The following is a 72,089-nucleotide window of genomic DNA, read 5'->3' on the forward strand; positions in this document are numbered from 1 at the left end:
ATGGGCAGAGCGAAAGGACGATACAAACGCTTGAAGACATGCTACGAGCATGTGTTATTGATTTCGGAAACAGTTGGGATCGACATCTACCATTAGCAGAATTTTCCTACAACAACAGCTACCATTCAAGCATTGAGATAGCGCCGTTTGAAGCACTTTATGGTAGAAAGTGCAGGTCTCCGATTTGTTGGAGTGAAGTGGGGGATAGACAGATTACGGGTCCGGAGATTATACAAGAAACTACCGAGAAGATCATCCAAATTCAACAACGGTTGAAAACCGCCCAAAGTCGACAAAAGAGCTACGCTGACATTAAAAGAAAAGATATAGAATTTGAAATTGGAGAGATGGTCATGCTTAAAGTTGCACCTTGGAAAGGCGTTGTTCGATTTGGTAAACGAGGGAAATTAAATCCAAGGTATATTGGACCATTCAAGATTATTGATCGTGTCGGACCAGTAGCTTACCGACTTGAGTTACCTCAACAACTCGCGGCTGTACATAACACTTTCCACGTCTCGAATTTGAAGAAATGTTTTGCTAAAGAAGATCTCACTATTCCGTTAGATGAAATCCAAATCAACGAAAAACTCCAATTCATCGAAGAACCCGTCGAAATAATAGATCGTGAGGTTAAAAGACTTAAGCAAAACAAGATACCAATTGTTAAGGTTCGATGGAATGCTCGTAGAGGACCTGAGTTCACCTGGGAGCGTGAAGATCAGATGAAGAAGAAATACCCGCATCTATTTCCAGAAGATTCGTCAACACCTTCAACAGCTTAAAATTTCGGGACGAAATTTATTTAACGGGTAGGTACTGTAGTGACCCAAACTTTTCCATGTTTATATATATTAATTGAGATTGATATTTACATGATTAAATGTTTCCAACATGTTAAGCAATCAAACTTGTTAAGACTTGATTAATTGAAATATGTTTCATATAGACAATTGACCACCCAAGTTGACCGGCGATTCACGAACGTTAAAACTTGTAAAAACAACATGACGATATATATATGGATATACATATGGTTAACATGAGATTATGATAAGTAAGTATCTCCATAAGTATATTAACAATGAGTTATATACATATAAACAAGACTACTAACTTAAGGATTTCGAAACGAGACATATATGTAACGATTATCGTTGTAACGACATTTAAATGTATATATATCATATTAAGATATATTAATATATCATAATATCATGATAATATAATAATTTAACATCTCATTAGATATAATAAACAATGGGTTAACAACATTAATTGAGATCGTTAACTTAAAGGTTTCAAAACAACACTTACATGTAACGACTAACGATGACTTAACGACTCAGTTAAAATGTATATACATGTAGTGTATTTAGATGTATTAAAATACTTTTGGAAGACTTCAAGACATATATCAAAACACTCATACTTAATGAAAATGGTTACAGTTACTTTTCCATTCTTTTCTTTCATCAAGAATTCTAGTCGTATTCTTACCCGTATTATACACAGCTTCAAAACGTATTTACTATGAGTATATACCAATAGGAACTAGCATGGGATTCCACTCTTGATTATGTCATGTATGACTAATCAATTTTAACTTCTACCATGAGCTAGTCAACTAACTAGAACTCCTTTTAACCCCACTCACCACTCACCAATTACCACTCATCATTCACTCCATTTCACTTCCAATTCTCTTTCTAATTCTCTCTCAACACACACACACTATTATGAACATATTTTTCCAGTATTTAATCATCATCTTCATCAAAAATCACTTCAAGAATCAAGCTATAATCATCATAGGAAGAACACTTCAAGAACACTTCAAAAATTCCTTCAAGTTTACTAATTTACTTCCAAGCTTTCTAATCCATTCCAAGTAATCATCTAAGATCAAGAAACCTTTGTTATATACAGTAGGTTATCTTTCTTATTCAAGGTAATATTCATATTCAAACTTTGATTTAATTTCTATAACTATAAACTATCTTAATTCGAGTAAAAATCTTACTTGAACTTGTTTTTGTGTCATGATCCTACTTCAAGAACTTTCAAGCCATCCAAGATCCTTTGAAGCTAGATCATTTCTTATCACTTCCAGTAGGTTTACCTACTAAACTTGAGGTAGTAATGATGTTCATAACATCATTCGATTCATATATATAAAACTATCTTATTCGAAGGTTTAAACTCGTAATCACTAGAACATAGTTTAGTTAATTCTAAACTTGTTCGCAAACAAAAGTTAATCCTTCTAACTTGACTTTTAAAATTAACTATACACATGTTCTATATCTATATGATATGCTAACTTAATGATTTAAAACCTGGAAACACGAAAAACACCGTAAAACCGGATTTACGCCGTCGTAGTAACACCGCGGGCTGTTTTGGGTTAGTTAATTAAAAACTATGATAAACTTTGATTTAAAAGTTGTTATTCTTAGAAAATAATTTTTATTATGAACATGAAACTATATCCAAAAATTATGGTTAAACTCAAAGTGGAAGTATGTTTTCTAAAATGGTCATCTAGACGTCGTTCTTTCGACTGAAATGACTACCTTTAAAAAAACGACTTGTAACTTATTTTTCCGACTATAAACCTATACTTTTATGTTTAGATTCATAAAATAGAGTTCAATATGAAACCATAGCAATTTGATTCACTCAAAACGGATTTAAAATGAAGAAGTTATGGGTAAAACAAGATTGGATAATTTTTCTCATTTTAGCTACGTGAAAATTGGTAACAAATCTATTCCAACCATAACTTAATCAACTTGTATTGTATATTATGTAATCTTGAGATACCATAGACACGTATACAATGTTTCGACCTATCATGTCGACACATCTATATATTTTTCGGAACAACCATAGACACTCTATATGTGAATGTTGGAGTTAGCTATACAGGGTTGAGGTTGATTCCAAAATATATATAGTTTGAGTTGTGATCAATACTGAGATACGTATACACTGGGTCGTGGATTGATTCAAGATAATATTTATCGATTTATTTCTGTACATCTAACTGTGGACAACTAGTTGTAGGTTACTAACGAGGACATCTGACTTAATAAACTTAAAACATCAAAATATATTAAAAGTGTTGTAAATATATTTTAAACATACTTTGATATATATGTATATATTGTTATAGGTTCGTGAATCAACCAGTGGCCAAGTCTTACTTCCCGACGAAGTGAAAATCTGTGAAAGTGAGTTATAGTCCCACTTTTAAAATCTAATATTTTTGGGATGAGAATACATGCAGGTTTTATAAATGATTTACAAAATAGACACAAGTACGTGAAACTACATTCTATGGTTGAATTATCGAAATCGAATATGCCCCTTTTTATTAAGTCTGGTAATCTAAGAATTAGGGAACAGACACCCTAATTGACGCGAATCCTAAAGATAGATCTATTGGGCCTAACAAACCCCATCCAAAGTACCGGATGCTTTAGTACTTCGAAATTTATATCATATCCGAAGGGTGTCCCGGAATGATGGGGATATTCTTATATATATATGCATCTTGTTAATGTCGGTTACCAGGTGTTCACCATATGAATGATTTTTATCTCTATGTATGGGATGTGTATTGAAATATGAAATCTTGTGGTCTATTGTTACGATTTGATATATATAGGTTAAACCTATAACTCACCAACATTTTTGTTGACGTTTAAAGCATGTTTATTCTCAGGTGAATACTAAGAGCTTCCGCTGTTGCATACTAAAATAAGGACAAGATTTGGAGTCCATGTTTGTATGATATTGTGTAAAAACTGCATTCAAGAAACTGATTTCGATGTAACATATTTGTATTGTAAACCATTATGTAATGGTCGTGTGTAAACAGGATATTTTAGATTATCATTATTTGATAATCTACGTAAAGCTTTTTAAACCTTTATTTATGAAATAAAGGTTATGGTTTGTTTTAAAAATGAATGCAGTCTTTGAAAAACGTCTCATATAGAGGTCAAAACCTCGCAACGAAATCAATTAATATGGAACGTTTTTAATCAATAAGAACGGGACATTTCAACTTGGACATAGGATCAAGAGATTATCGCATATTTTACTTTTGCATTTGAACAATTATTTATTTCCGATTGTAACGACATTTCATTTTTCCGCTGCGTACTCATTCAAGTTAATTTAATCATTTAGTTTTGTTCTCGTTTATATAATATGTTGGTATATTTTGATATTAAGTCACATTTCACCCAGGCCCTAACTGGGGGTGTGATACTTACTTTTTTACAGGTATGTATAAACCACATTAACCATTTCTCATCACTCATATATTTCACTAACATCTTTCACTTCAAAATCATCATGTTAACTAACAATGTTACTTTCAACGTTCATGACGATGGGTATTTTTTCGACAATATGAAGGAACACTACGGTGGTACAAAACATATGTTGGATGTAGTTGTATTCAACGTTGATGTATCTACTTTGTTAGATTATTTAAGATGAACCATTAATTGCAAGGCAGCTTGGTTTGCATATTGGAATGAAGAATTGGAGAATTTCGAGTGACTTGACGACAATGATGAATGGGCCAAAATACTCGGAAAAGCAATAATACACTCGAAACATATCGAGCTGTATACTAAGACTATTTGGGACCACATTCCAACCGAGAGTGATGGTATTGCGGATGGATGTCATAATGATTGAATTTTAGTATAACTAATCGTAGTTTTAATTCAATGTAAGCCAAGTTTAATTTAATGTAATGGTCTTATTCAGTTATATATTTATATTGTATTATTAAAACTAATATAGAATTTTTATAATTAAAAATGAATAAAATTAAAAAATGGATACTGGAAATGAAAACTAAACAACACCACCTGTTTCTCTCCTCGGTCACTTTCAGTGTATTCAAAGGACACTGAAAATGGAACTCTAACGTTGTGTTCTCGATTTTTTTTTTCGGTGGAAAAGAATGGAGTGGATAGAGAAGGAGAGAATAATGACAGACAAGAAAAGAAAGTAATATAAAATATGTTAGATGTATTCTCAAGTTGAGTTGAATGTAATGGAAAGGAAAATAATTAGAATATACAACTTTATAATTGTACCTTTTTTTATGGAAGCAAATTAGTAATTCAGAATCTCAAATTAAAGAATCTCAAATTAAAGTTGAAGTCAATATATAAATAAAGATGCATAACAACTGAGAAATCTATTAGGGTGATTCGATCCATACACAAACTTTTTACTTATCTAGTCATGTATCAAAATATATGTAGACTTTTAGTCAAAAGACAAAGAATTAACAAGCAAATATAATACATTATTGTAATTGTATATACAAGTTCATGTGTGACTGTGATGATATTAAAGCATCGTAGATGCACAAAGAAAAAAGATTTTGAAAAAAAAAAAAAAAAGATTTATAAGCTTCTTAAATCATCTACAAGAGATATACCGCATATACCATTTTATATAATATTGTAAAATTATTTTGGCACATAGTAGTAAATATAGTAGTATTACTTGATCGAGCTCCGCTGCAGTTATATATTGTAGAAGAACCCCAAAGGGTGGCCTAGTGGTTAGGTGCTTGAAAATCTTCAAAGGAGACCAAAGTTCAATCCTCACTACCCACACTTTGGGGGGCTTGCCTTTAAAAAAAAAGTTATATATTGTAGAAGACCACGTATTTGAGAAATCACGAGTATTAGGGTTAACGGGTGTAATGGTTCTTATATTTGTTTTCCATTCCAGTCATCCCAAAATTGAGGTGATTGTAATCTATGTAAAAAGCTCATATATTCCCCTTCCAAACCCTTTCCTCTCCACTCCTTTCCTTGCTATGATTAATTAGTACTTTATCCATCATAATCCTTTCCTTTCCGCTTATTAAAAAACTCGAGAATGCTGCTTAAGAAACAAAACTGAGAAGTAAGTGAATTATTAATAATTTAAAGACAAAATTGCCAACTTGGTCCCTGTGTTATTCGATTTTCTTTTCTTACCCCTCTCACATTGTTCCTGCAATTTTAGTCCTTAGTGGCATTTTCTAGTCTCAAATTCGTCCCTCTGTTAATCAACCCCAATCTTATCATCATCATGTACCAAAAAGTTTACTTCTTTCATCAGATCGCAAGTATGTTGCTGTAGGTAGAATACGAAAATAAACATTTCACGAGGATGTTTTCATAGGTTAGGTAGAAAACGAACAGATTTCTCCAGCTAAAAAACTTCGTATAGTAATGACTGTTTCATCACAAAAAGAATAAAAGAATTAGTCTTGAAACACTATATTATATAAATTTATTTAAATACCAAATAAATGAAGAAATATCCAGATTCATGTATGCTAATGTAACAATCTACGATCTATAATCTGTAATCTATAATCTATCTATAATCTATCTATCTATCTATCTATCTATCTGTAATCTTCTATTCTATAACATATTATAAATCATGAAGATTAGTCTGATGTGTCAGACCCTACCCTTAATCATCTGATCTGACGTGTTAATCCATAAACTAATCCCTATTAACACTAATTAACGCTTTAAATATCCACGCTGGCACTTAACTCTACAGAAATCCCAAATAACTTAACCTATCCTGAAATCCAAATACTCTCTTCTTGTACGCCGGATCTACGACCCATCGCATACCAACCCTAAACTTGAAATTATTCCACCGGAAATCCATCGCCTACAAACACAATACCTCTATTGATTCCACCGGAAAACACACTGATTTATGATTCGGATTCAATATAATATCATGCGACTGATAAACCAAATAAAACGATCGCCATAACAACCTTTCATCATCTACCTCCGATCAGAACATTCCATCAACGCTTTTCTCTAATTAGGTATCTTAGTAAACGTTCGTATTAACTTTCTGTTTTTAACACACGCATAGATGAATCCAGTTACTGTTTACTTGAGGAATTCAAATATTAGGGTTTGTATTTCATATTAAAAAATCAGATTTCTTACATATTATTATTTTACGAAATTATAATCGATGAAATCTGTGAATTCATAATGTTATATAAAGTTTTTAACACACGTTTGTAGTCGAAACTATAATCGATGTAATCGTTTGCATATAACCATGTTTTCCTGAATGTTTTTATTCTGTTACTAACATATATTGTATGTAATCTGTAAATTCATTGTGTTGTTTTCACTATTGTTTTTTTGTACGTTCATTAGCACTATATATTTGTTGTGTGGTACTGATTAATAGTAATAAAAAAAAAACTCTGCAACTACTAATAATAACTGAACAAATTATATTCAATTGATATTAAAAATTTTAAAAATCCGCCAAATAAATTTTGAATTTTTTATATTAGGATAAGATCCCTAATCACAATTAATTTTAAACGTGTTTTACCATTCTGTTCTTTTTAACTTTTTGTGACATTCTGATTGATTTGTTGATGATCATAAAAACCTTTTTCTTGATATGGTGTGATCATGAACTGTTTGGTATTTGCGAGATTTTTAGATTGACCATTCAGTTTTTTAAGTCTGGATTAGAGTCCGATTAGATTGAGCTGTCTGTACAAGTATGCATCTCCACAATAAATGGTTAAGTTCCATCCTCATACAAAGTTCATGATACTTTCCATCTATTGCTAACTGAGCCTTACTTTCAGGTACAATAATAAGGTATGGGGATGTTTATTGCTGCGATAGTTGCTTTTGTGTTATTCAAATTTGGTATGGGGATGTTTATTGCTGTAGATGCTTTGTTTATTTATTTATTTCATTTTTTTTTTTTTTTGGGTTTAGGTATGAGAAGTGGTTCATAATGCGGCCTTAAACAGATTTAATAAGTCTCTGGGTGTCACTATGCCATCTGTTTTTGATGCTTTAAGTGGTCATGAACAACTTATATTGGTGAGAAATAGAAAAACTCAGTTAATAAGTCTTCAGTTGGAGAGAGTGGTCATACCATTCAAAATGAATGTGTTGGATCTTCTAATTCTGGTATGGTTGGCCTCTGCGATGATGATAGCTCATTTTTTGTTGCATCGTCGAAACACACATGTACGTTCTTACTATTCTATGATGATATTGAGAATTATTCTATGATAGCTCATTTTTGGTCATACATTAGACCCTTCATACTTTTTGACTTATGCAACTTAATTTATGACAAGCTTGGTTAGAAATTTCAGTTGTATTTATGTGAGTAATGTGTGAATCTCCTGAAGTTTGGTCTACTTTCAAGTTGTTGATTTGTCATAATTTCTATATTGCTTTCTTAATTCAATTATACATAACAATACTTGCAGAAAATAATGGGACAAATCGAAAGAGACATTCAATTTTAAGAGGCAGATATGGTTGTGAGTCCTTCCATATTTTTATTATATCTCAGATGCTTATGTTATGGAATTATTGACTTTCGTTATGTTTTGTTTCTATGTCGAATTCATTTTAATACTTTGACTTTTGTAATTTCATTCATATTAATCAAGTATGGTATTTGGGGCTGAAGCAAGTTAAATACTGGTGGCATATAAGAATTTTTTTACACTGTTGACATTTAAGACCCTTTTATACTTTAACATGTCCTATATTTAAAAGATCAATTGGGCCGCGTTTGTCAAACCGGTCAAAACTTGTCCTTAATGTACTTTCTATGCATACATCACAACTCTTTTATGATCACTTGCAACAAAAAATTGTTTATAACTCATACCAAAGAAGCAGTGCTTCAAAGGTACCCACACCCCAACATTCTTGGGGACCCACCATGTGGAAGTTTGCCCAATACAGACGCAGGTTCGATCCCTCCGGGGGTCAGTCTGTCACATGGTTGGGGGTCCAAGGATAGGGGAGTTGCCGGAGCTATTCCTTGTGGGGTGGACAATGGTTGGTGCCAAAGGCACACGGGATCAGGGTGTTCCCGCCGATTTACACCTTTTGCCCAATAACTGCCCTCATAAGTTACCCACTTTGACATGTTAACCATGTGTCTGACCCCCCCATTCAACCACCTCTTGACAAAAAAATTATATGTGTAAGATGTGCTTTGTTCACTTTTTTACATGCGTTTGTTGATTGTGACTTTTAGGTATGTAGATTTAACAAAATGCTGGATCTCAAACCCTTTCCAAAGCATCCCTCGTGAAGAAATTCACATTACAAAATTCATACTGTACGCATATTGCATAGAGAATTTGATGTGTTATTGTTGTAGTTCTTTATTTCATTCATGTAGTGAAATAATCATTACTTTTCCTCATAACCTTATATATGTAATTATTCTGGCCTATCAACCACATCGCTAATTTTTTTTTCAAGTTTTGGTTGCTAATTTATGACAGTGTGCTGATGGGCTAAATCAAGTATTGGTTGCTTTCTTGAGCCGTCCACAAAACGCTATGTTTTTTGCTTCATCCACATTTTTATATGTTTGAAATGGGTTACTTAGAACCAAATTGATAAATTAACTATATAATTATATTTCTGAGTTTATTTATATGATTTGCAGATCCAAATTGGTTTGTATAATCTAACTCATTTTTAAGTTAGTTTTTCTCTTAACCCAAATTTAATAACTTAGATGTGTATTGTATCTAAGGTTTATATTGAGTATATACATTACTAACCTGATGTTTAAGTACTAGAATACATTGCAGGTGATTTACGTCATGTCTATGTGGTCTAAAATGCAGCCAGTCTATATCGCCAATACGTGGAACGAATCCTAAGTACGCGTCTTGGTCTTGAGACCGGCTATTACGCCATTCTAACTGTGCCATTCTAACTGCGTTGTTCTTGAAGTTCATCTTATGCTCTGGAATGTTGCTTTTCTTCAAGAGATCGACTTATCAATGGGTTGCTTAATTTTGATGCTTTACTTGCATTGCTATTTTGCGAGTAGATCTTTTGTTATGTGTATTCGATAATGGTTTAATTTTGTCATTCATACTTTGCTTCGATCTAATTTTAAATTTAAATCTTCTGTATTAACTTAACTTTCAGCGTTTACTTGCACGTGAATACTCTAAATAATATAATTGAAGCTTAATCAATAGATTGTATAGTAGCTCTGAGTTTGTATGAATGTTTAACTAAAGAAGTGATGATGATGAATTTCTAAAGATATGCAGTAGTAGTAGGCTAGTAGCAGTACTTTTGGATTAGGATCAACAAAATAGAAATTTATCACATCAACATGGTTAGACTTACAATGCGTTGGGAGGGATCGGTTATATTGTTGGTGTATTCAAAGGTGCATGACTGTAAATATTAACCTTTTGCGATAATTGTTTGATAAACTCAATTAATTTTACACGGATTTTTATCCATCTGTGCAACGCACGGGCTCTAATTGTATCATACACCTAATGCGTATAAATATTAACCTTTTCGAATAATAATTTTTTGAGCACCGTGCAAAGCACGGGCTCACATATCAATTTAATTCTGTATTTATATCAAAACAAAATTGCTTTACTTACACAGTTTTTAAATAATAGGTATCATATATTAACAACATAATATTATTTCAGGTACTAATCTAAGGGATCGGACCATCTTGGACAGTTTGCCACAAGGAAAAGTAACATACTTAACTATGTATTTATCGAGTGAGATTATAATACCATATAACAATTTTTAGTTTATTAGATGTACAAAGATACTTGTCATATTTAGCTTAAAATAACGTCAAATGATATAGCGTTTTACATTTCAATTTAGTTTGCTTAGGAGTCTCCGTGCAAGGATCATTTTAACATTTACTTCATGTACAAGGGTTATTTTAGTAATAAATATTTGTATTAATTTCTCGATTTGGTTAAATGAATATGGATATTCATTTCATTATATGTGTTTCAATACTTACAATCAAGGTGATCACTTATATCTCTACACTGATGTTACAGTTTCACATTTTGTTCAATAGTAACAGAATGACATTATATATGAACAATTGAACGTTCAATAATAAATGCCTTCATTCATATTGGTTCCATTACTAATGATTTTAGTAATTTTGATTCCTAAAGATAGACTAACAGTAATGGATGATGAATGTACTGTATTTATGCAAATATTGCTATTATGCACTTTTAAATTTATATGCAGAAACAAACAATGAATATGTTGTATTTACTTTCTTTACTCTCTGTGTAATGACTAAAACAAAGTTCATGTTATCCAACTCTTGATTATGTGTTTTGTGTAAAAAACCATACTTAAGAAGTTCATCCACTAACTAAAATACTTGTGACACGCTATTTATAATATCGTTAATTGCTATACCATTTTAAGAATCAAGATTGTTTGCGGAAGAGTCCCCGTGCAACGCACGGGCTCTTAAATCTAGTATAACATAAAAAGCAGTAAACTTTTTTTAGCCATTTGCATAAAATTATTTCAAAAAACCCTTTCATTAAAGATAAAAAAAAGCAGATGATTTTTTATTAATTAAAAAAATGAAGATAAAAAGTAATTGCCTTTAATTTGAAGTCACGTAAGGCAACAATGATGGTGGCGTGCCACCGTGAAAGGCGGTCGGATTTTAAATCAGCAGTATTCTTGCTATCACAACCCATTAATTCATTCACAAAACAAATCAATTAAAAAAGTTTTCAACTTTGCTTCAATGATCTAGATAAATTAGAAGGGGGGATTATGTTTAGGGTTTGACTCTTGATTGATGATCGAAATAAATACGGATGAAAAAATAAGATGAATTTGTTTAGTTGTTACAGTATAATTTTTGTGTTGTTTTGTTTCTTTTCTCCCTTTTTTCTCTTTTTAAGTGAAAAAAGGAAACTTTTTAGTACATGAGTAACATGATGATGATGAGGAGGATAAGATTGGGGCTGCAACTAGAAAATGCCATTAGGGACTAAAATTTCAAGAACATTATGAGAGGGACGAAAAAGAAGAAAATCGAATAAAATAGGGACCAATTTGACAATTTTGTCTAATGTAAATTAAATTTTGTTTACAACAAGGTAGTTATTTAACCGACCATGTTACGAAATGCGTATATGTGTTTCGTTTCATAGATAGCTTACACTTTTTTAGCTTTACATATTAAACTCGGATGGCGTCAGTAAACTAACAGCGCACAACATACCAGCAAAACTATACAACAAATTCATTCTCGACTGCAGTTTGACACACTTTCGAAAACAATTGTGGCTAAGAATGGCTTCAGTCATGTCATCGATTCACCTTAAACTTCACATATACTCGGAAGATCCTACAAAAAATTCCAATATAAGCTAATAAGTTTACTTAAAGCATGACATAAGACAAAGCAATTAAGAACTTTCAACTTACCACCACAAACGGGTACGTCAATTAAGAACTTCCACTGATTGCACAGTAACTTTGTACGTCAATATATTCTTCTTACTCGTATATCATGCCTGCATAATAATTTTGAAAGAATGAAATACATAACCTGCCAATGTGACAGGAACATAAAATATGACCACAAAACTTCTTTGAATTGAACAGAGATGCATGGAAAAGTTAGAAGAACAAAATTAATACCATTAATATTTATGCTGCTGTTGTTAGCTGATAGCACAGAAACCATTGTGCATCAAGATGTTCTTCTTACACATATTTCATCCTGCATAATAATTTTGGGAAAAGAAAATGAAATACATAACCTGCCAATGTGATAGGAACATAAAACTAAAATATGACCACAAAACTCAACGGAAATGCAAAACCTAAGAACATAACGGTTTATATTATATACTCCATAATTTTTAACATATTTTTTAAAGCAACATGAAATTGGCTAAATAAATTACAATATGATATATGATACAGCCATGAACCAGGAATTCATGCAATCCCTTCATTATATCTAACAAAACACACCCAAAATGCCTAGCTACTGTAATATTTCTAAAGCACACAATTGGATGTATTTCTACATTACATAATTCTGAGTACTTTTATGATAACCAATTCCAACCCTGTTCTATGTGAATGCATCAAAACTTCTACATGAATTTAACAACCACTCATGCCAATCCAAGTTTGAAACATATATGGTATGAAGTTTTAAACCGTCTAAAAAGAACTGTAGTAAACATGATATCCACGAAAAAAATTCCAGCTATGTTAATCTTGACCATTTCTAAAACCGCCGCGCTTGTTAATACACAAAACATAAATTAAGAAAAACTAACAAACGTAGAAAGCTGAAACCTAAACAAAATAAAAAGGGAAATTACCTTAAAGCAAAAACAACAACGAAATCTGGTAGCGATGTAAACTTCACATTCAATTCGCAATCAAACCCAACAGCAAAACGAAAGCCTGGACATTAAACTGAGTAATCAAAAGAAGCAACAACAAACAAACTATTAAGATATGCGATGAAAACTCGTCAAGAAGTAAAAAAAGAGTAGGCAAAAATTACACTTGCAAAAATGTAAGATCCTGTTTTCTCTGCTGTTTTGGACGTCGTCCAAATAGGTGAGACGCCATCCCATTTTGTTGGGCTGGACGCCGTCCAGAATCTTGGACGCCGTCCAGATGGTCTGGCGAACCAGCCTTTATGTTTTGATATTTTAAAAAGGGGTATTTTGGTAATCTTACTTGGTGGACGACTTAAAGGCTCTAGATCAGTTTTGTTGAGCTTCATTACTCCATTTCCAACCACCAAACCTCATCCACTTCAATTCTAGAGTGAGAGTACATTTAAGTGTAAGAAAGCTTAAATAGGAGAGGAAGAAGCTTGTTTCGGGTTCTAGCTCGAGCATTAAAGTGGTTCATCTCCTCGTTAGCTTCGTTTTGATTGTGGTGGTAAGCCCTAAACTTGATTTCTCTAGTTTAATGTGTTTAAGGGTTAGGGTTTGGGTTAAGGTTGCACATAAAATCCATTTATGAGTGATTTGGGGGTTTTGGGTAAGTTTGGGTCATGAAGACCCAAATGGTGACTAACCTAGGGTTTTGAAAGGGTAAATGGTGTAAATGGGTCTTAAAGGCCTAGCAAAATCACTAGTACACTTATAGTTAATGTTAGTGGGTGTCATTTGGGTTGTGGGTGACCCAAATGGGTGTGTTGACCTTGAAATGAGTCAAATGGGTCTTTGATGACCTAGGTTGTCTTGCATGTATGAAAACTAGTCAACTTGGTGATTAAATGTGTGTTAAGACCTTAAATGGCTAGAATTAGGGTTTTTGGTGAAGTTAACCCATTATTAGGGTTAAGGGCGCAAAATGGGTCGGGATTGCACTTTGGGTCAAAAGACACTAGATTTTTGAAGTGAGTTGCTTGACCGACTTGAGTTGTGAATTGATTATGTGCTAAACTGTAATAGGTACGTTACATTGAAGTTGTAAGTTCGGTTATTTTACACGAAGACTCTAAGGTGAGTGGAATAATTATATGCGTAGATATATAATGTATTTATTTGTGTAGCGTGAGATGTGAAGTGTCGATGTGCTAAGACACCACGATCACGTGGCGAGTGAAGTGTCGATGTGTCAAGGCGCCACTCGGGAGTGAAGTATCGATGTGTTAAGATGCCACTCCAAGTAAAGTGAAGAGTGAAATGTCGAAGTGTTAAGACACCACTCGGGGTGAAGTGCCGAAGTGTTAAGGCACCACCCGAGGTGAAGCATCGAAGCGCTAAGATGCCACCCGTGGGGTTAGTGTGCGAAGTGTTAAGTGCACTAATGGTTGTTGTGAACACCGACGGTCTTTAAACACCGTTCCTTGTACGATTGGTTAACCATGGTTTGTGTTGTAGTGTAAGCATATTACTTTTGTCCATGTTATTTATGCTCGTATTATGCTAGCTTGATTATTGGAGGTTATAGCTTGTATTTGTGACGATAAGCTAATTGTGTTTGCTAGCATGTTTGCGGTATTTGTGTAAGTGTATGCAAGTAGGTAAATTATATATGTATTCGTATAATTATTGCATTCACTAAGCTTTGCTTACCCTCTCGTTGTTACCTTTTTATAGGCTCGGGCGTTGACAAGGGTAAGAGCGTTCAATTGGATTAGTGGTCTCCCGCTTGTTTTGATAGGGGATGCTTTTGGGTGTTAGCAGTTGGAGTCCGTCCGAGATTGGGTAGTTTAACCCCAAATACCATGCTCTAGTGTTGTTTGGAACTTAAACTTGTATTTGGTCGAAACTTGTATTTTTGAACGAAACTCGTAAAATGGGCGATGTGGGCCCGATGATGTAAAACTTGTTTTGATTATGCAAAACTCTTAGTTTCACTTATATTGACTTGTGGTAAAAATGTTTTCGTTCAAATGTGTCGGGAAGCGGGTTTTCTGCGTACGTGAAACGGGACACCAGGTCAGTCCCTGGCAGTTCATTGGGACGCCGTCCCGAATGCTTGGACGCCGTCCTAGTTTTAAAAGCTGGACGCCGTCCCAAACTCTGGACGCCGTCCAGATGGTCAGGCCCAGATTTTTTTTTTAAGGCGTATTTTTGGTAAAGCGTTGTCGGGTTGTTACAAGTGGTATCAGAGCATGGTCTAAGGGATTTAGGCGACTTGAGATAGGTGCCTAGACTTAGACTTTATTGTGTGTACGCTTATGCGGGACTTGTAGGACTTTGGGTCGGGAAGGGAATTGTTAGTGCATAGTTTTATGTGAACTAACCATGTATTAATTGCTTTGTGTTGTGTTTAGCAAATCATCAAGCCAGATAGACGTTGTACTAGCAAGTTAATGCGACGTGCTCGCGTAACAATGATTAGCTACCATTGTTACGGGCGCAAATCGTGTCGAACAAGCAATGTACGACGATTGTTAAGCAAGATGGAGTAGTGTGGTGTGTACGTATATACTTACGTGCTATGTCCTTTCGTTTCGTCGTTTAACCTATTTCGTTTTATAGAATGAAGACGAGAAATGGACCCGAAATTGATAACGGGGGTACGAGCGAGGACACCGAGTTGACGGCCAAGATTGAGGCCATTATTAAAAGTCAAAAGGCGGAGTACCTCGAGGAGATTAAGATGTTTCTTGATACAATCGACGAGCAATTAGTCGATGTGGTCAAAGAGCAAGTCAAGGCCGTTCTCCATGAAGATAATGTGGGAAGACGGGACTTTTTCTTTAAGAATTTCAAGGATGCTCAACCTCCTACCTTCGAGGGTGAACGGGACCCACTTAAGAGTGCCCGGTGGATCTCCGATATGGAGGGGGCTTTTTGTACTTGTGAATGCCCTCTCGATAAAAAGACGAGGTATGGTTGTAGCATGTTAAGGGGAGATGCTAAGTTGTGGAGGGATGCAAAAATCCAACTTTATGGTGAAGAGCAATGTATGGACTTCACTTGGGGTGAATTCAAGACGGAGTTTTTCGATGAATACCGAACTCCGGCCGATCTTACGAGGCTTAAGGACGAGTTACGTTCCTTGAGGCAAGGGTCGATGGATTTAAACACTCTCAAATCCGTTTTCTTGCGAGAATATAAATTGCGATAAATAACAGAAATTTAAATGACGATAAATAAAATTGCGAGAATATAAATTGTGATAAATAAACTGCGATAATTAAATGGTAATACGAAATTAACAGTCAGCTAACTAGGAACAGTTAGCTAGGATTTTGTTAGCGTGGATTCTTAATAGAATTTCATATTGTTAATTAATCTGTTTCTAATCAATTTTTATTGTGTCCATTATTTCTTCGTTATGCCACTTTATGGATTCTGATAGATCAAAATCCAAATATGTAATTGGATGAATATGGTTAGTTTGTGGTGAACGGATTTGTATATCGGTGGATGTAAGTAGGATAGTATATGACTTGTTGAAACAGATTCGAAGAACGTACAATGTAACTTATTAATGTGAAATTTAAATAGTCCTCGGGTATTACCTACCCGTTAAAATATTTTCACCATTAACAGTTTGTACAAGAGAATTTTTAATTACAATCTTTATGAAAACATATATACATATATATTTTCTTCAGATGTATTCATGGATTTAATGAGTTAAAATGATATTAAACTCATTTGCTTTTCGGTTGGAACTAGAATAAATAATCTCTAAAACTTTAGAGATTACATATTCGCCATGTCGAACGAAGATAAATGAGGTAGAACGATACGTAGAACGAAGATCATACTCAAAGTACATATGATGATATTGAAGCATGGATTGTCGATGGTACTGGTGCTGTTATTGATTGTACTGTTGGTGCCGGTGATGTTGCTGAAGCTGGTACATTTTGCACCATATTCTCCGAATTGATTATTCGAGCGCGAAGTTCGTTGACTTATTACTCCAGGATGATTGTCGGTCGGAACGAGCGGATGAATAAGGTTTAGAATTGTGGATAGAATATGATCTTGTCGAGTTACCCTGGAAATGGGACTGAAAATGATGTCTCGAACAAGTTCGCCGGTAAACGCTTCAGGTTCATTGTCAAGAGGTGAATTCAGTTGGTGGAAGGGATTGCCTTCTGTGCGTTTCCATTAATTAAGTCAACTACGAACCCATCAGATGAATTGATAATGGATGATTGGTTGATTCATGCCGATGACGCTGTTTTCGGAGCTTAGGTGAACATCTATGTCGGAATAGCTGTCGGAATAGCTGTCGGAATAGCTATCGGAATCTGAGGGACTCGAACTGGTTGCAGGATTCATCTCGTACGATCAGATGAAGGATTTTCAATAAGAAATAAATTATAGGATGTAGATTAGTACCCTGCAATACATAATTTACATATGCATATATAATACTAAAATCCCATAAGTTTCGGAGGAATCTACGGAAGTTGTCAGGCAAAATTACAGTAACAGATACACTAAGATATGAAGTAGCAGATACGCTAAGATATGAATTTTGTCTATATACTAATCATGCAGTCAATGCAGTAAAACGTGTCTAGACTAAGAATGATAAGTAGATGATTTCCAACTAGAAATGATAAGCAAAACTTTTGACATGCAGACACGGTCGAAGTCCAGACTCACTAATGCATTCTAACGACTTATCAGTTAGACACACTAACGCAGACCTGGTTCGCTAAGACCATCTCTCTGATACCAACTGAAAGGACCCGTCCTAATCCATCCGGACGAAGTCCATATCGATTATAAACGATTCACAACAGTTGATTACATCGCGAGGTACTTGACCTCTATATGATACATTTTACAAACATTGCATTCGTTTTGAAAAGACAATCTTTCATTACATCTAAAGTTGACAGACATGCATACCATTTCATAATATATCCTATAATTGACTTTATAATGATCTTGATAAACTCAACGACTCGAATGCAAAGTCTGTTGAAATATGTCATGAATGACTCCAAGTAATATCTTTAAAATGATCAAATGCACAGCGGAAGATTTCTTTCGTACCTGAGAATAAACATGCTTTCAAGTGTCAACCAAAAGGTTGGTGAGTTCATTAGTTTAGCATAAATAATCATTTCATAATTTTAATAGACCACAAGATTTCCTATTTCCAATTCTCGTAAATATACGTCCCATGCATAGAGACAAAAATATCATTCATATGGATTGAACACCTGGTATCCGACATTCACAATATACATATAAGAATATCCCCATCATTCCGGGATCCTCCATCGGACATGATATAAATTTCGAAGTACTAAAGCATCCTGTACTTTGGATGGGGCTTGTTGGGCCCAATAGATCTATCTTTAGAGTTCACGTCAATTAGGGTGTCTGTTCCCTAATTCTTAGATTACCAGACTTAATAAAAAGGGGCATATTCGATTTCGATAATTCAACCATAGAATATAGTTTCGATCACTTGTGTCTATTCCGTAAAGCATTTATAAAAGCAGCGCATGTATTCTCAGTCCCAAAAATATATATAAAAAGGGAGTAATGAAAACTCACTTATTGTATTTTGTAGTAAAAATACATATAACGACATCGAACAATTGTAGGGTTGGCCTCGGATTCACGAACCTATATCATTTGTATATATTCAAAATGATTAATATTTATATAGTTATGTTAATATCCATATTTATATACATAGTTGTTTAGTGTCATATTTAAGAATTCATAGTTTGTTATATGTAAGTATTTATATAAATAATAGTAATAGGTTTGATATATATAATTATATAAAGTATTAATATAATTATAGTATATGTAATAAGTATATTTTATGTACAAAATATTTATCTATTTAAAAAGATAGTTTTGTTAATAATAATGATTTACTAATAATAAAAATAATAATAATAACGTTAATAATAGTATTAATACTAATATATTTATGATAGTAATTATACTTTTAATAATAATTATAATAAAGTTTTCATAATAAAAGATGTGTTATACATACAACTATAATCTATAAACTTAATCAGCTTTCATATGTATTCATAATATTATTTATTAACGATACTTATGATTTTATCTATATTTGTATCATACATAACATACTCCTGGTAATATTATTATCCATAATCTTTAATTTTTACTTTTACTAACATTTTCATATATTTAACTTTAGTCATAATGTCTTTTATTTTTTATAAGTTTCTAATAATGATAATATTAATACTAATAATAACACTAATAACAGCAGCAGCAGCAGCAGCAGCAGAATTAAAAAGACTACCTTATAAGCTCAATTTAAAAAGAATGACACCCAGCAGGGATTGAACCCGAGTCCTCATGCATACCCGACTAACACAATAACCATCCAGACAGTTCTGTTTTTCTGTTGTATAGCCCAAATGTATTTACTTAACCCGTAACTTCGTATTCTATTTCCTTCTTCCTCAATCAGTCGACAATACCATGACCCAAATCAATTCAGTGATTTACCAACATATTTTGAGTCTTGTAATTGATTGTGTACGACTGGTGTGCTTATTATAAAAAAAAAAAATTAAAACCGGACCTGTACTGCAGGGTCTGCAGTCGGCTTGAACTCTCAAGAACACAAATCGTGATTTTAAAATTGAGACTGTTTTAGATAAAATTTACAACACAGATTATGTTGCAGATCATCCTTATAAACTTTCTAAATCTTCAATTTAATATAAAATACTAAAACGAACCTGAATTTCGAAGATAAACAATTTGTTGACTTTTGAAACTTAAATTTGACTTCAAAAATTCATAATCAAAAGGAGAAATTAAAGGCTGAAACTTTGTAGATATCTTCATTAGAGTATTCCAAACCTAACCTCATTTATAGATTTTGAGAATTTATATCAACTTCTGGATTTCGAAAAATTTTGTAGAAGCAGAGGTTTATGCTGAATAAAAGAATTATTTTGCCAGACTCTAACAGCTACGAATTTATACAATTTGATATTGAGGACAGACATCTGGTTAATAAATTATACAAAGAATTTCGATGGTTTTATGGTCGATGGAGTTGACAGAAAGAAACAGCAGGTACGAAAATATATATATAAAAGAAATAAAAAGTTCAATCAATCCACTCACTGATTTTGTTTGTAAGCACTTGTTATATTCAGTTTGGAATAAATCTGAAGACAGAAACAAGATTTAAAACAGTTGTGAAAGATACACAAAACTGAATTTGATTGTGAATTGGTACGTTCAACATTATATATTAATATTTAATCATTATAATTATTAATTATATTAATAATAATAAAAATTCTAATAATAATAATAATAATAGAATTAATATTAATAACAATAATATTATTATTATCAAATAATACTAAAAATGATATAAATGATAATTTATAATAATAACAATCATGATAATACTAATCATAATAATAATAATGATAATAAAATGATAATAATAATAATAATTTTATTAATAATATTAATAATAATACTAACATTAATAATATAGTTATTATTAATTAATAATAATATTAACAATAAAAACCTAATAATTTACACATGTTCATTTTCATATTTATATCATACTATTATTAATACTGATATTAACATTAATATATCTATTTTAATAATGAAAGTAATAACATTAACATTAATACCACAACTGTGTTTTATATTGTAGTTACACTTATTTATATGTTATTAATCATTTATTATATAAATATTTAATACGTATACAATCTATCAATATACCTATAGTACTAATTATGTATCGATGTCACATACCTATTCTCACTACTATAGGTGTAATTATGTTTTTAAATATCATATTTATTACGTAGATAAGTATGTTAATTATATATATCGGAATAATTAAACTCAATGTATAACATTATAAATTTTAATACCTTGTCGTTGTTGACAAATAATGTTAGAAATTATTTATCTTCAATACACTTTATATATTCAAATTAACAAGTTTTTCTTATTCGAAGTTATTTTCCATAATAACTAAATCATATAGTAGTTCATTATTATATTTAATTTATTGAATATAATTATTTACATGTATAGTTATTTATATATATACATTTAGATTTTCAATTATAGGTTCGTGAATCGTCGGATAATAGTCAAAGGTCAAATGTTTTTCCATATCAACAGTTTAAAGATTTTGAGACTCACATTACAGACTTTGCTTATCGTGTCGGAATTTTAGTAAGATTAAGTTTAAATTTGGTCGGAAATTCCCGGGTCATCACAGTCCGGCTATCACCAAATGCGGGTTCGTGAGGAAGATATTGAGAAAACGGCCTTTCGAACACGTTATGGGCATTTTGAGTTTGTAGTTATGCCTTTTGGTCTTACGAATGCACCGGCGGCATTCATGGATCTTATGAACCGAGTGTGCCAACCTATGTTGGACAAGTCGGTAATTGTGTTCATTGACGACATACTTGTTTATTCAAAGAGTATGAACGAACATTAACGTCATTTGCGTGAAGTATTGAAGAAGTTACGAAAGGAGAAGTTGTATGCTAAGTTCTCCAAATGTGAATTTTGGCTAAGGGAGGTTCAATTCCTTAGTCATATTGTGAACAAAGATGGTATTCAAGTAGATCCGGGAAAGATAGAAACGGTGAAGAGTTGGAGACAACCGACTACGCCTACGGAGGTCCGAAGTTTTCTCGGATTGACCGGTTATTATCGTCGGTTTATCCAAGACTTTTCTAAGATCGCTTCTTCGTTGACGAAATTGACGAGGAAGAATGCGAGGTTTGTTTGGGAGAACGAGTAAGAAATTGCTTTTCGATTGTTAAAGGAGAAGTTATGTCAAGCTCCGGTTCTAGTTTTGCCGAAAGGGGTGGAAGACATGACGGTCTATCGTGATGCTTCTTTAAATGGGCTCGGGTGTGTCCTAATGCAAAGGGGTAAAGTCATTGCATATGCCTCTCGACAATTAAAGGAACACGAGACGAGATATCCGACTCATGACCTTGAGTTGGCGGCGGTTGTGCATGCGTTGAAAATTTGGCGCCATTACTTGTATGGTGTTAAAAGTACGATCACGTGCCATTACTTGAAAATTTGGCGCCATTACTCCATTTCCAACCACCAAACCTCATCCACTTCAATTCTAGAGTGAGAGTACATTTAAGTGTAAGAAAGCTTAAATAGGAGAGGAAGAAACTTGTTTCGGGTTCTAGCTCGAGCATTAAAGTGGTTCATCTCCTCGTTAGCTTCGTTTTGATTGTGGTGGTAAGCCCTAAACTTGATTTCTCTAGTTTAATGTGTTTAAGGGTTAGGGTTTGGGTTAAGGTTGCACATAAAATCCATTTATGAGTGATTTGGGGGTTTTGGGTAAGTTTGGGTCATGAAGACCCAAATGGTGACTAACCTAGGGTTTTGAAAGGGTAAATGGTGTAAATGGGTCTTAAAGGCCTAGCAAAATCACTAGTACACTTATAGTTAATGTTAGTGGGTGTCATTTGGGTTGTGGGTGACCCAAATGGGTGTGTTGACCTTGAAATGAGTCAAATGGGTCTTTGATGACCTAGGTTGTCTTGCATGTATGAAAACTAGTCAACTTAGTGATTAAATGTGTGTTAAGACCTTAAATGGCTAGAATTAGGGTTTTTGGTGAAGTTAACCCATTATTAGGGTTAAGGGTGCAAAATGGGTCGAGATTGCACTTTGGGTAAAAAGACTCTAGATTTTTGAAGTGAGTTGCTTGCCCAACTTGAGTTGTGAATTGATTATGTGCTAAACTGTAATAGGTACGTTACATTGAAGTTGCAAGTTCGGTTATTTTACACGAAGACTCTAAGGTGAGTGGAATAATTATATGCGTAGATATATAATGTATTTATTTGTGTAGCGTGAGATGTGAAGTGTCGATGTGCTAAGACACCACGATCACGTGGCGAGTGAAGTGTCGATGTGTTAAGGCGCCACTCGGGAGTGAAGTATCGATGTGTTAAGATGCCACTCCAAGTAAAGTGAAGAGTAAAATGTCGAAGTGTTAAGACACCACTCGGGGTGAAGTGCCGAAGTGTTAAGGCACCACCCGGGGTGAAGCATCGAAGTGCTAAGATGCCACCCGTGGGGTTAGTGTGCGAAGTGTTAAGTGCACTAATGGTTGTTGTAAAAACCGACGGTCTTTAAACACCGTTCCTTGTACGATTGGTTAACCATGGTTTGTGTTGTAGTGTAAGCATATTACTTTTGTTCATGTTATTTATGCTCGTGTTATGCTAGCTTGATTATTGGAGGTTATAGCTTGTATTTGTGACGATAAGCTAATTGTGTTTGCTAGCATGTTTGCGGTATTTGTGTAAGTGTATGCAAGTAGATAAATTATATATGTATTCGTATAATTATTGCATTCACTAAGCTTTGCTTACCCTCTCGTTGTTACCTTTTTATAGGCTCGGGCGTTGATAAGGGTAAGAGCGTTCAATTGGATTAGTGGTCTCCCGCTTGTTTTGATAGGAGATGCTTTTGGGTGTTAGCAGTTGGAGTCCGTCCGAGATTGGGTAGTTTAACCCCAAACACCATGCTCTAGTGTTGTTTGGAACTTAAACTTGTATTTGGTCGAAACTTGTATTTTTGAACGAAACTCGTAAAATGGGCGATGTGGGCCCGATGATGTAAAACTTGTTTTGATTATGCAAAACTCTTAGTTTCACTTATATTGACTTGTGGTAAAAAGGTTTTCGTTCAAATGTGTCGGGAAGCGGGTTTTCCGCGTACGTGAAACGGGACACCAGGTCAGTCCCTGGCAGTTCATTGGGACGCCGTCCCGAATGCTTGGACGCCGTCCCAGTTTTAAAAGCTGGACGCCGTCCCAAACTCTGGACGCCGTCCAGATGGTCAGGCCCAGAATTTTTTTTTTTTTAAGGCTTATTTTTGGTAAAGTGTTGTCGGGTTGTTACAAAAAACAATCGTTCGCAAGAGCCTGTATGCTCTTTTAAAATATTCCTACAATTGTAATGTCCATCATCAATGTAAATAAAAAAGTTCAATTTACTTCATAATGAAACATTTACATATAGTGTGAAAAATTATATGATGATCATAATGCAAGAAACTTAACAACATCAATAATACCATTATTATTATATTTAGTACCACAATGTACTCTAATAAGATAAACTAACTAAATACCTCTTTCGAGGCGTCTTGATTCCAAAATTCGCCATCTTATTCTATCTTGTTATTGACAAAGTTTGTCATCCTACAGAAATACTAATCAAATTAATACACATTATTATCTAGATAGGCCTCAACATATACAACATGATACTAATCAGCAGCATAGGTATATAATTGTAAATGTACATGTTAAAGAAAAGAGAAAATAAGCAATTAAGCAGATGAAATTAAGAAGCTAACTGTACCTTCTTTTCCTTCTTTCCTTCCCTGCGCTGATCTCTCAATTCAAACCCTAATTTTTTCCCCTAATTGTTGAATGCTTCTTCAAACTTCATAGATCTGTTAAAAAAACCCTAACATTAAACACACACAAAAACCATGTAAACAAAAATCAACAATAAAAAAGATACCTGGAATTAAGCCTGACGGACGGATTAGATAGGTAGGGTTTAAGCCTTCCGGTGACGACGACGCAGAAGCGGTGGTCACGACGGTGAAAGTCGCCAGAGATCGAATGGCGATGGATCAATTTTAGATATGACATGTGTGATGTTGCAAAAGAGAAGGAAAAGGGAAAAGATTGAAGTTCTTGTTGATCAGTCGTAAGTGTTTGAAAGGAGTATTCCAGAAAAGTAGAAGAATGTGGAACAAATGATAAGAGGGTAAAAAGGATGATGAAGGTGGAAGAAGGGAGGTGAAAAGGTAAAAAGGTTCAAAAAGTACCTCCCGTGGAAGAAGCATCTAGAGTGGTTAAGGTGATAAATATCTAAGTTCTAAAATGACAGAAATGCTCTTTCCTAATAGTTTAATGCAGTCTACAGTAAAGTGAATTCACAACTCGAATGTATAATAATAATAATAATAATAATAATAAAAATAATAATAATAATAATAATAATAATAATAATGTGCGATGTTTGTGTTGACTTGACAGGGTCTTCTCCTTCGACACAGTCTGGGCTTTCTGACTTTGTCCCTGGACGTGTTGTGGTTGATGCGGCTTGTCGGAAGCGGGTCAAGTACGAATCTAGCTGTCAGGCGATTGGTTATGGTTTCATTCCTTTCTCATTTTCTTCCCTTGGGGAATTAGAAATGGATGATGTTTCTTTGCTAAAGCGGGTTCAGAAGAGTTCGATGGCGCAAGATATTGGTGCCGGTGCTGCTGCTCATATTTTTACTAGGATAGGTTTTGCTATTGCTAGAGGTGTGGGGGCCCAGATTGTCTCTAGGCTTACCACTAATTTTTTGTAAGTTTTAATACTTTTAAGTTTATTATAATAATAATAATAATAATAATAATAATAATAATAATAATAATAATAATATTTCTTTCTAAATTATATTTCTTTCTAATTCTAATTCTAAATTGAAAGAAGTCCGCTCCGTTCTTTTTCGTTTGTTTAGGTAACTTAAACACAACGGTAAGACATTTCCAGAATGTGCCCTAAATTAAAAAAAAAGAGCGCAGATGCCCTAAAGAGGTCCTGAGGAATGAAGGGCGCAGAGATTCATCCCTAATTGTGAACATATATCTGTTGAAAACTAAACTTGATTTTGGGCTATGTGTTTTAGATTTGGGCTTGCAAGTATCCAAGTATTTTAAATCAAGATTATAGTCCATTATCTAGAACGTTCATGTAATATGTAGTAGTCAAAGTGTGTAGAGTATTCTTGTAAAATATCTAAGTCTAGAATTATCATGAGACTTAGGAAATATCTAGATACTTGTAGATAATGAAGAGTTCTAGACTACTCCATTGAGTAGTATAAATAGAGGGCTTCACCCCTCATTTGTAATCAAGCAAAGCAATTCAATAAGCAATAAAAGAAAAGCTTTCAATATCAATCAAACATCTAAATCATCAATCCTCTCTTCCATAAATAATATACATAACCTCATATTTCCAACAAATTGGTATCAGAGCTTGGTTAGACAAGATGATGGCCAACAATGTCATCACGTTTTCTCGCCTCACAAAGGATAATTATGATCGATGGAGCATCCAAATGAAGACCTTTCTAGGTGGACATGACTTATGGGAGATTGTGGAGGAAGGCTATGAGGAACCTGCAGAAAAAGGTCCTCTCAGCAAGGAGAAAAAATTAATGAAGACGAACGATCAAAAGGCTCTTTCCATCATACAACAAAGTGTAGATGATGGAGCTTTTGAGAAAATTGCAAGTGCAATCACCGCCAAGAAAGCATGGGAGATCTTGGAGAATTCTTATAAGGGAGTTGATAAGGTGAAAAAGGTTCGACTACAAACATTACGAGGTGAGTTCGAATCCTTAAATAAGAATGATTCGGAATCAATTTCTGATTATTTTACAAGAGTCTTGGCGGTTGTCAATCAATTAAAGAGGAATGGTGAAACTCTAAGTGATGTAAGAGTCATTGAGAAGATTCTTAGATCATTAGATTCAAAATTCGACTATATAGTCGTAGCCATCGAAGAATCTAAAGATCTAGAATCAATGACTATCGATGAACTCATGGGTTCACTACAAGCCCATGAAGAGAGGTTCAATAAGAAAAATAAGGAGCCTTTGGAGCAAGCTTTACAAGCAAAACTGTAACATCCCAACCCGTAATACAAACGATCACGCGGAAATATCAATAAAAAATTTTTTTTTTGCTGGAACAGCATATGGCGCGGCGCGCCATATGGCCGTGCGGCGCGCCAAACTGGCCTGTCCAAAAAGTCATGAAATGCGAAAATGTTTGACCACTTCCCGACGTATTTAGACAAAACGCTTTTAACCATATATTAACATATGTAGAACTAACACGTCCCATTAATAAAATTAGTTTTACGAAGACCGGGCCCACATCGGCCGTTTTACGACTTTCGTACGAAAATACAAGTTTTCAACCACATGATTTGTAATACAAAATAAAGGCCGAGCATGGCGATTGGGGATACGCTACCCAATCCTAATCAATCCAAAAGCAAGCCTTCTAAAGCAACTACGCAAGTCCACTAGTCCCCGCTTACCCGAGCCTCCGCATCCATGCAATCTATAAAAAAAGTCAACAACGAGAGGGTAAGCTAACGCTTAGTGAATGCAATACTTATACATATACATATGTAATTTACCTACACGCATCCACTTACAATACCATGCAAATAAAATGCATAAACGAGCTAGCAACACCAAACATACGACTAGCAACAACGTTAGTATATAAATCGCCACAATAATATACTAAATCACAATAATGCATAAATATAACAAACCGTTTCCTGCTATGGCACTACCGACTTGTAGACGACCAATAACGTCGAGTGTAATGGTCGTGTGTAAATAGGATATCTTAGATTATCATTATTTGATAATCTACGTAAAGCTTTTTAAACCTTTATTGATGAAATAAAGGTTATGGTTTGTTTTAAAATGAATGCAGTCTTTGAAAAACGTCTCATATAGAGGTCAAAACCTCGCAACGAAATCAATTAATATGGAATGTTTTTAATCAATAAGAACGGGACATTTCAAGTTAGCACGACTGTATTTGAAAGAAGTCGTCTCCAGACATGGAATACCAATCTCTATTATCTCTGATAGGGATGGCAGATTTATTTCAAGATTCTGACAGACATTACAGCAAGCATTAGGAACTCGTCTAGACATGAGTACTGCCTATCATCCACAAACTGATGGGCAGAGCGAAAGGACGATACAAACGCTTGAAGACATGCTACGAGCATGTGTTATTGATTTCGGAAACAGTTGGGATCGACATCTACCATTAGCAGAATTTTCCTACAACAACAGCTACCATTCAAGCATTGAGATAGCGCCGTTTGAAGCACTTTATGGTAGAAAGTGCAGGTCTCCGATTTGTTGGAGTGAAGTGGGGGATAGACAGATTACGGGTCCGGAGATTATACAAGAAACTACCGAGAAGATCATCCAAATTCAACAACGGTTGAAAACCGCCCAAAGTCGACAAAAGAGCTACGCTGACATTAAAAGAAAAGATATAGAATTTGAAATTGGAGAGATGGTCATGCTTAAAGTTGCACCTTGGAAAGGCGTTGTTCGATTTGGTAAACGAGGGAAATTAAATCCAAGGTATATTGGACCATTCAAGATTATTGATCGTGTCGGACCAGTAGCTTACCGACTTGAGTTACCTCAACAACTCGCGGCTGTACATAACACTTTCCACGTCTCGAATTTGAAGAAATGTTTTGCTAAAGAAGATCTCACTATTCCGTTAGATGAAATCCAAATCAACGAAAAACTCCAATTCATCGAAGAACCCGTCGAAATAATAGATCGTGAGGTTAAAAGACTTAAGCAAAACAAGATACCAATTGTTAAGGTTCGATGGAATGCTCGTAGAGGACCTGAGTTCACCTGGGAGCGTGAAGATCAGATGAAGAAGAAATACCCGCATCTATTTCCAGAAGATTCGTCAACACCTTCAACAGCTTAAAATTTCGGGACGAAATTTATTTAACGGGTAGGTACTGTAGTGACCCAAACTTTTCCATGTTTATATATATTAATTGAGATTGATATTTACATGATTAAATGTTTCCAACATGTTAAGCAATCAAACTTGTTAAGACTTGATTAATTGAAATATGTTTCATATAGACAATTGACCACCCAAGTTGACCGGCGATTCACGAACGTTAAAACTTGTAAAAACAACATGACGATATATATATGGATATACATATGGTTAACATGAGATTATGATAAGTAAGTATCTCCATAAGTATATTAACAATGAGTTATATACATATAAACAAGACTACTAACTTAAGGATTTCGAAACGAGACATATATGTAACGATTATCGTTGTAACGACATTTAAATGTATATATATCATATTAAGATATATTAATATATCATAATATCATGATAATATAATAATTTAACATCTCATTAGATATAATAAACAATGGGTTAACAACATTAATTGAGATCGTTAACTTAAAGGTTTCAAAACAACACTTACATGTAACGACTAACGATGACTTAACGACTCAGTTAAAATGTATATACATGTAGTGTATTTAGATGTATTAAAATACTTTTGGAAGACTTCAAGACATATATCAAAACACTCATACTTAATGAAAATGGTTACAGTTACTTTTCCATTCTTTTCTTTCATCAAGAATTCTAGTCGTATTCTTACCCGTATTATACACAGCTTCAAAACGTATTTACTATGAGTATATACCAATAGGAACTAGCATGGGATTCCACTCTTGATTATGTCATGTATGACTAATCAATTTTAACTTCTACCATGAGCTAGTCAACTAACTAGAACTCCTTTTAACCCCACTCACCACTCACCAATTACCACTCATCATTCACTCCATTTCACTTCCAATTCTCTTTCTAATTCTCTCTCAACACACACACACTATTATGAACATATTTTTCCAGTATTTAATCATCATCTTCATCAAAAATCACTTCAAGAATCAAGCTATAATCATCATAGGAAGAACACTTCAAGAACACTTCAAAAATTCCTTCAAGTTTACTAATTTACTTCCAAGCTTTCTAATCCATTCCAAGTAATCATCTAAGATCAAGAAACCTTTGTTATATACAGTAGGTTATCTTTCTTATTCAAGGTAATATTCATATTCAAACTTTGATTTAATTTCTATAACTATAAACTATCTTAATTCGAGTAAAAATCTTACTTGAACTTGTTTTTGTGTCATGATCCTACTTCAAGAACTTTCAAGCCATCCAAGATCCTTTGAAGCTAGATCATTTCTTATCACTTCCAGTAGGTTTACCTACTAAACTTGAGGTAGTAATGATGTTCATAACATCATTCGATTCATATATATAAAACTATCTTATTCGAAGGTTTAAACTCGTAATCACTAGAACATAGTTTAGTTAATTCTAAACTTGTTCGCAAACAAAAGTTAATCCTTCTAACTTGACTTTTAAAATTAACTATACACATGTTCTATATCTATATGATATGCTAACTTAATGATTTAAAACCTGGAAACACGAAAAACACCGTAAAACCGGATTTACGCCGTCGTAGTAACACCGCGGGCTGTTTTGGGTTAGTTAATTAAAAACTATGATAAACTTTGATTTAAAAGTTGTTATTCTTAGAAAATAATTTTTATTATGAACATGAAACTATATCCAAAAATTATGGTTAAACTCAAAGTGGAAGTATGTTTTCTAAAATGGTCATCTAGACGTCGTTCTTTCGACTGAAATGACTACCTTTAAAAAAACGACTTGTAACTTATTTTTCCGACTATAAACCTATACTTTTATGTTTAGATTCATAAAATAGAGTTCAATATGAAACCATAGCAATTTGATTCACTCAAAACGGATTTAAAATGAAGAAGTTATGGGTAAAACAAGATTGGATAATTTTTCTCATTTTAGCTACGTGAAAATTGGTAACAAATCTATTCCAACCATAACTTAATCAACTTGTATTGTATATTATGTAATCTTGAGATACCATAGACACGTATACAATGTTTCGACCTATCATGTCGACACATCTATATATTTTTCGGAACAACCATAGACACTCTATATGTGAATGTTGGAGTTAGCTATACAGGGTTGAGGTTGATTCCAAAATATATATAGTTTGAGTTGTGATCAATACTGAGATACGTATACACTGGGTCGTGGATTGATTCAAGATAATATTTATCGATTTATTTCTGTACATCTAACTGTGGACAACTAGTTGTAGGTTACTAACGAGGACATCTGACTTAATAAACTTAAAACATCAAAATATATTAAAAGTGTTGTAAATATATTTTAAACATACTTTGATATATATGTATATATTGTTATAGGTTCGTGAATCAACCAGTGGCCAAGTCTTACTTCCCGACGAAGTGAAAATCTGTGAAAGTGAGTTATAGTCCCACTTTTAAAATCTAATATTTTTGGGATGAGAATACATGCAGGTTTTATAAATGATTTACAAAATAGACACAAGTACGTGAAACTACATTCTATGGTTGAATTATCGAAATCGAATATGCCCCTTTTTATTAAGTCTGGTAATCTAAGAATTAGGGAACAGACACCCTAATTGACGCGAATCCTAAAGATAGATCTATTGGGCCTAACAAACCCCATCCAAAGTACCGGATGCTTTAGTACTTCGAAATTTATATCATATCCGAAGGGTGTCCCGGAATGATGGGGATATTCTTATATATATATGCATCTTGTTAATGTCGGTTACCAGGTGTTCACCATATGAATGATTTTTATCTCTATGTATGGGATGTGTATTGAAATATGAAATCTTGTGGTCTATTGTTACGATTTGATATATATAGGTTAAACCTATAACTCACCAACATTTTTGTTGACGTTTAAAGCATGTTTATTCTCAGGTGAATACTAAGAGCTTCCGCTGTTGCATACTAAAATAAGGACAAGATTTGGAGTCCATGTTTGTATGATATTGTGTAAAAACTGCATTCAAGAAACTGATTTCGATGTAACATATTTGTATTGTAAACCATTATGTAATGGTCGTGTGTAAACAGGATATTTTAGATTATCATTATTTGATAATCTACGTAAAGCTTTTTAAACCTTTATTTATGAAATAAAGGTTATGGTTTGTTTTAAAAATGAATGCAGTCTTTGAAAAACGTCTCATATAGAGGTCAAAACCTCGCAACGAAATCAATTAATATGGAACGTTTTTAATCAATAAGAACGGGACATTTCAACTTGGACATAGGATCAAGAGATTATCGCATATTTTACTTTTGCATTTGAACAATTATTTATTTCCGATTGTAACGACATTTCATTTTTCCGCTGCGTACTCATTCAAGTTAATTTAATCATTTAGTTTTGTTCTCGTTTATATAATATGTTGGTATATTTTGATATTAAGTCACATTTCACCCAGGCCCTAACTGGGGGTGTGATACTTACTTTTTTACAGGTATGTATAAACCACATTAACCATTTCTCATCACTCATATATTTCACTAACATCTTTCACTTCAAAATCATCATGTTAACTAACAATGTTACTTTCAACGTTCATGACGATGGGTATTTTTTCGACAATATGAAGGAACACTACGGTGGTACAAAACATATGTTGGATGTAGTTGTATTCAACGTTGATGTATCTACTTTGTTAGATTATTTAAGATGAACCATTAATTGCAAGGCAGCTTGGTTTGCATATTGGAATGAAGAATTGGAGAATTTCGAGTGACTTGACGACAATGATGAATGGGCCAAAATACTCGGAAAAGCAATAATACACTCGAAACATATCGAGCTGTATACTAAGACTATTTGGGACCACATTCCAACCGAGAGTGATGGTATTGCGGATGGATGTCATAATGATTGAATTTTAGTATAACTAATCGTAGTTTTAATTCAATGTAAGCCAAGTTTAATTTAATGTAATGGTCTTATTCAGTTATATATTTATATTGTATTATTAAAACTAATATAGAATTTTTATAATTAAAAATGAATAAAATTAAAAAATGGATACTGGAAATGAAAACTAAACAACACCACCTGTTTCTCTCCTCGGTCACTTTCAGTGTATTCAAAGGACACTGAAAATGGAACTCTAACGTTGTGTTCTCGATTTTTTTTTTCGGTGGAAAAGAATGGAGTGGATAGAGAAGGAGAGAATAATGACAGACAAGAAAAGAAAGTAATATAAAATATGTTAGATGTATTCTCAAGTTGAGTTGAATGTAATGGAAAGGAAAATAATTAGAATATACAACTTTATAATTGTACCTTTTTTTATGGAAGCAAATTAGTAATTCAGAATCTCAAATTAAAGAATCTCAAATTAAAGTTGAAGTCAATATATAAATAAAGATGCATAACAACTGAGAAATCTATTAGGGTGATTCGATCCATACACAAACTTTTTACTTATCTAGTCATGTATCAAAATATATGTAGACTTTTAGTCAAAAGACAAAGAATTAACAAGCAAATATAATACATTATTGTAATTGTATATACAAGTTCATGTGTGACTGTGATGATATTAAAGCATCGTAGATGCACAAAGAAAAAAGATTTTGAAAAAAAAAAAAAAAAGATTTATAAGCTTCTTAAATCATCTACAAGAGATATACCGCATATACCATTTTATATAATATTGTAAAATTATTTTGGCACATAGTAGTAAATATAGTAGTATTACTTGATCGAGCTCCGCTGCAGTTATATATTGTAGAAGAACCCCAAAGGGTGGCCTAGTGGTTAGGTGCTTGAAAATCTTCAAAGGAGACCAAAGTTCAATCCTCACTACCCACACTTTGGGGGGCTTGCCTTTAAAAAAAAAGTTATATATTGTAGAAGACCACGTATTTGAGAAATCACGAGTATTAGGGTTAACGGGTGTAATGGTTCTTATATTTGTTTTCCATTCCAGTCATCCCAAAATTGAGGTGATTGTAATCTATGTAAAAAGCTCATATATTCCCCTTCCAAACCCTTTCCTCTCCACTCCTTTCCTTGCTATGATTAATTAGTACTTTATCCATCATAATCCTTTCCTTTCCGCTTATTAAAAAACTCGAGAATGCTGCTTAAGAAACAAAACTGAGAAGTAAGTGAATTATTAATAATTTAAAGACAAAATTGCCAACTTGGTCCCTGTGTTATTCGATTTTCTTTTCTTACCCCTCTCACATTGTTCCTGCAATTTTAGTCCTTAGTGGCATTTTCTAGTCTCAAATTCGTCCCTCTGTTAATCAACCCCAATCTTATCATCATCATGTACCAAAAAGTTTACTTCTTTCATCAGATCGCAAGTATGTTGCTGTAGGTAGAATACGAAAATAAACATTTCACGAGGATGTTTTCATAGGTTAGGTAGAAAACGAACAGATTTCTCCAGCTAAAAAACTTCGTATAGTAATGACTGTTTCATCACAAAAAGAATAAAAGAATTAGTCTTGAAACACTATATTATATAAATTTATTTAAATACCAAATAAATGAAGAAATATCCAGATTCATGTATGCTAATGTAACAATCTACGATCTATAATCTGTAATCTATAATCTATCTATAATCTATCTATCTATCTATCTATCTATCTGTAATCTTCTATTCTATAACATATTATAAATCATGAAGATTAGTCTGATGTGTCAGACCCTACCCTTAATCATCTGATCTGACGTGTTAATCCATAAACTAATCCCTATTAACACTAATTAACGCTTTAAATATCCACGCTGGCACTTAACTCTACAGAAATCCCAAATAACTTAACCTATCCTGAAATCCAAATACTCTCTTCTTGTACGCCGGATCTACGACCCATCGCATACCAACCCTAAACTTGAAATTATTCCACCGGAAATCCATCGCCTACAAACACAATACCTCTATTGATTCCACCGGAAAACACACTGATTTATGATTCGGATTCAATATAATATCATGCGACTGATAAACCAAATAAAACGATCGCCATAACAACCTTTCATCATCTACCTCCGATCAGAACATTCCATCAACGCTTTTCTCTAATTAGGTATCTTAGTAAACGTTCGTATTAACTTTCTGTTTTTAACACACGCATAGATGAATCCAGTTACTGTTTACTTGAGGAATTCAAATATTAGGGTTTGTATTTCATATTAAAAAATCAGATTTCTTACATATTATTATTTTACGAAATTATAATCGATGAAATCTGTGAATTCATAATGTTATATAAAGTTTTTAACACACGTTTGTAGTCGAAACTATAATCGATGTAATCGTTTGCATATAACCATGTTTTCCTGAATGTTTTTATTCTGTTACTAACATATATTGTATGTAATCTGTAAATTCATTGTGTTGTTTTCACTATTGTTTTTTTGTACGTTCATTAGCACTATATATTTGTTGTGTGGTACTGATTAATAGTAATAAAAAAAAAACTCTGCAACTACTAATAATAACTGAACAAATTATATTCAATTGATATTAAAAATTTTAAAAATCCGCCAAATAAATTTTGAATTTTTTATATTAGGATAAGATCCCTAATCACAATTAATTTTAAACGTGTTTTACCATTCTGTTCTTTTTAACTTTTTGTGACATTCTGATTGATTTGTTGATGATCATAAAAACCTTTTTCTTGATATGGTGTGATCATGAACTGTTTGGTATTTGCGAGATTTTTAGATTGACCATTCAGTTTTTTAAGTCTGGATTAGAGTCCGATTAGATTGAGCTGTCTGTACAAGTATGCATCTCCACAATAAATGGTTAAGTTCCATCCTCATACAAAGTTCATGATACTTTCCATCTATTGCTAACTGAGCCTTACTTTCAGGTACAATAATAAGGTATGGGGATGTTTATTGCTGCGATAGTTGCTTTTGTGTTATTCAAATTTGGTATGGGGATGTTTATTGCTGTAGATGCTTTGTTTATTTATTTATTTCATTTTTTTTTTTTTTTGGGTTTAGGTATGAGAAGTGGTTCATAATGCGGCCTTAAACAGATTTAATAAGTCTCTGGGTGTCACTATGCCATCTGTTTTTGATGCTTTAAGTGGTCATGAACAACTTATATTGGTGAGAAATAGAAAAACTCAGTTAATAAGTCTTCAGTTGGAGAGAGTGGTCATACCATTCAAAATGAATGTGTTGGATCTTCTAATTCTGGTATGGTTGGCCTCTGCGATGATGATAGCTCATTTTTTGTTGCATCGTCGAAACACACATGTACGTTCTTACTATTCTATGATGATATTGAGAATTATTCTATGATAGCTCATTTTTGGTCATACATTAGACCCTTCATACTTTTTGACTTATGCAACTTAATTTATGACAAGCTTGGTTAGAAATTTCAGTTGTATTTATGTGAGTAATGTGTGAATCTCCTGAAGTTTGGTCTACTTTCAAGTTGTTGATTTGTCATAATTTCTATATTGCTTTCTTAATTCAATTATACATAACAATACTTGCAGAAAATAATGGGACAAATCGAAAGAGACATTCAATTTTAAGAGGCAGATATGGTTGTGAGTCCTTCCATATTTTTATTATATCTCAGATGCTTATGTTATGGAATTATTGACTTTCGTTATGTTTTGTTTCTATGTCGAATTCATTTTAATACTTTGACTTTTGTAATTTCATTCATATTAATCAAGTATGGTATTTGGGGCTGAAGCAAGTTAAATACTGGTGGCATATAAGAATTTTTTTACACTGTTGACATTTAAGACCCTTTTATACTTTAACATGTCCTATATTTAAAAGATCAATTGGGCCGCGTTTGTCAAACCGGTCAAAACTTGTCCTTAATGTACTTTCTATGCATACATCACAACTCTTTTATGATCACTTGCAACAAAAAATTGTTTATAACTCATACCAAAGAAGCAGTGCTTCAAAGGTACCCACACCCCAACATTCTTGGGGACCCACCATGTGGAAGTTTGCCCAATACAGACGCAGGTTCGATCCCTCCGGGGGTCAGTCTGTCACATGGTTGGGGGTCCAAGGATAGGGGAGTTGCCGGAGCTATTCCTTGTGGGGTGGACAATGGTTGGTGCCAAAGGCACACGGGATCAGGGTGTTCCCGCCGATTTACACCTTTTGCCCAATAACTGCCCTCATAAGTTACCCACTTTGACATGTTAACCATGTGTCTGACCCCCCCATTCAACCACCTCTTGACAAAAAAATTATATGTGTAAGATGTGCTTTGTTCACTTTTTTACATGCGTTTGTTGATTGTGACTTTTAGGTATGTAGATTTAACAAAATGCTGGATCTCAAACCCTTTCCAAAGCATCCCTCGTGAAGAAATTCACATTACAAAATTCATACTGTACGCATATTGCATAGAGAATTTGATGTGTTATTGTTGTAGTTCTTTATTTCATTCATGTAGTGAAATAATCATTACTTTTCCTCATAACCTTATATATGTAATTATTCTGGCCTATCAACCACATCGCTAATTTTTTTTTCAAGTTTTGGTTGCTAATTTATGACAGTGTGCTGATGGGCTAAATCAAGTATTGGTTGCTTTCTTGAGCCGTCCACAAAACGCTATGTTTTTTGCTTCATCCACATTTTTATATGTTTGAAATGGGTTACTTAGAACCAAATTGATAAATTAACTATATAATTATATTTCTGAGTTTATTTATATGATTTGCAGATCCAAATTGGTTTGTATAATCTAACTCATTTTTAAGTTAGTTTTTCTCTTAACCCAAATTTAATAACTTAGATGTGTATTGTATCTAAGGTTTATATTGAGTATATACATTACTAACCTGATGTTTAAGTACTAGAATACATTGCAGGTGATTTACGTCATGTCTATGTGGTCTAAAATGCAGCCAGTCTATATCGCCAATACGTGGAACGAATCCTAAGTACGCGTCTTGGTCTTGAGACCGGCTATTACGCCATTCTAACTGTGCCATTCTAACTGCGTTGTTCTTGAAGTTCATCTTATGCTCTGGAATGTTGCTTTTCTTCAAGAGATCGACTTATCAATGGGTTGCTTAATTTTGATGCTTTACTTGCATTGCTATTTTGCGAGTAGATCTTTTGTTATGTGTATTCGATAATGGTTTAATTTTGTCATTCATACTTTGCTTCGATCTAATTTTAAATTTAAATCTTCTGTATTAACTTAACTTTCAGCGTTTACTTGCACGTGAATACTCTAAATAATATAATTGAAGCTTAATCAATAGATTGTATAGTAGCTCTGAGTTTGTATGAATGTTTAACTAAAGAAGTGATGATGATGAATTTCTAAAGATATGCAGTAGTAGTAGGCTAGTAGCAGTACTTTTGGATTAGGATCAACAAAATAGAAATTTATCACATCAACATGGTTAGACTTACAATGCGTTGGGAGGGATCGGTTATATTGTTGGTGTATTCAAAGGTGCATGACTGTAAATATTAACCTTTTGCGATAATTGTTTGATAAACTCAATTAATTTTACACGGATTTTTATCCATCTGTGCAACGCACGGGCTCTAATTGTATCATACACCTAATGCGTATAAATATTAACCTTTTCGAATAATAATTTTTTGAGCACCGTGCAAAGCACGGGCTCACATATCAATTTAATTCTGTATTTATATCAAAACAAAATTGCTTTACTTACACAGTTTTTAAATAATAGGTATCATATATTAACAACATAATATTATTTCAGGTACTAATCTAAGGGATCGGACCATCTTGGACAGTTTGCCACAAGGAAAAGTAACATACTTAACTATGTATTTATCGAGTGAGATTATAATACCATATAACAATTTTTAGTTTATTAGATGTACAAAGATACTTGTCATATTTAGCTTAAAATAACGTCAAATGATATAGCGTTTTACATTTCAATTTAGTTTGCTTAGGAGTCTCCGTGCAAGGATCATTTTAACATTTACTTCATGTACAAGGGTTATTTTAGTAATAAATATTTGTATTAATTTCTCGATTTGGTTAAATGAATATGGATATTCATTTCATTATATGTGTTTCAATACTTACAATCAAGGTGATCACTTATATCTCTACACTGATGTTACAGTTTCACATTTTGTTCAATAGTAACAGAATGACATTATATATGAACAATTGAACGTTCAATAATAAATGCCTTCATTCATATTGGTTCCATTACTAATGATTTTAGTAATTTTGATTCCTAAAGATAGACTAACAGTAATGGATGATGAATGTATTGTATTTATGCAAATATTGCTATTATGCACTTTTAAATTTATATGCAGAAACAAACAATGAATATGTTGTATTTACTTTCTTTACTCTCTGTGTAATGACTAAAACAAAGTTCATGTTATCCAACTCTTGATTATGTGTTTTGTGTAAAAAACCATACTTAAGAAGTTCATCCACTAACTAAAATACTTGTGACACGCTATTTATAATATCGTTAATTGCTATACCATTTTAAGAATCAAGATTGTTTGCGGAAGAGTCCCCGTGCAACGCACGGGCTCTTAAATCTAGTATAACATAAAAAGCAGTAAACTTTTTTTAGCCATTTGCATAAAATTATTTCAAAAAACCCTTTCATTAAAGATAAAAAAAAGCAGATGATTTTTTATTAATTAAAAAAATGAAGATAAAAAGTAATTGCCTTTAATTTGAAGTCACGTAAGGCAACAATGATGGTGGCGTGCCACCGTGAAAGGCGGTCGGATTTTAAATCAGCAGTATTCTTGCTATCACAACCCATTAATTCATTCACAAAACAAATCAATTAAAAAAGTTTTCAACTTTGCTTCAATGATCTAGATAAATTAGAAGGGGGGATTATGTTTAGGGTTTGACTCTTGATTGATGATCGAAATAAATACGGATGAAAAAATAAGATGAATTTGTTTAGTTGTTACAGTATAATTTTTGTGTTGTTTTGTTTCTTTTCTCCCTTTTTTCTCTTTTTAAGTGAAAAAAGGAAACTTTTTAGTACATGAGTAACATGATGATGATGAGGAGGATAAGATTGGGGCTGCAACTAGAAAATGCCATTAGGGACTAAAATTTCAAGAACATTATGAGAGGGACGAAAAAGAAGAAAATCGAATAAAATAGGGACCAATTTGACAATTTTGTCTAATGTAAATTAAATTTTGTTTACAACAAGGTAGTTATTTAACCGACCATGTTACGAAATGCGTATATGTGTTTCGTTTCATAGATAGCTTACACTTTTTTAGCTTTACATATTAAACTCGGATGGCGTCAGTAAACTAACAGCGCACAACATACCAGCAAAACTATACAACAAATTCATTCTCGACTGCAGTTTGACACACTTTCGAAAACAATTGTGGCTAAGAATGGCTTCAGTCATGTCATCGATTCACCTTAAACTTCACATATACTCGGAAGATCCTACAAAAAATTCCAATATAAGCTAATAAGTTTACTTAAAGCATGACATAAGACAAAGCAATTAAGAACTTTCAACTTACCACCACAAACGGGTACGTCAATTAAGAACTTCCACTGATTGCACAGTAACTTTGTACGTCAATATATTCTTCTTACTCGTATATCATGCCTGCATAATAATTTTGAAAGAATGAAATACATAACCTGCCAATGTGACAGGAACATAAAATATGACCACAAAACTTCTTTGAATTGAACAGAGATGCATGGAAAAGTTAGAAGAACAAAATTAATACCATTAATATTTATGCTGCTGTTGTTAGCTGATAGCACAGAAACCATTGTGCATCAAGATGTTCTTCTTACACATATTTCATCCTGCATAATAATTTTGGGAAAAGAAAATGAAATACATAACCTGCCAATGTGATAGGAACATAAAACTAAAATATGACCACAAAACTCAACGGAAATGCAAAACCTAAGAACATAACGGTTTATATTATATACTCCATAATTTTTAACATATTTTTTAAAGCAACATGAAATTGGCTAAATAAATTACAATATGATATATGATACAGCCATGAACCAGGAATTCATGCAATCCCTTCATTATATCTAACAAAACACACCCAAAATGCCTAGCTACTGTAATATTTCTAAAGCACACAATTGGATGTATTTCTACATTACATAATTCTGAGTACTTTTATGATAACCAATTCCAACCCTGTTCTATGTGAATGCATCAAAACTTCTACATGAATTTAACAACCACTCATGCCAATCCAAGTTTGAAACATATATGGTATGAAGTTTTAAACCGTCTAAAAAGAACTGTAGTAAACATGATATCCACGAAAAAAATTCCAGCTATGTTAATCTTGACCATTTCTAAAACCGCCGCGCTTGTTAATACACAAAACATAAATTAAGAAAAACTAACAAACGTAGAAAGCTGAAACCTAAACAAAATAAAAAGGGAAATTACCTTAAAGCAAAAACAACAACGAAATCTGGTAGCGATGTAAACTTCACATTCAATTCGCAATCAAACCCAACAGCAAAACGAAAGCCTGGACATTAAACTGAGTAATCAAAAGAAGCAACAACAAACAAACTATTAAGATATGCGATGAAAACTCGTCAAGAAGTAAAAAAAGAGTAGGCAAAAATTACACTTGCAAAAATGTAAGATCCTGTTTTCTCTGCTGTTTTGGACGTCGTCCAAATAGGTGAGACGCCATCCCATTTTGTTGGGCTGGACGCCGTCCAGAATCTTGGACGCCGTCCAGATGGTCTGGCGAACCAGCCTTTATGTTTTGATATTTTAAAAAGGGGTATTTTGGTAATCTTACTTGGTGGACGACTTAAAGGCTCTAGATCAGTTTTGTTGAGCTTCATTACTCCATTTCCAACCACCAAACCTCATCCACTTCAATTCTAGAGTGAGAGTACATTTAAGTGTAAGAAAGCTTAAATAGGAGAGGAAGAAGCTTGTTTCGGGTTCTAGCTCGAGCATTAAAGTGGTTCATCTCCTCGTTAGCTTCGTTTTGATTGTGGTGGTAAGCCCTAAACTTGATTTCTCTAGTTTAATGTGTTTAAGGGTTAGGGTTTGGGTTAAGGTTGCACATAAAATCCATTTATGAGTGATTTGGGGGTTTTGGGTAAGTTTGGGTCATGAAGACCCAAATGGTGACTAACCTAGGGTTTTGAAAGGGTAAATGGTGTAAATGGGTCTTAAAGGCCTAGCAAAATCACTAGTACACTTATAGTTAATGTTAGTGGGTGTCATTTGGGTTGTGGGTGACCCAAATGGGTGTGTTGACCTTGAAATGAGTCAAATGGGTCTTTGATGACCTAGGTTGTCTTGCATGTATGAAAACTAGTCAACTTGGTGATTAAATGTGTGTTAAGACCTTAAATGGCTAGAATTAGGGTTTTTGGTGAAGTTAACCCATTATTAGGGTTAAGGGTGCAAAATGGGTCGGGATTGCACTTTGGGTCAAAAGACACTAGATTTTTGAAGTGAGTTGCTTGACCGACTTGAGTTGTGAATTGATTATGTGCTAAACTGTAATAGGTACGTTACATTGAAGTTGTAAGTTCGGTTATTTTACACGAAGACTCTAAGGTGAGTGGAATAATTATATGCGTAGATATATAATGTATTTATTTGTGTAGCGTGAGATGTGAAGTGTCGATGTGCTAAGACACCACGATCACGTGGCGAGTGAAGTGTCGATGTGTCAAGGCGCCACTCGGGAGTGAAGTATCGATGTGTTAAGATGCCACTCCAAGTAAAGTGAAGAGTGAAATGTCGAAGTGTTAAGACACCACTCGGGGTGAAGTGCCGAAGTGTTAAGGCACCACCCGAGGTGAAGCATCGAAGCGCTAAGATGCCACCCGTGGGGTTAGTGTGCGAAGTGTTAAGTGCACTAATGGTTGTTGTGAACACCGACGGTCTTTAAACACCGTTCCTTGTACGATTGGTTAACCATGGTTTGTGTTGTAGTGTAAGCATATTACTTTTGTCCATGTTATTTATGCTCGTATTATGCTAGCTTGATTATTGGAGGTTATAGCTTGTATTTGTGACGATAAGCTAATTGTGTTTGCTAGCATGTTTGCGGTATTTGTGTAAGTGTATGCAAGTAGGTAAATTATATATGTATTCGTATAATTATTGCATTCACTAAGCTTTGCTTACCCTCTCGTTGTTACCTTTTTATAGGCTCGGGCGTTGACAAGGGTAAGAGCGTTCAATTGGATTAGTGGTCTCCCGCTTGTTTTGATAGGGGATGCTTTTGGGTGTTAGCAGTTGGAGTCCGTCCGAGATTGGGTAGTTTAACCCCAAATACCATGCTCTAGTGTTGTTTGGAACTTAAACTTGTATTTGGTCGAAACTTGTATTTTTGAACGAAACTCGTAAAATGGGCGATGTGGGCCCGATGATGTAAAACTTGTTTTGATTATGCAAAACTCTTAGTTTCACTTATATTGACTTGTGGTAAAAATGTTTTCGTTCAAATGTGTCGGGAAGCGGGTTTTCTGCGTACGTGAAACGGGACACCAGGTCAGTCCCTGGCAGTTCATTGGGACGCCGTCCCGAATGCTTGGACGCCGTCCTAGTTTTAAAAGCTGGACGCCGTCCCAAACTCTGGACGCCGTCCAGATGGTCAGGCCCAGATTTTTTTTTTAAGGCGTATTTTTGGTAAAGCGTTGTCGGGTTGTTACAAGTGGTATCAGAGCATGGTCTAAGGGATTTAGGCGACTTGAGATAGGTGCCTAGACTTAGACTTTATTGTGTGTACGCTTATGCGGGACTTGTAGGACTTTGGGTCGGGAAGGGAATTGTTAGTGCATAGTTTTATGTGAACTAACCATGTATTAATTGCTTTGTGTTGTGTTTAGCAAATCATCAAGCCAGATAGACGTTGTACTAGCAAGTTAATGCGACGTGCTCGCGTAACAATGATTAGCTACCATTGTTACGGGCGCAAATCGTGTCGAACAAGCAATGTACGACGATTGTTAAGCAAGATGGAGTAGTGTGGTGTGTACGTATATACTTACGTGCTATGTCCTTTCGTTTCGTCGTTTAACCTATTTCGTTTTATAGAATGAAGACGAGAAATGGACCCGAAATTGATAACGGGGGTACGAGCGAGGACACCGAGTTGACGGCCAAGATTGAGGCCATTATTAAAAGTCAAAAGGCGGAGTACCTCGAGGAGATTAAGATGTTTCTTGATACAATCGACGAGCAATTAGTCGATGTGGTCAAAGAGCAAGTCAAGGCCGTTCTCCATGAAGATAATGTGGGAAGACGGGACTTTTTCTTTAAGAATTTCAAGGATGCTCAACCTCCTACCTTCGAGGGTGAACGGGACCCACTTAAGAGTGCCCGGTGGATCTCCGATATGGAGGGGGCTTTTTGTACTTGTGAATGCCCTCTCGATAAAAAGACGAGGTATGGTTGTAGCATGTTAAGGGGAGATGCTAAGTTGTGGAGGGATGCAAAAATCCAACTTTATGGTGAAGAGCAATGTATGGACTTCACTTGGGGTGAATTCAAGACGGAGTTTTTCGATGAATACCGAACTCCGGCCGATCTTACGAGGCTTAAGGACGAGTTACGTTCCTTGAGGCAAGGGTCGATGGATTTAAACACTCTCAAATCCGTTTTCTTGCGAGAATATAAATTGCGATAAATAACAGAAATTTAAATGACGATAAATAAAATTGCGAGAATATAAATTGTGATAAATAAACTGCGATAATTAAATGGTAATACGAAATTAACAGTCAGCTAACTAGGAACAGTTAGCTAGGATTTTGTTAGCGTGGATTCTTAATAGAATTTCATATTGTTAATTAATCTGTTTCTAATCAATTTTTATTGTGTCCATTATTTCTTCGTTATGCCACTTTATGGATTCTGATAGATCAAAATCCAAATATGTAATTGGATGAATATGGTTAGTTTGTGGTGAACGGATTTGTATATCGGTGGATGTAAGTAGGATAGTATATGACTTGTTGAAACAGATTCGAAGAACGTACAATGTAACTTATTAATGTGAAATTTAAATAGTCCTCGGGTATTACCTACCCGTTAAAATATTTTCACCATTAACAGTTTGTACAAGAGAATTTTTAATTACAATCTTTATGAAAACATATATACATATATATTTTCTTCAGATGTATTCATGGATTTAATGAGTTAAAATGATATTAAACTCATTTGCTTTTCGGTTGGAACTAGAATAAATAATCTCTAAAACTTTAGAGATTACATATTCGCCATGTCGAACGAAGATAAATGAGGTAGAACGATACGTAGAACGAAGATCATACTCAAAGTACATATGATGATATTGAAGCATGGATTGTCGATGGTACTGGTGCTGTTATTGATTGTACTGTTGGTGCCGGTGATGTTGCTGAAGCTGGTACATTTTGCACCATATTCTCCGAATTGATTATTCGAGCGCGAAGTTCGTTGACTTATTACTCCAGGATGATTGTCGGTCGGAACGAGCGGATGAATAAGGTTTAGAATTGTGGATAGAATATGATCTTGTCGAGTTACCCTGGAAATGGGACTGAAAATGATGTCTCGAACAAGTTCGCCGGTAAACGCTTCAGGTTCATTGTCAAGAGGTGAATTCAGTTGGTGGAAGGGATTGCCTTCTGTGCGTTTCCATTAATTAAGTCAACTACGAACCCATCAGATGAATTGATAATGGATGATTGGTTGATTCATGCCGATGACGCTGTTTTCGGAGCTTAGGTGAACATCTATGTCGGAATAGCTGTCGGAATAGCTGTCGGAATAGCTATCGGAATCTGAGGGACTCGAACTGGTTGCAGGATTCATCTCGTACGATCAGATGAAGGATTTTCAATAAGAAATAAATTATAGGATGTAGATTAGTACCCTGCAATACATAATTTACATATGCATATATAATACTAAAATCCCATAAGTTTCGGAGGAATCTACGGAAGTTGTCAGGCAAAATTACAGTAACAGATACACTAAGATATGAAGTAGCAGATACGCTAAGATATGAATTTTGTCTATATACTAATCATGCAGTCAATGCAGTAAAACGTGTCTAGACTAAGAATGATAAGTAGATGATTTCCAACTAGAAATGATAAGCAAAACTTTTGACATGCAGACACGGTCGAAGTCCAGACTCACTAATGCATTCTAACGACTTATCAGTTAGACACACTAACGCAGACCTGGTTCGCTAAGACCATCTCTCTGATACCAACTGAAAGGACCCGTCCTAATCCATCCGGACGAAGTCCATATCGATTATAAACGATTCACAACAGTTGATTACATCGCGAGGTACTTGACCTCTATATGATACATTTTACAAACATTGCATTCGTTTTGAAAAGACAATCTTTCATTACATCTAAAGTTGACAGACATGCATACCATTTCATAATATATCCTATAATTGACTTTATAATGATCTTGATAAACTCAACGACTCGAATGCAAAGTCTGTTGAAATATGTCATGAATGACTCCAAGTAATATCTTTAAAATGATCAAATGCACAGCGGAAGATTTCTTTCGTACCTGAGAATAAACATGCTTTCAAGTGTCAACCAAAAGGTTGGTGAGTTCATTAGTTTAGCATAAATAATCATTTCATAATTTTAATAGACCACAAGATTTCCTATTTCCAATTCTCGTAAATATACGTCCCATGCATAGAGACAAAAATATCATTCATATGGATTGAACACCTGGTATCCGACATTCACAATATACATATAAGAATATCCCCATCATTCCGGGATCCTCCATCGGACATGATATAAATTTCGAAGTACTAAAGCATCCTGTACTTTGGATGGGGCTTGTTGGGCCCAATAGATCTATCTTTAGAGTTCACGTCAATTAGGGTGTCTGTTCCCTAATTCTTAGATTACCAGACTTAATAAAAAGGGGCATATTCGATTTCGATAATTCAACCATAGAATATAGTTTCGATCACTTGTGTCTATTCCGTAAAGCATTTATAAAAGCAGCGCATGTATTCTCAGTCCCAAAAATATATATAAAAAGGGAGTAATGAAAACTCACTTATTGTATTTTGTAGTAAAAATACATATAACGACATCGAACAATTGTAGGGTTGGCCTCGGATTCACGAACCTATATCATTTGTATATATTCAAAATGATTAATATTTATATAGTTATGTTAATATCCATATTTATATACATAGTTGTTTAGTGTCATATTTAAGAATTCATAGTTTGTTATATGTAAGTATTTATATAAATAATAGTAATAGGTTTGATATATATAATTATATAAAGTATTAATATAATTATAGTATATGTAATAAGTATATTTTATGTACAAAATATTTATCTATTTAAAAAGATAGTTTTGTTAATAATAATGATTTACTAATAATAAAAATAATAATAATAACGTTAATAATAGTATTAATACTAATATATTTATGATAGTAATTATACTTTTAATAATAATTATAATAAAGTTTTCATAATAAAAGATGTGTTATACATACAACTATAATCTATAAACTTAATCAGCTTTCATATGTATTCATAATATTATTTATTAACGATACTTATGATTTTATCTATATTTGTATCATACATAACATACTCCTGGTAATATTATTATCCATAATCTTTAATTTTTACTTTTACTAACATTTTCATATATTTAACTTTAGTCATAATGTCTTTTATTTTTTATAAGTTTCTAATAATGATAATATTAATACTAATAATAACACTAATAACAGCAGCAGCAGCAGCAGCAGCAGAATTAAAAAGACTACCTTATAAGCTCAATTTAAAAAGAATGACACCCAGCAGGGATTGAACCCGAGTCCTCATGCATACCCGACTAACACAATAACCATCCAGACAGTTCTGTTTTTCTGTTGTATAGCCCAAATGTATTTACTTAACCCGTAACTTCGTATTCTATTTCCTTCTTCCTCAATCAGTCGACAATACCATGACCCAAATCAATTCAGTGATTTACCAACATATTTTGAGTCTTGTAATTGATTGTGTACGACTGGTGTGCTTATTATAAAAAAAAAAAATTAAAACCGGACCTGTACTGCAGGGTCTGCAGTCGGCTTGAACTCTCAAGAACACAAATCGTGATTTTAAAATTGAGACTGTTTTAGATAAAATTTACAACACAGATTATGTTGCAGATCATCCTTATAAACTTTCTAAATCTTCAATTTAATATAAAATACTAAAACGAACCTGAATTTCGAAGATAAACAATTTGTTGACTTTTGAAACTTAAATTTGACTTCAAAAATTCATAATCAAAAGGAGAAATTAAAGGCTGAAACTTTGTAGATATCTTCATTAGAGTATTCCAAACCTAACCTCATTTATAGATTTTGAGAATTTATATCAACTTCTGGATTTCGAAAAATTTTGTAGAAGCAGAGGTTTATGCTGAATAAAAGAATTATTTTGCCAGACTCTAACAGCTACGAATTTATACAATTTGATATTGAGGACAGACATCTGGTTAATAAATTATACAAAGAATTTCGATGGTTTTATGGTCGATGGAGTTGACAGAAAGAAACAGCAGGTACGAAAATATATATATAAAAGAAATAAAAAGTTCAATCAATCCACTCACTGATTTTGTTTGTAAGCACTTGTTATATTCAGTTTGGAATAAATCTGAAGACAGAAACAAGATTTAAAACAGTTGTGAAAGATACACAAAACTGAATTTGATTGTGAATTGGTACGTTCAACATTATATATTAATATTTAATCATTATAATTATTAATTATATTAATAATAATAAAAATTCTAATAATAATAATAATAATAGAATTAATATTAATAACAATAATATTATTATTATCAAATAATACTAAAAATGATATAAATGATAATTTATAATAATAACAATCATGATAATACTAATCATAATAATAATAATGATAATAAAATGATAATAATAATAATAATTTTATTAATAATATTAATAATAATACTAACATTAATAATATAGTTATTATTAATTAATAATAATATTAACAATAAAAACCTAATAATTTACACATGTTCATTTTCATATTTATATCATACTATTATTAATACTGATATTAACATTAATATATCTATTTTAATAATGAAAGTAATAACATTAACATTAATACCACAACTGTGTTTTATATTGTAGTTACACTTATTTATATGTTATTAATCATTTATTATATAAATATTTAATACGTATACAATCTATCAATATACCTATAGTACTAATTATGTATCGATGTCACATACCTATTCTCACTACTATAGGTGTAATTATGTTTTTAAATATCATATTTATTACGTAGATAAGTATGTTAATTATATATATCGGAATAATTAAACTCAATGTATAACATTATAAATTTTAATACCTTGTCGTTGTTGACAAATAATGTTAGAAATTATTTATCTTCAATACACTTTATATATTCAAATTAACAAGTTTTTCTTATTCGAAGTTATTTTCCATAATAACTAAATCATATAGTAGTTCATTATTATATTTAATTTATTGAATATAATTATTTACATGTATAGTTATTTATATATATACATTTAGATTTTCAATTATAGGTTCGTGAATCGTCGGATAATAGTCAAAGGTCAAATGTTTTTCCATATCAACAGTTTAAAGATTTTGAGACTCACATTACAGACTTTGCTTATCGTGTCGGAATTTTAGTAAGATTAAGTTTAAATTTGGTCGGAAATTCCCGGGTCATCACAGTCCGGCTATCACCAAATGCGGGTTCGTGAGGAAGATATTGAGAAAACGGCCTTTCGAACACGTTATGGGCATTTTGAGTTTGTAGTTATGCCTTTTGGTCTTACGAATGCACCGGCGGCATTCATGGATCTTATGAACCGAGTGTGCCAACCTATGTTGGACAAGTCGGTAATTGTGTTCATTGACGACATACTTGTTTATTCAAAGAGTATGAACGAACATTAACGTCATTTGCGTGAAGTATTGAAGAAGTTACGAAAGGAGAAGTTGTATGCTAAGTTCTCCAAATGTGAATTTTGGCTAAGGGAGGTTCAATTCCTTAGTCATATTGTGAACAAAGATGGTATTCAAGTAGATCCGGGAAAGATAGAAACGGTGAAGAGTTGGAGACAACCGACTACGCCTACGGAGGTCCGAAGTTTTCTCGGATTGACCGGTTATTATCGTCGGTTTATCCAAGACTTTTCTAAGATCGCTTCTTCGTTGACGAAATTGACGAGGAAGAATGCGAGGTTTGTTTGGGAGAACGAGTAAGAAATTGCTTTTCGATTGTTAAAGGAGAAGTTATGTCAAGCTCCGGTTCTAGTTTTGCCGAAAGGGGTGGAAGACATGACGGTCTATCGTGATGCTTCTTTAAATGGGCTCGGGTGTGTCCTAATGCAAAGGGGTAAAGTCATTGCATATGCCTCTCGACAATTAAAGGAACACGAGACGAGATATCCGACTCATGACCTTGAGTTGGCGGCGGTTGTGCATGCGTTGAAAATTTGGCGCCATTACTTGTATGGTGTTAAAAGTACGATCACGTGCCATTACTTGAAAATTTGGCGCCATTACTCCATTTCCAACCACCAAACCTCATCCACTTCAATTCTAGAGTGAGAGTACATTTAAGTGTAAGAAAGCTTAAATAGGAGAGGAAGAAACTTGTTTCGGGTTCTAGCTCGAGCATTAAAGTGGTTCATCTCCTCGTTAGCTTCGTTTTGATTGTGGTGGTAAGCCCTAAACTTGATTTCTCTAGTTTAATGTGTTTAAGGGTTAGGGTTTGGGTTAAGGTTGCACATAAAATCCATTTATGAGTGATTTGGGGGTTTTGGGTAAGTTTGGGTCATGAAGACCCAAATGGTGACTAACCTAGGGTTTTGAAAGGGTAAATGGTGTAAATGGGTCTTAAAGGCCTAGCAAAATCACTAGTACACTTATAGTTAATGTTAGTGGGTGTCATTTGGGTTGTGGGTGACCCAAATGGGTGTGTTGACCTTGAAATGAGTCAAATGGGTCTTTGATGACCTAGGTTGTCTTGCATGTATGAAAACTAGTCAACTTAGTGATTAAATGTGTGTTAAGACCTTAAATGGCTAGAATTAGGGTTTTTGGTGAAGTTAACCCATTATTAGGGTTAAGGGTGCAAAATGGGTCGAGATTGCACTTTGGGTAAAAAGACTCTAGATTTTTGAAGTGAGTTGCTTGCCCAACTTGAGTTGTGAATTGATTATGTGCTAAACTGTAATAGGTACGTTACATTGAAGTTGCAAGTTCGGTTATTTTACACGAAGACTCTAAGGTGAGTGGAATAATTATATGCGTAGATATATAATGTATTTATTTGTGTAGCGTGAGATGTGAAGTGTCGATGTGCTAAGACACCACGATCACGTGGCGAGTGAAGTGTCGATGTGTTAAGGCGCCACTCGGGAGTGAAGTATCGATGTGTTAAGATGCCACTCCAAGTAAAGTGAAGAGTAAAATGTCGAAGTGTTAAGACACCACTCGGGGTGAAGTGCCGAAGTGTTAAGGCACCACCCGGGGTGAAGCATCGAAGTGCTAAGATGCCACCCGTGGGGTTAGTGTGCGAAGTGTTAAGTGCACTAATGGTTGTTGTAAAAACCGACGGTCTTTAAACACCGTTCCTTGTACGATTGGTTAACCATGGTTTGTGTTGTAGTGTAAGCATATTACTTTTGTTCATGTTATTTATGCTCGTGTTATGCTAGCTTGATTATTGGAGGTTATAGCTTGTATTTGTGACGATAAGCTAATTGTGTTTGCTAGCATGTTTGCGGTATTTGTGTAAGTGTATGCAAGTAGATAAATTATATATGTATTCGTATAATTATTGCATTCACTAAGCTTTGCTTACCCTCTCGTTGTTACCTTTTTATAGGCTCGGGCGTTGATAAGGGTAAGAGCGTTCAATTGGATTAGTGGTCTCCCGCTTGTTTTGATAGGAGATGCTTTTGGGTGTTAGCAGTTGGAGTCCGTCCGAGATTGGGTAGTTTAACCCCAAACACCATGCTCTAGTGTTGTTTGGAACTTAAACTTGTATTTGGTCGAAACTTGTATTTTTGAACGAAACTCGTAAAATGGGCGATGTGGGCCCGATGATGTAAAACTTGTTTTGATTATGCAAAACTCTTAGTTTCACTTATATTGACTTGTGGTAAAAAGGTTTTCGTTCAAATGTGTCGGGAAGCGGGTTTTCCGCGTACGTGAAACGGGACACCAGGTCAGTCCCTGGCAGTTCATTGGGACGCCGTCCCGAATGCTTGGACGCCGTCCCAGTTTTAAAAGCTGGACGCCGTCCCAAACTCTGGACGCCGTCCAGATGGTCAGGCCCAGAATTTTTTTTTTTTTAAGGCTTATTTTTGGTAAAGTGTTGTCGGGTTGTTACAAAAAACAATCGTTCGCAAGAGCCTGTATGCTCTTTTAAAATATTCCTACAATTGTAATGTCCATCATCAATGTAAATAAAAAAGTTCAATTTACTTCATAATGAAACATTTACATATAGTGTGAAAAATTATATGATGATCATAATGCAAGAAACTTAACAACATCAATAATACCATTATTATTATATTTAGTACCACAATGTACTCTAATAAGATAAACTAACTAAATACCTCTTTCGAGGCGTCTTGATTCCAAAATTCGCCATCTTATTCTATCTTGTTATTGACAAAGTTTGTCATCCTACAGAAATACTAATCAAATTAATACACATTATTATCTAGATAGGCCTCAACATATACAACATGATACTAATCAGCAGCATAGGTATATAATTGTAAATGTACATGTTAAAGAAAAGAGAAAATAAGCAATTAAGCAGATGAAATTAAGAAGCTAACTGTACCTTCTTTTCCTTCTTTCCTTCCCTGCGCTGATCTCTCAATTCAAACCCTAATTTTTTCCCCTAATTGTTGAATGCTTCTTCAAACTTCATAGATCTGTTAAAAAAACCCTAACATTAAACACACACAAAAACCATGTAAACAAAAATCAACAATAAAAAAGATACCTGGAATTAAGCCTGACGGACGGATTAGATAGGTAGGGTTTAAGCCTTCCGGTGACGACGACGCAGAAGCGGTGGTCACGACGGTGAAAGTCGCCAGAGATCGAATGGCGATGGATCAATTTTAGATATGACATGTGTGATGTTGCAAAAGAGAAGGAAAAGGGAAAAGATTGAAGTTCTTGTTGATCAGTCGTAAGTGTTTGAAAGGAGTATTCCAGAAAAGTAGAAGAATGTGGAACAAATGATAAGAGGGTAAAAAGGATGATGAAGGTGGAAGAAGGGAGGTGAAAAGGTAAAAAGGTTCAAAAAGTACCTCCCGTGGAAGAAGCATCTAGAGTGGTTAAGGTGATAAATATCTAAGTTCTAAAATGACAGAAATGCTCTTTCCTAATAGTTTAATGCAGTCTACAGTAAAGTGAATTCACAACTCGAATGTATAATAATAATAATAATAATAATAAAATAATAATAATAATAATAATAATAATAATAAAAATAATAATAATAATAATAATAATGTGCGATGTTTGTGTTGACTTGACAGGGTCTTCTCCTTCGACACAGTCTGGGCTTTCTGACTTTGTCCCTGGACGTGCTGTGGTTGATGCGGCTTGTCGGAAGCGGGTCAAGTACGAATCTAGCTGTCAGGCGATTGGTTATGGTTTCATTCCTTTCTCATTTTCTTCCCTTGGGGAATTAGAAATGGATGATGTTTCTTTGCTAAAGCGGGTTCAGAAGAGTTCGATGGCGCAAGATATTGGTGCCGGTGCTGCTGCTCATATTTTTACTAGGATAGGTTTTGCTATTGCTAGAGGTGTGGGGGCCCAGATTGTCTCTAGGCTTACCACTAATTTTTTGTAAGTTTTAATACTTTTAAGTTTATTATAATAATAATAATAATAATAATAATAATAATAATAATAATAATAATAATATTTCTTTCTAAATTATATTTCTTTCTAATTCTAATTCTAAATTGAAAGAAGTCCGCTCCGTTCTTTTTCGTTTGTTTAGGTAACTTAAACACAACGGTAAGACATTTCCAGAATGTGCCCTAAATTAAAAAAAAAGAGCGCAGATGCCCTAAAGAGGTCCTGAGGAATGAAGGGCGCAGAGATTCATCCCTAATTGTGAACATATATCTGTTGGAAACTAAACTTGATTTTGGGCTATGTGTTTTAGATTTGGGCTTGCAAGTATCCAAGTATTTTAAATCAAGATTATAGTCCATTATCTAGAACGTTCATGTAATATGTAGTAGTCAAAGTGTGTAGAGTATTCTTGTAAAATATCTAAGTCTAGAATTATCATGAGACTTAGGAAATATCTAGATACTAGTAGATAATGAAGAGTTCTAGACTACTCCATTGAGTAGTATAAATAGAGGGCTTCACCCCTCATTTGTAATCAAGCAAAGCAATTCAATAAGCAATAAAAGAAAAGCTTTCAATATCAATCAAACATCTAAATCATCAATCCTCTCTTCCATAAATAATATACATAACCTCATATTTCCAACAAATTGGTATCAGAGCTTGGTTAGACAAGATGATGGCCAACAATGTCATCACGTTTTCTCGCCTCACAAAGGATAATTATGATCGATGGAGCATCCAAATGAAGACCTTTCTAGGTGGACATGACTTATGGGAGATTGTGGAGGAAGGCTATGAGGAACCTGCAGAAAAAGGTCCTCTCAGCAAGGAGAAAAAATTAATGAAGACGAACGATCAAAAGGCTCTTTCCATCATACAACAAAGTGTAGATGATGGAGCTTTTGAGAAAATTGCAAGTGCAATCACCGCCAAGAAAGCATGGGAGATCTTGGAGAATTCTTATAAGGGAGTTGATAAGGTGAAAAAGGTTCGACTACAAACATTACGAGGTGAGTTCGAATCCTTAAATAAGAATGATTCGGAATCAATTTCTGATTATTTTACAAGAGTCTTGGCGGTTGTCAATCAATTAAAGAGGAATGGTGAAACTCTAAGTGATGTAAGAGTCATTGAGAAGATTCTTAGATCATTAGATTCAAAATTCGACTATATAGTCGTAGCCATCGAAGAATCTAAAGATCTAGAATCAATGACTATCGATGAACTCATGGGTTCACTACAAGCCCATGAAGAGAGGTTCAATAAGAAAAATAAGGAGCCTTTGGAGCAAGCTTTACAAGCAAAACTGTAACATCCCAACCCGTAATACAAACGATCACGCGGAAATATCAATAAAAAATTTTTTTTTTGCTGGAACAGCATATGGCGCGGCGCGCCATATGGCCGTGCGGCGCGCCAAACTGGCCTGTCCAAAAAGTCATGAAATGCGAAAATGTTTGACCACTTCCCGACGTATTTAGACAAAACGCTTTTAACCATATATTAACATATGTAGAACTAACACGTCCCATTAATAAAATTAGTTTTACGAAGACCGGGCCCACATCGGCCGTTTTACGACTTTCGTACGAAAATACAAGTTTTCAACCACATGATTTGTAATACAAAATAAAGGCCGAGCATGGCGATTGGGGATACGCTACCCAATCCTAATCAATCCAAAAGCAAGCCTTCTAAAGCAACTACGCAAGTCCACTAGTCCCCGCTTACCCGAGCCTCCGCATCCATGCAATCTATAAAAAAAGTCAACAACGAGAGGGTAAGCTAACGCTTAGTGAATGCAATACTTATACATATACATATGTAATTTACCTACACGCATCCACTTACAATACCATGCAAATAAAATGCATAAACGAGCTAGCAACACCAAACATACGACTAGCAACAACGTTAGTATATAAATCGCCACAATAATATACTAAATCACAATAATGCATAAATATAACAAACCGTTTCCTGCTATGGCACTACCGACTTGTAGACGACCAATAACGTCGAGTCTCACTCGTATGTTGTCACCGACTTGTGACTCATCAAAGGGTGTCACCGACTTGTGAACTACCCACCAATATCTATGGGTCACCGACTTGTGAACGCCATGTGACATCACCGACTTGTGAAGCGCCACTAAGTGTCACCGACTTGTGAACACTATAGGGTGTCACCGACTTGTGCATCACCCAAGGGTATCACCGACTTGTGAACCCCCATCAATACATATGGGTCACCGACTTGTGAACGCCATGTGACATCACCGACTTGTGAAGCGCCACTAAGTGTCACCGACTTGTGAACACTATAGGGTGTCACCGACTTGTGCATCACCCAAGGGTATCACCGACTTGTGAAGCCCCATCAATACATATGGGTCACCGACTTGTGAATGCCATGTGACATCACCGACTTGTGAAGCGCCACTAAGTGTCACCGACTTGTGAACACTATGAAGTGTCACCGACTCATGAATCACTTCCCCGACTTATGGTGACACCGACTTGTGAAACACCAACTAACTACTAAGGGTCACCGCCCCGTGAACCACTATGAGGTATTACCGACTTGTGAATAACCTGTCGAGACACTACCGACTTGTAGTTCCCATCCCATCATACCAACAAATATGTCACCGTCTTGTGACATAACGCCCACTACTCACGATGTGGCACCAAAGGCCCACATCGCGTACGAGTAAATAAACCACATACATACATGTATAAATATTCCACTCACCTTTTCGCCTTGAAGAAATGCCACCGAATAATCCGCAACACACCGATGGAATGTACCTATTCCATTATCACAAACACCGCAACATAATTAGGGTGGATTTACAAATCAACCCAAATTGACAACTAGTGCAATTTCGACCCAAATGCACTTCCAAGCACAAACCGTGCCCAAACTAACCAATAATCACTAACACAAGTGAGAATGGTCCTAATACGCCAATTAGACCCAATCATAGGTGTTAAACACCTATCTTGCCCAAAATGGCACTTAAACACTAATTTGACCCATAAGAAGTCAATATCGCGCCATTATCAAGTTTTAACAACAAAACATATTTAACTCAGTTTTATACTTCAACTTAATCCATTTTAAGTTTATAAACCTTATTAAATCGACAATTGGGTTATAATCATCACCAAACCCTAATCTTTGACTCTAGTCAAAGTTAGTCAACCAAACATACCCAAAAGAGTTTCAACACTACTAGAATCACTAATACTAGAGATTACACACTACATACAAGCCTTAAACATGGTTAAATCATTAACCAACCCTAAACCCACCAACATCAACAATAACTAGTTACAATTACCCATTTCACCTCCTAAATGGGTTTTATAACTAACTAGTTCAAAACCCTAAACTTGAATATCAAATTACAAAGATGAAGTTCGGAGTTTGAACTTACCAATACCGCCAAAATGATGCCGTTGACGAGTAGAACAACTTTAATACCCGAGGTTTGACCCGAAACACCCTTCTTCTCCTCCAATTGGAGCTCTCTCTCTAAAACTCTCCTCTCACTCTAGGGTTTGAAGATGAGAGTGTTTGATGAGTGAAAATGAGCTCCAATGGAGTTCTAGGTCAGTCTTGATGACCCCAAACCGACCCTAATTGAAAAGACCAAAGTACCTCTCATTTAAACCTTTTAAAAAGGCTGAAAATTGCCTCTGCAGCAATCGGCGCGCCGCGCCAGAAGGTGGAGCGCCGCTCCAAATAACTGGAAATTGTGGTCGAGCCCAAAACAGGTTTCAGCAACTTGTTTTGGCCATAACTTTTCGACCGTAACTCCGTTTTCGATGAATCAAATATCGTTGGAAATGTAATAAGATATTCTATCCAATGGTAAGGCTTTGAAACATCAACTCAAACTTTATTTGGGGTTGAAAAGATACGTACACACCTTGTCACTTCGGACAACGTCCAGTTTCCTTCGACGTTCGAGCAAGCAACACGTACACTTCATACACGCATCGTACACCATAAATACATTATGTACAATAAATATTTGGGTCTTACAACTCTCCCCCACTTAAACTCGATCACGTCCTCGTGATCTTCTCCACTTAACCAATCCGGACCTACTCAACGATCCTCACTCAAGTCCCAATACGAACTTTCCTAGACAATTCTTCCCAATGGATCACTTTTAACAACTAAAATCGTCAACCGTGATTTATCAAAACCACAATCCGAGCACTAAAACCTGCTCAATTTCCCATATCGGGAAAAACTCAACCAACCTCGTACCGAGATATAAATTCCTTAGCGTACCTTTACCACGGACAACGCTAAAAGTGACCAAGTCTCAACCTAAAGTCAACAATCCGAACGTTGAAGATCGAACCACATGAATCCTCACGGATTACTCTTACCACTAAACATCCTTTGTAGTGTGCAATACAACCAATACGCCACTATCCTAACATCATAAGCAACGACTAAAACCAAAAGCGCCCAAAACGACTATGGCAGCGCTAATCCTAAGGTGTCCAAAATCGACTATTGTCACACCCGTAACAACATGTGAGCGAAACACGGCTATCGCAATAACTAATCACACAACATGGTCCTCACGATCCCACTCTCGGCGTATAAAACCACCAATAGATCACCCATCCAACAATCATGAAGACTGGCCGAAAACTACACACATCAAAGATAGTCAACATCCGTGACTCTTCTTGCACACATACATGGTCAACGTAAACGCCTCTCGAACGGCATACCATTTCTACGCTAACCATTATGGAGAACAATACAAGTAACCCTCTAATCACCTCATGGTTACACCCGACTTGGTTAAGCCTCCACACCAAAACAATTAACCCGAACTCGTTAGTCAAACACACTTGGTCAACCCGCCTCGATCAACACCTATCACCTAATTGATTAACCCAACTTGGTTAAGTCAAATTTACTTGGTCAACTCGAATCGGTCAACACCTAACATCTAATTGATTAACCCGACTCGGTTAGTCAAACTCGATTGGTTAACCCGCCTCGGTCAAACCTCTAACGACAAATGATTAACCCAACTTGGTTAGTCAAACGCATTCGGTCAATACCTAACATCAAATTGATTAACCCGACTCGGTTAGTCAAATACCCTAGGCCAACCCGACTCGGTCAATGCCTATCATCTAATTGATTAACCCGACCCGGTTAGTCAAACTCACTTGGTTAACCCGCCACGGTCAACACTTAACATCTAATTGATTAACCCGACTCGGTTAGTCAAACTCACTTGGTTAACCCGCCTCGGTCAACACCTAACATCTAATTGATTAACCCGACTCGGTTAGTCAAACTCGCTTGGTTAACCCGCCTCGGTCAAACCTCTAACGACAAATGATTAACCCAACTTGGTTAGTCAAACGCATTCGGTCAATACCTAACATCAAATTGATTAACCCGACTCGGTTAGTCAAATACCCTAGGTCAACCCGACTCGGTCAATGCCTATCATCTAATTGATTAACCCGACCCGGTTAGTCAAACTCACTTGGTTAACCCGCCTCGGTCAACACCTAACATCTAATTGATTAACCCGACTCGGTTAGTCAAACTGCAATGGACTAACTCGACCTAGCTAGTCACTACATCACACTAGAATACCCTCGTGCGAGAGTATAAACTCCCCCACCTAGAACTCCGTTCCGTAAACACATCGTCGAAATAATAGCATCCCATGGAATGTCCACTCATCAACATACACAACCAATATCCTCATTGGTCATAGTCCTCGAATTCTCACGAATTCGTCTCCAACAATAGCTCCCGACGATAAACACATGCTCACTCTCACGGAAAGAGTGACCATCCGACAACTAATGCGCCAATCGCATTATCATAACTCCTAAAAGAAAGACGAGGTTCACCCGTCTTGCATCTCTTAATACGCACGTCAACAAACCTTTCTCCAACCTTGAGCATACGAAGGATTTCGGATTATCCTTTGCTACTTCAACCGAAGCACTTACCGAACCATACGGGTATTACTCTAGCAATCATCGAGTTGCTATCGCTTGTAACTTTCACACCGCCACTCAAACACCTAAGGGTTTTCTTGCCGGTACCCTATGCTCAATGTAACCGTAACACCATCAGAGTCGAATACCACGCTAGTAGGTATGAAAGAGGCACCTAACGTTGCGTCCCGTAGACTCCATTACCAACATTCATCTAGATCAAACACTTGATCTCAGGGGTTTCATCCACCCGACGAACCTCATGGATCATCAACTTCAACACGAAAGCGAACACGCTCTAACATCCGAATACTACTACAATCGCCTAACATACGTGTAACTCTAGCATTAAACTCAGCGTCGTCCGTCTCGATCCTATTTCCCGTCGCCATTCTAAGGAATGCAAAGCGATTAGATCACGAACGTATAAAGCACACACACAATACCACCCCATCTTGCTAAACACTCGTCGTACATCACTTGCTAGACACGATTTGCACCCGTAATAAGGTTTGCAAGTCCTTATTACGCATACACGTCGTATCGACTCGTTAGTACAACGACCGCCTCTCTTGATGATATATGCAACCGCAAACACAAACAAAACATAACACAAGAATCATTATCACAGCACAATAGCATATTAATAATATCCGCATTACTAATATAAATGTTAGTCAACCTATAAACAAGGCACTAACTAAACCCATTCCGACCCGTAATCCTACAAGTCCCGCAACAAATTTAGCACACACAAAAATCTAAGTCTAGGCACCTATCTCAAGTCACCTAAATCCCTTAGACCATGCTCTGATACCACTTGTAACATCCCAACCCGTAATACAAACGATCACGCGGAAATATCAATAAAATTTTTTTTTTTGCTGGAACAGCAGCGCGGCGCGCCAAACTGGCCTGTCCAAAAAGTCATGAAATGCGAAAATGTTTGACCACTTCCCGACGTATTTAGACAAAACGCTTTTAACCATATATTAACATATGTAGAACTAACACGTCCCATTAATAAAATTAGTTTTACGAAGACCGGGCCCACATCGGCCGTTTTACGACTTTTGTACGAAAATACAAGTTTTCAACCACATGATTTGTAATACAAAATAAAGGCCGAGCATGGCGATTGGGGATACGCTACCCAATCCTAATCAATCCAAAAGCAAGCCTTCTAAAGCAACTACGCAAGTCCACTAGTCCCCGCTTACCCGAGCCTCTGCATCCATGCAATCTATAAAAAAAGTCAACAACGAGAGGGTAAGCTAACGCTTAGTGAATGCAATACTTATACATATACATATGTAATTTACCTACACGCATCCACTTACAATACCATGCAAATAAAATGCATAAACGAGCTAGCAACACCAAACATACGACTAGCAACAACGTTAGTATATAAATCGCCACAATAATATACTAAATCACAATAATGCATAAATATAACAAACCGTTTCCCGCTATGGCACTACCGACTTGTAGACGACCAATAACGTCGAGTCTCACTCGTATGTTGTCACCGACTTGTGACTCATCAAAGGGTGTCACCGACTTGTGAACTACCCACCAATATCTATGGGTCACCGACTTGTGAACGCCATGTGACATCACCGACTTGTGAAGCGCCACTAAGTGTCACCGACTTGTGAACACTATAGGGTGTCACCGACTTGTGCATCACCCAAGGGTATCACCGACTTGTGAACCCCCATCAATACATATGGGTCACCGACTTGTGAACGCCATGTGACATCACCGACTTGTGAAGCGCCACTAAGTGTCACCGACTTGTGAACACTATAGGGTGTCACCGACTTGTGCATCACCCAAGGGTATCACCGACTTGTGAACCCCCATCAATACATATGGGTCACCGACTTGTGAACGCCATGTGACATCACCGACTTATGAAGCGCCACTAAGTGTCACCGACTTGTGAACACTATGAAGTGTCACCGACTCGTGAATCACTTCCCCGACTTATGGTGACACTGACTTGTGAAACACCAACTAACTACTAAGGGTCACCGCCCCGTGAACCACTATGAGGTATTACCGACTTGTGAATAACCTGTCGAGACACTACCGACTTGTAGTTCCCATCCCATCATACCAACAAATATGTCACCGTCTTGTGACATAACGCCCACTACTCACGATGTGGCACCAAAGGCCCACATCGCGTACGAGTAAATAAACCACATACATACATGTATAAATATTCCACTCACCTTTTCGCCTTGAAGAAATGCCACCGAATAATCCGCAACACACCGATGGAATGTACCTATTCCATTATCACAAACACCACAACATAATTAGGGTAGATTTACAAATCAACCCAAATTGACAACTAGTGCAATTTCGACCCAAATGCACTTCCAAGCACAAACCGTGCCCAAACTAACCAATAATCACTAACACAAGTGAGAATGGTCCTAATACGCCAATTAGACCCAATCATAGGTGTTAAACACCTATCTTGCCCAAAATGGCACTTAAACACTAATTTGACCCATAAGAAGTCAATATCGCGCCATTATCAAGTTTTAACAACAAAACATATTTAACTCAGTTTTATACTTCAACTTAATCCATTTTAAGTTTATAAACCTTATTAAATCGACAATTGGGTTATAATCATCACCAAACCCTAATCTTTGACTCTAGTCAAAGTTAGTCAACCAAACATACCCAAAAGAGTTTCAACACTACTAGAATCACTAATACTAGAGATTACACACTACATACAAGCCTTAAACATGGTTAAATCATTAACCAACCCTAAACCCACCAACATCAACAATAACTAGTTACAATTACCCATTTCACCTCCTAAATGGGTTTTATAACTAACTAGTTCAAAACCCTAAACTTGAATATCAAATTACAAAGATGAAGTTCGGAGTTTGAACTTACCAATACCGCCAAAATGATGCCGTTGACGAGTAGAACAACTTTAATACCCGAGGTTTGACCCGAAACACCCTTCTTCTCCTCCAATTGGAGCTCTCTCTCTCTAAAACTCTCCTCTCACTCTAGGGTTTGAAGATGAGAGTGTTTGATGAGTGAAAATGAGCTCCAATGGAGTTCTAGGTCAGTCTTGATGACCCCAAACCGACCCTAATTGAAAAGACCAAAGTACCCCTCATTTAAACCTTTTAAAAAGGCTGAAAATTGCCTCTGCAGCAATCGGCGTGCCGCGCCAGAAGGTGGAGCGCCGCTCCAAATAACTGGAAATTGTGGTCGAGCCCAAAACAGGTTTCAGCAACTTGTTTTGGCCATAACTTTTCGACCGTAACTCCGTTTTCGATGAATCAAATATCGTTGGAAACGTAATAAGATATTCTATCCAATGGTAAGGCTTTGAAACATCAACTCAAACTTTTTTTGGGGTTGAAAAGATACGTACACACCTTGTCACTTCGGACAACGTCCAGTTTCCTTCGACGTTCGAGCAAGCAACACGTACACTTCATACACGCATCGTACACCATAAATACATTATGTACAATAAATATTTGGGTCTTACAAAAACTCTCTTTCAAGGAAGAGAGTAGTGAAAAGACTCATCAAACGAGTCAACGAGGTCGTGGTCAAGTACGTGGCCGAGGACGAGGACAAGGATATATCAAACGTGGAGGTTATAGTTCTTACAGAAATGAAGAAAGAAGTCAAAATTTTCACCCGACAAGAGGTCGCGGGAGAGGCTACACAAGTAGAAGGCCAAGGTATGACAATTCTCAAACCAAATACTATAATTGTCATAAATTTGGCCACTATGCTTCGGAATGCGAGAAGTCAAACAATTACGTGCAAGAAAGAGTAAATTTTGCAAAAGAAGATACTGAAGCCGTGGAAAACACTTTGTTACTAGCATGCAAAGGTGAAGATAACGGAGAATCAAATTTGTGGTATCTCGACACGGGTGCAAGCAACCATATGTGCGGTGACAAAAATATGTGTGTGGAGTTAGACGAGGTAATAAGTGGAAATATCACCTTCGGAGATTCCTATAAAGTCCCGGTTAAAGGCAAAGGTAAGATCCTCATCCGCTTGAAAAATGAAAGGCATCAATTTATCTCTAACGTGTATTATGTGCCCAATATGAAGACAAATATACTGAGTATTGGACAACTCTTAGAGAAAGGCTATGATATTCACATGATAAATCGTAGTCTTTATCTGAGAGATCAAAAAGGAGGTTTGATTGCTAAGGTGCCAATGTCAACGAATAGGATGTTCATGCTAAATATTCAACATGACATTCCAAGATGTTTAAAAGCATGTTTCAAAGATAATTCTTGGCTTTGGCACATGAGATACGGGCACTTAAATTTTGGAGGCTTAAAATTATTATCAAGTAAAGGAATGGTGAAGGGTTTGCCTCCAATTAATCATCCGGATCAAATATGCGAGGGATGCCTTCTAGGAAAGCACTTCCGAAACAGTTTTCCAACAGAAGCTTCTAGTAGAGCGAAGAAACCTCTAGAACTTATCCACACGGATGTATGTGGACCCATCACTCCACCGTCTTTTGGTAAAAATAGATATTTTCTTCTATTCATTGATGATTTTAGTCGAAAGACATGGGTCTATTTTCTAAAAGAGAAGTCGGAAGTTTTTGGAATGTTCAAGAAGTTTAAAGCATTTGTGGAGAATCAAAGTGGTCTCACCATAAAGGCGATGAGATCCGATCGTGGAGGATAGTTCACATCCAAGGAATTCAAGGAATTTTGCGACAACAATGGGTTACGACGTCCTCTAACTCTTCCGTATTCACCTCAACAAAATGGTATTGCGGAAAGAAAAAATAGGACCATTCTTGATATGGCCCGGAGTATGTTAAAGAGCAAAAGGATGCCTATGGATTTTTGGGCTGAGGCAGTGGACTGTGCGACCTATCTAGCAAATCACTCGCCCACTAGAAGCGTCAAGAACAAAACGCCCATTGAAGCTTGGAGTGGAAGGAAGCCCGGCATCTCACACCTTCGAGTGTTCGGAAGTGTGGCATATGCTCATATGCCAGATCAGAAGAGGACGAAGCTCGATGATAAAAGCGAGAAACTCATATTCGTGGGTTATGACTGAAGTTTGAAGGGTTACAAGTTATACAATCCCAAGACCGGTAAAGTAATCTCAAGTCGAGATGTGGTGTTCGATAAAGAAGCAACATGGGATTGGAATGTTCCCGAAGAGGAGAACGACTTTCTCCCTTATTTTTTCTAAAGTACTGCAAGGAACGAAGAATATCTAGAGGTTCAAGAACCTTCCAGTACACCATCTCCGCACTCTCCACGTACTCCAACCACTACACCTAATGAAGTGACACCAACATCAGGAGGAGAATCAAGTAGGCTACAACATCACACAAGGAGCATTGAGGAGTTATACGAGGTAACACAGCCTATAGAGGATCTAACATTGTTCTGCCTTCTTGCCGATTGTGAGCCAATAAGCTATGAAGACGCATCAAAAAGTCAAAAGTGGAAACATGCCATGGACGAGGAGATTCAAGCAATCCAGAGGAATGATACGTGGGATCTTGCTACTCTACCAAGAGGGCATAAGGCCATTGGTGTAAAGTGGGTGTACAAGGCCAAGAAGAATTCCAAAGGTGAAGTTGAAAGATACAAAGCAAGGTTGGTGGCAAAGGGATATAGTCAACGAGCTGGCATAGACTATGAAGAGGTATTTGCTTCCGTCGCTCGTCTAGAAACTATAAGATTAATAATCTCACTTACGGCTCAGCATAATTGGAAGATTTATCAAATGGATGTCAAATCCGCGTTCCTTAATGGCCACTTAGAAGAAGAAGTTTATATAGAACAACCTTTGGGATACATAGTGAAAGGCCAAGAGAATAAGATGCTGAAATTGAAAAGGGTCTTATATGGGTTGAAACAAGCGCCTCGAGCATGGAATAGCAGGATAGACAAGTATTTCCAATAGAATGGCTTTACAAAATGCCCACATGAACATGCTCTCTATACCAAAGTATGCAAGGAAGGAGATGTTATGATTGTGTGCCTATATGTGGATGACTTGATATTCACTGGCAGTAATCCCAAAATGTTTGAGGAGTTCAAGAAAGCAATGGTTCGGGAGTTCGAGATGACCGACATTGGACTTATGGCTTACTATCTTGGGATCAAGGTAAAACAAAAGAAAGAAGGAATATTCATATCCCAAGAAGGTTATGCGAATGAGGTGCTCAAGAAGTTTAAGATGAATGACTGCAAGTCAATGAACACACCGGTGGATTGCAATCTCAAATTGTCAAAAGATGATGAAGGATACTTGGTGGACCCAACACAATACAAGAGTTTGGTTGGAAGTCTGAGGTACCTAACCTACACGAGGCCAGATATTCTCTACGGAGTTGGACTAGTAAGTCGATACATGGAAGCACCTACAATAAATCACTTGAAGGCAGCCAAGAGGATACTTCGCTACATCAAAGGTACGATTGACTATGGCCTGTTTTATTCGCCTTCTGATCACTTCAAGCTAGTTGGATACAGTGATAGTGATTGGGCTGGAGACATAGATGATCGTAAGAGTACGAGTGGTTTCGTGTTCTGTATGGGAGATACGGCGTTCACATGGAGCTCGAAGAAGCAACCCATTGTGACTATGTCAATGTGTGAAGCCGAGTTTGTAGCAGCAACATCGTGCACCTGTCATGCAATATGGCTCAGGAAGTTACTAAATGAGCTTAAGTTTTTTCAAAAGGAACCTACAGAGATATATGTGGATAACAAGTCTGCGATTGCTCTAGCAAAGAATCCAGTCTTCCATGATCAAAGCAAACACATCGATACAAAATACCATTACATAAGGGAGTGTGTTACAAATAAAGAGATGCAGATAAAGTACGCGAAGTCACTTGACCAAATTGCTGATATTTTCACAAAGCCCCTAAAACACGAGACATTTCAGAGATTACGGAATATGCTCGGAGTGACGAAATCAAGTTTAAGGGGGGCTATTGGAAACTAAACTTGATTTTGGGCTATGTGTATTAGATTTGGGCTTGCAAGTATCCAAGTATTTTGAATCAAGATTATAGTCCATTATCTAGAACGTTCATGTAATATGTAGTAGTCAAAGTGTGTAGAGTATTCTTGTAGAATATCTAAGTCTAGAATTATCATGAGACTTAGGAAATATCTAGATACTAGTAGATAATGAAGAGTTCTAGACTACTCCATTGAGTAGTATAAATAGAGGGCTTCACCCCTCATTTGTAATCAAGCAAAGCAATTCAATAAGCAATAAAAGAAAAACTTTCAATATCAATCAAACATCTAAATCATCAATCCTCTCTTCCACAAATAATATACATAACCTCCTATTTCCAACAATATCTATCTATGGGTAACTTTCTACATCTTTATTCAACTTCTTTTTATTCTTTTATTAATTCTTATAATTTATTATATACTTTAGGTCATACATTTTTTGTTCCTGCTGAACTCTGATTTTGAATGTTCTATTTAGTTGTGATTATAACCTAGCTTGCAATTCATTCTAAAAATATTGATATAATCAATAAACTGCATATTTTATTTTACTAAAAATAAAGTAGCAAGTAGCAACTATGATAGGAGTACTTCAAGGTTTTCGCATGATTTTACATTTTTCAGATGTTTACTGTATACAGTAATTATATAATATGAGCGGGTTAGAGTACTAGTCAAAACGTAGTTGAAATATCAGTTTTTTTGAGTTTAGTCTGCAATGAACTTAGAAAGCTATATAGAGCAATAACTATAAATATAGATTTGTGTACGCATTTTTTTTTATCGAAACACAATAGTGTAGCCTGTAGGGGTCGTAAAGTGCTTACAAAGAGTTTTGCATCCTCTCTTCACACTGTTTGTTTGCCTAGTCTCAGTTTGCAATTGGGTGGCAACGTCATTTATAAGTTGGATGTGTTGTTTTGTTCAATGTTGTTTGTTGCAATTTTCTCATGTTACAGACAACTCTATTTACATTTAGAAGTGTATCAGAAAGTATCAAGTTGTTCCATGTATTTTGATGAGTTTGGTTTTCTTCTCACTGTTGGATTTCTTAAACTGTATTATAGATAATCATAAGAGGAGGTTTGTAACACCTGCCGAAGAGGATAGAATCAGTCAATTGCCAGACAACTTAACAAACTTGATTTTAGAGCGGCTCCCAATTCAAGATGCTGTAAGAACTAGCATTTTATCAACAAACTGGAGGTATAAATGGACCACTATTGGGTCATTGGTTCTTGATAAGAATTTCTCTGAAAAGTTTGCCAGAAATGGGGCTTTTGGTCTTAATGGGTTCATAAGGACTGTAAACCAACTCTTTAACTATCTCAAGGGTCCTATCTTGAAGGTGTATCTCTACATACCGAACATGTTTCTTGATAGCTTCCAAGAAGTCGATCAATGGATTTTTTCTGTGTCAAAAGGCCATGTTCGGGAACTCATCCTTTCTAATTTTAATAAATGTTATCGACTACCATCTTGTTTGTTTCGCTGTCTAGAATTGAGTAAATTACAACTTCAAAACTGCGTCTTTAAGCCGCCACTAGCGATTTCTTTATCTGGAAGATCTCCTCCTCATAAATATTGAATTTGGGGCCAACTTATGTACAACTGTCATAGAATTACCAGAGCTTAAGAAGTTGCACATGATAAAATGCATCAATGTTCACAATTTCAACATTAAGACTACAAAGATGCAAACTTTACTTCTCAACTGTTGCCCCGATGCCTTGTTTCTTGTGTTATGGCACAATCGATGTCTTACTAGACTTGGTTTAGCTTTCAACCAATCCATTTTAGGTGATGAAAAAATGAATTATGCAACGAATTTAATTAACTTGCCCAATCTTGTGTATTTTACCATGGATGGTTTTTTTTCTTAAGGTATGATTTGAACTTTAAATTGTAATGTTTAATACTGTTCTCTATCACCGCCGCGCTTCTAGCTGAGTGGAATCTCCATTCCTTGGGTTGAGGTCGTGAGTTCGAGCTTCGCTCAGCTGACACTCTTAATTAATCTGCATGAAATATGGATGACCATAACTCTAAGGTTTTTTTTTCCCGAAACCATTCAGGATTCAAACCCAGTCCACCTGCCGCTCGGGATGGTTTAAGGATCGGGTTCCCGCAATCCGATTCAGGTTCCTCCCGATAGTGCGTGCGTGCGTGGCAAATGATCGCGAATGTGGTTAATTCCCCTCTGGGTGATGCCGACAACTTGCCTTTCAAAAAAAAAAAAAATAATAAAAATAAAATAAAATACTGTTCTCTATCATATCAAGTTTGTACAAAGAGAATACCTTTCTAGTCCAATTTATAGCAGTTTTTAGATTTTCTTTTGTAACTGGAAATCTCACTTTCACTTTCCTAGCTTTTTGTTGCAGAAAACATATCCAACTTGCTTCCAAACAAGGCTAATAGTTTAAAGATTCTTAAGATCGTAAACATCAACTTTGGTGATATGGATCAACTTCAAGGTGCTCTTTGTATGCTTCGAAACTCACCTAACCTTGAACAACTTCATATGATGAACTCCCAGATGGTAAATAAAGTCAAACTTCTTTTATATGCTTATATAGCAAATAAGTTTGGTGTCAATGCAATTTCTACCTTTTAATGTTTATTTTTTTTTCTAGTCTCAGCACTTGCGTTTTGATGTCACACCAGCATTACGTTATTTGGAAGCGTCAAACTGTTTGGGTCAGACATTGATTCAGTTAAAAACTATAGAAATCACACGTGTAGATGGATCGAGACCCGTGTTGCTCTTTATAAAGCTTTTACTTGCTCATTCTCACACTCTTGAAAAATTGTCCATCCAACCTAATGTAACTGATGTTCATCAAAGACTCAACATTGCTAAACATGTTATGCAGTTTCCACGAGCTTCCTCGAAAGCAGAGCTTCTTTATTTAAATCCGTAGCCATTTCCTTAACAACTTCTAATTACATTGAGATTTGAATATCTCATGGTGATGTTTTTGTTTTCCATGCTTTGTATGCTGGGTACTAGAGAATTAATGCAAAAGTTGCAACTTGCAACACATGTTTCCTGGTAGCTTATAAAAAAAATGGTCCATGGTTGTTGTTAAGACCAATAATGTATGCCATAGCAGGAAGCATTTCTTGGTTCGTCAGTTATTGTATAGAACGATTGTAGGTATGGTAGCTTGTGCACACTGTAATCAATACTTTCCTTGTTCTTTCTTGATTAGTCATGACAATGTCTGCTTTCCAACTTGTCAGGTACAAACGTTACTACCTTTCGGTATTTTTTTGTGGTTTGCTTGCTTACTTGAGAAATCTACAAGAATTGTACACAGCAGCTCATGATACAGGGGCTACTACTGAAATTATAACTATAAATTATAAATATGTATAACACTATAGATTTGTGGTGTATATTTTACTGATGTGTAATTTCATACTCTAAATTATTAGCTAAATACCTATCGATTATCACACAATACAGGCAACTATAACCAGTTCGTGTAGTAACTAAACAAGTATTTGACCAATTCGTTCCACAGAGAGCAGGTAATTGAAAACTTGAACTATTAATTATTCTAAGATTTAAAAGGGTTTTGTTGTAAAACAGATTAAACGCGAAAGTAAATTAAACTTAATTCAATAAGAAGCAAGGGTATCCACTTAGCTACAATTCTCTAGGCTAGTATTGCTCGTTTAAACTCGTTAAGTAAACAATTACAAAGATGTGACACTGTATTTATCTGTCGATTCCTACAGTTTAAGACTAATAACCTAAGTATAACTGTCGTTAACCTAGAGTTACTAACCAATTCACAATGATATTACTCAAGATTATAATCTAACTTAGGTTGGTTTGGTGTCCCTTACAACCTCACAATTATTGCAACTAATTCCAAGTTCAACCACTATACGATTAATTTTATTATCGGTATCCCTCATAAAATCTCACGTATTCCTAAATTATTCACGTTCAATAATCTAGTAAAAGCTATTAATCAATTTAACTGTCGTTAGTTAATTAATAACTTCCGTGATTTAACAATCAATAAGCTTTAATAACAGTGGATCTTAGCTAGACATTAACCTTGTGTAATTTTAATTAATTGTTATTAACCAAAAGATCGCAATCCATCACCTAGGTTCATGCATCTAATTGAATACTAAATATTTAGCTACTCATGGTAAAGCAAAGAACAAGTAAATAAGAAGTAGAATTAAACATAATCATTGAATTGAATGAAGAACAAATTAATAAAAGTAATAGAAGTTAAAACAAAGATTAAACTAACCAAGAATGATATTGTAGCTTAAACCCTTGTAAAACAATGAAGAAAGACAAAAGAATTCGTAACTAATGTTGCTGTGGAAGAAAATTCGTAAAATAAAACTGGATACCCTAAATTGGGGTAAAATTCGTCTATTTATAGAATCTGGAAAACAGCTGAAACCGACTCAGGTCGCGTTCCGCGACAAACCATCGCGATCCGCGACCACCTCATCGCGTTCTGCGATGACCAGGACGCGACAAAGGTTGTTTAAACGCGATAGATTGGTCAGAACACCCTTTTTTTCCATGTCGTGTTCTGATGCACTTTGTCACGTATCACGATGACCAAAACGCGAAAAACATCATCCTGAAGTGATGGAAACTGACTTTTTCACCCGAGACGCGTTTATCTTCAACTCTAACTCCGTTTTGGCTATATCTTCAATAAAAATCATCGTTAATGAGCCAACGAACCATAACTTGACACTTTCTTCATATTAAGCTCAAATAACTCGATATCACCATCAAAGTCTTTAAAATATCAACAAATGGACCAAGATAACGCCCAAAATATATGTATGAAAATGGCGTTATCAAAATCCCCCACACTTGAACCTTGCTTGTCCTCAAGTAAGCTTATCTTCAAAATAATAAAATCCAATGTAAGAGCAAACATACCCGAAGCGTCTTCAACAATAATAGGAAGCAAGATACACCAATACTATCTTCATGAGCAAATAAAACCAATGTGTGGTGATCTTTAACAAGCAATCGCAAGGTTCAAGCCTTCAAAAAGTATGCTTCTTTCATCAACCCGCTATGGCTATCCCTCTTTCACCTCCATGCCCCCAAAACACCAATGATT

General features: G+C 35.1%; 1 protein-coding gene and 4 long non-coding RNA genes across 9 annotated transcripts; 3 read left to right on the forward strand and 2 right to left on the reverse strand.

Moving 5' to 3' along the window:
* Nucleotides 1-6,612: 6,612 nt before the first annotated feature.
* Nucleotides 6,613-9,946, forward strand: LOC139877244 (uncharacterized). Its single transcript, XR_011768504.1, has 3 exons — nt 6,613-6,889; nt 7,821-8,078; nt 8,327-9,946. It is a non-coding gene; the product is annotated as an uncharacterized lncRNA (long non-coding RNA).
* A 2,021-nt stretch (nt 9,947-11,967) lies between these two features.
* On the reverse strand, nt 11,968-25,179 carry LOC139877431 (uncharacterized). 3 transcript variants are annotated; one of them, XR_011768582.1, is made up of 8 exons: nt 24,901-25,179; nt 24,736-24,829; nt 24,503-24,572; nt 13,623-13,707; nt 13,256-13,352; nt 12,558-12,639; nt 12,342-12,430; nt 11,968-12,261 (listed from the first exon to the last, which is right to left on the reverse strand). It is a non-coding gene; the product is annotated as an uncharacterized lncRNA (long non-coding RNA). The 3 variants fall into 3 exon arrangements; XR_011768580.1 differs by lacking the exon at nt 13,623-13,707; XR_011768581.1 differs by lacking the exon at nt 13,623-13,707 and having other exon boundaries at nt 24,503-24,583.
* Nucleotides 25,180-34,761: 9,582 nt separating this feature from the next.
* On the forward strand, nt 34,762-38,095 carry LOC139877243 (uncharacterized). The gene is made up of 3 exons (XR_011768503.1): nt 34,762-35,038; nt 35,970-36,227; nt 36,476-38,095. It is a non-coding gene; the product is annotated as an uncharacterized lncRNA (long non-coding RNA).
* Nucleotides 38,096-40,116: 2,021 nt separating this feature from the next.
* Nucleotides 40,117-53,328, reverse strand: LOC139877278 (uncharacterized). 3 transcript variants are annotated; one of them, XR_011768522.1, is made up of 8 exons: nt 53,050-53,328; nt 52,885-52,978; nt 52,652-52,721; nt 41,772-41,856; nt 41,405-41,501; nt 40,707-40,788; nt 40,491-40,579; nt 40,117-40,410 (listed from the first exon to the last, which is right to left on the reverse strand). It is a non-coding gene; the product is annotated as an uncharacterized lncRNA (long non-coding RNA). The 3 variants fall into 3 exon arrangements; XR_011768520.1 differs by lacking the exon at nt 41,772-41,856; XR_011768521.1 differs by lacking the exon at nt 41,772-41,856 and having other exon boundaries at nt 52,652-52,732.
* Nucleotides 53,329-67,984: 14,656 nt separating this feature from the next.
* Nucleotides 67,985-69,890, forward strand: LOC139875235 (F-box/LRR-repeat protein At3g26922-like). Its single transcript, XM_071862577.1, has 3 exons — nt 67,985-68,395; nt 69,338-69,508; nt 69,603-69,890. The coding sequence occupies exons 1-3, from the start codon at nt 67,985-67,987 to the stop codon at nt 69,888-69,890; spliced, it is 870 nt and encodes a 289-aa protein (XP_071718678.1).
* Nucleotides 69,891-72,089: the final 2,199 nt, after the last annotated feature.

Source organism: Rutidosis leptorrhynchoides, chromosome 11 (genome assembly GCF_046630445.1).
Source record: "Rutidosis leptorrhynchoides isolate AG116_Rl617_1_P2 chromosome 11, CSIRO_AGI_Rlap_v1, whole genome shotgun sequence".
Lineage (NCBI taxonomy): Eukaryota > Viridiplantae > Streptophyta > Magnoliopsida > Asterales > Asteraceae > Rutidosis > Rutidosis leptorrhynchoides.

Bases quoted from the DNA above. Each gene is read 5' to 3' on its own strand.
- LOC139875235 (XM_071862577.1), top strand. From the start codon at position 67,985: ATGAGTTTGGTTTTCTTCTCACTGTTGGATTTCTTAAACTGTATTATA. The intron at 68,396-69,337 runs GTTCGGGAACTC...TCACTTTCCTAG, and splicing joins TTTCTGTGTCAAAAGGCCAT to CTTTTTGTTGCAGAAAACAT. The intron at 69,509-69,602 runs GTAAATAAAGTC...TTTTTTTTCTAG, and splicing joins ATATGATGAACTCCCAGATG to TCTCAGCACTTGCGTTTTGA.